Genomic DNA, 72,089 nt, shown 5'->3' with positions numbered 1-72,089 from the left:
AACCTAGATTGATGCTATTTAACATGATTTGAAGCCAAAAACTTCAAAAATTTTAGAAATCTAGGGTTTGGGTTCTTGAGCAATTTGGGGCTTTTTGATATAAACAGGTTATGGCCGATTTTTGTCATGAATTATCGCTAAATTGAGTAGTGTAACATGTTTAGATAGTTAAATGATCCAAACAATGATCCTAAACATGATTTTTGGAGATTAAAGTGGACTTTTTAAGTCCAAAATTCATGAACTTGATTAATTTGATATATTTGCCATTTGAGACTTGTTTAATTATTAGTAATGAATATTTTGACATGTTATTTGAGTTAAATGCTTATGAATTTTGTATACATTTTCATATGTGCTTATTTGAAAAGTGTAGAATTGTGAAAAATTGTGAAAATGTGTATAAGTTTAATTTTGATTTAACATGTTACAATGATTGTTTTAAGTTGTTATTTTGTTAACACTAATGCATATTTGGATGCACAAATTTTGTGTTTAATGTGTTTTGCAGAAAGCCGATACTGGAGGTTCAGGAGCATCATCATCTAGACGACCATCACCAGCACCAGAACCAGAACCAGAAATGCAACACGAACAAGAACCACAACAGGAACAACAACAGCCTGATCAGCACATACCTTATTATGATTCGGTACAGTTTGTTGATGAATTCATAGTATTCCCAATGAGGCCACCAGTAGAATTCCCAACGATTCCTGAGCACACTCTACATCCTAATCTGAGATTTGATAGAAGATGGAGAGATTACGAGACATATCAAAGGAACAAATTCAAATTGGTAACAAAAAATGTAGAGGTGCCAAGGGTAATTGATTGGGCCCCTTTGGAAACGGTCCATCTAGCTGACCGTGTTAGACAGCTTTTAGTTCAAAGGTATGGCAGTTCTTCTTTTACAGATTGGGAACGTCTTTTCACCATTCGTAGACCTGTATATAAGGAATGGTGTGTTGAGTTAATGAGTACTGTATCACTTGATACAAATATAGTTAGAATAGATGATAGAAGATTTCTTAGGTTTATCCTTGGCGGTAGGATGTACAGAATGTCCATGCTGGACATGGCCAGGGCCTTACAGATATATACTCCTGGTGAGTTGCTATTACCCGATTGTACAAACTTGATTCATTATGGTGAACGGGTAGATAGTAACTTTGACGCTGACGCCATTTGGAGGAGTATGTCACATTTTGATGTTTTTACACGAGCAGGAGGACACTCCTATACACATATTGACAGAGCCGAGCTTCGTATTATTCATAGATTTTTGGCTAACTCGATTACACAAAGAGGTCATAATAAAGAAAAAATTACCTTATATGATTTATTCTACCTAAAGTGTATTCGGGATCCTAGAAGCTTTGTCAATATCCCTTACTGTGTTGCTTTTTATTTATCTAAAATGGTAGAGGGAATGCAGGACGGGAGTATAATAGGAGGAGGTATTTTTGTTACTCTCATTGGAGAGTATTTAGGTGTTGTAAGGAACCAAGGGGGTCCATTACAGATTTGTAGAGAACAGGTTGAGCCCTTAGGATTGAAAGTTTATGTGGGTGCTAAGGTATTGAAAAGTAGACGTAACCAGGCAGTACCCTATGAGGGATCTCATCCTCAGGTAGAGAGAGGCTCAGACGAGGAAATGGAGGAGGCGGAAGACATTAGGGATGTCTTTCGAGATGCTATTCTTGACGTCCACGTTCGTATAGATGAGGAAGCAATGACGAACGCGGCCAGACATAGTATGTATGAGCAGTGGAACTCCGAGCGACTATACGAGGATTATAGGCGACGCCAACACGATAGCTGGTTAGTTTATCAGCACCAAATCATGAGCCAGCTATCATATCAGGTACCAAATAACTATGTACCTACTCGACCTGCTCATTTTCCGCCACATAGCCCCGATATCCGACCACCCTTTAACCGGTATGACTATAACCAAGCCTATCAGAACACCTATAACCAACAATGGAACACACCCGATGAGATGAACTGGAACCCCTATCCAGACTGATTTAGTTCCATTTGGTTATTTTTATGATTTTTATGTTTTTATCTTTTGACTTTTTCATGTTTAAACTTATGTTATTGGATATATTTGTGTAATTTTTATTATTTTATTATTATTGTGTTCTAATATTTCATATTTAGAATTTGAAAGTGGGATATTAAGTCCCATTTCAAATTGCCATGCATGATTATATTTGTATGTATGTATATTGTCGATTGTACAAAACAGGGTAAAACAGCGCATTTTCAAAGACTGGCATTAAGTTCAGCAAAAGCTACTAATTTTGACGGCAAGATGACAAATAAATGTGATGTAACAACAGACGAAATGAACAAATGATATGCACCATTTATCATTCAGCAAAAAACGCCAATATGTTTGGAAACTTTGGTAAAATTTAATCATTTCTACACTAATCACCCTCAATAATTTAAATTGTACTGATTTCTTGCAAATGAGGGCATTGCAAGATCTTAAGTGTGGGAAGGGGTTAAATTCTTTTGGATTTTTAAAATTTTTATCTTTATACACTTGGTTACCATTAAAAATACTAGTAACGTAGTAGTTGTATTAGAATCTAGTGCTCTCTGATAATAAAGAACAGCCCTAGTCTTATATACTGACTACCCAATTCTAGTAAAATTTTTCAAAATTTTCAATTAAATGAACTCAAAATCATGTTTATACATATTTATGAACGATAAAACTAGGTGTTAACACCGAAATTATTGTTACCTCGGAAAGGACATAAATTGAGAAACAAACCAAAATGTTAAAATTCATTTAAAATGGAATAGAGAACAATAAAAAGGAAAATAAAAGCCAAGTGTGGGAAAAATTACCAAGTTATCTTAAACATATGTCACATATTTCTGTAACAAATAAACTGAAAATACTTTTGCTTTGGACTAAACTAAACTATTTTACCCGATGAAAGAAAAGAAGAGATGGATCTACACGATGAATCAATTCCATCATTAAAAGGAAGTAAAGTCTTCCGAAAAAGACACGCGCTTCTTGATTTAGGTCAAGAAGTTGTCGTCGAGACCAGCTGTAGGTTGACGAAAAATCTAGAAAAGTCATCACTAAAATCAGCAGGAAATCCACGGACCTCAACATTAAACATGGTCGCCAAGTGGTCAGATTTATCCTAACCATGAGAAGGATTTATCTCGTACAATGGGGGGCACCATGGAAATTAGCTTGATAAGACTAATGAATCAGATCCCCAGAAAGGATAATCTCCTTAAAAGATCAAAAATCAGCTTTTAAGCCTGATATTACTCAATCCTTGAGATTGACCTTAAAGATTGAGAATTACAAACTCATGGAATTCAATGATATCTAAACTCGAGCTTGAACGAGAAAATATTTTGATCAAAATTACAAACCGATTTGTTTTCTGAAAACCCTATTTTCAATGCGTTCATTACCATTGAACGTAAAATTCTAGGAATTCACCTTGAATTCATTAGGTCACCTGAAATTCTGACAAGCACCCAGTCTAAAAATCAATACTCGTAATTTTGAAAGAAAAAAAAGCTGAATGAAGCAGCAGAAACTGTAGACAACCATAAACGACCTTAACCGTCGAAAGTTTGATGATAAAGAATAGGGGCTGAAGAAGCTCAAAAGATGAGAAAAGTTGGAACTGGAAAACGGATTGAGCAAATCATGAAGGAGGCTGTGGACATATCACAAAGACTAAACCTGCCTTCAAAGAATTCAGATGATTCAGTATCTGCTGAAGTCATTAATGAATAACTTGCTCCTGACTCTACACTTTTACGGACAGATCTTCATCATCATCCATCGATATTAGAAATTCTAAGATATCATCGTATCTTTCATTTTAAATAGCCTCGATATTTCTGAAGATATTTTCATAATTATTCTTATATGAAATCATTTATCTTTTCACAATATCAGTGTTACATCAGAAAAGAAACTATTTTAGTTTCTAAATTCTAAAAAATTCGAACTTAAAAATTTGAATGCTTTTGAAGTAATGTTGGAAACTGAAGCATGAGTTAGTATAATATAATGACACTTGATCAATGTGATTATATTACAGTAAGTCATGCTGAGTTTCTAATGGAACGTGATGATTCACAGATTTTAACGTCATCATGTGCCGTGTTACACGACTCTTACATTCAATCTAATCTCTAAATATATCAAGAACATATTATCTTAATAGTTCTATCTTTTCCCTTGAATTCAAGAAATCAACCGTGACTACGTCACCGGTTAAGAAGAACATGCATTTAATCATTTCACTCTTTTGTGATAGCTTCACTCGTACTCTTCACATAAATGAATCGTTTTATCCATATTACTCACTAATGATAAAAACTCTAATTTCTAGCTCGTATGCGTCATGAAAACATACTTATTGTCAGTCATGACCATCCTAATCAAATTCTGGGACGAAATTTCTTTAACGGGTAGGTACTGTGACGACCCAGAAATTTCCGACCAAATTTAAACTTAATCTTTATATGATTTCGACAAGATAAGCAAAGCCTGTTAGGTTGAGTCTCAAATTTTTTGAACTGTTTCATATATTCGATTGACCTTCGACCATTCTCGACGATTCACGAAACAATTAATTGTAAATTGATAGGCGTGTATATATATATATATATATATATATATATATATATATATATATATATATATATATATATATATATATATATATATATATATATATATATATATATGGTAATTTGATATATAATTTGAAATATTATATATTGAAATAATTATAGTTAATTATGTAAAACAATAATTATATATATATAATTAAAAATATATCTATATATATAAAGAATGTATAGAGAATATATATTTGGTTTCGAATTCATTTAGTAAACGATGGTAGCACTAATTGTCATTCGTTTGATATTAAACAAATAAAATATGAGCTTGTGAGTGTACTAAAATAAATATTAGACGAACCTTTGTGATCACGATTTCTCTCATTTAATGACTAAAATGGTATTTAATATAGAAATGTAGAATATTTATCAGAATACTTTTATTCGCCACTGATTATCAACGGACCACGATATAATATCCTAAATTTTAAGTCCACTGATGGCTTTACTACACATGATATTTTGATTCACATTTGATTATTATATTATTATTATTATTAATATTATTATATTATATTCTGTTATCAATCTCAATCTATAAACTAAATGTTGATTGAAGAATATTAATGTTATTGTACTTGTTTGTACCTGTTACTACTTTTTGTTCTGTTTGATTACCTCCATTATCTGTCTAATTCATATAATTATTACATAGATATTCGATGCACTAAATGGAACATATAATACTATTTGTGTTTACTGTGCATAATTTGAAAAGTTTTCTTAACACACAACTGCTACACTATTCTAGATTGACACTGTTTTTGTTTTGCATTTTACATCTTACAGAAGTATTATTATATATATACTTTATATATGCATATATATGATTATGCATTCATCTTAAACCCACACCATATCCACTCAACAAAACCCATTCCTTCTATGTCCGGTTAAACCACACGAGAACACCACAACCTCCACCGGCTGCCATATCTACGCCACTACCTACGTAAACCATCACCTTTGTTTCCGTTTCTATACTTTGAAATCCACCATCACAAATCACCACACCCGTCACCACTCTTGATCACCACATCAACACCATGATCATCGACAGACCACTTCAGCACCATTAAATAGCGTAATATCGTTTATGTGTGAATCATAAGTCAACCACTGAGAACCACCTCTCTCCCTCTCATCTCTCTCTCTCTCTCCCCTATTTCGGTTTCGTTGAAACCACAAACAACCACCATGGTTTGCTGCTAACATACTTCTATTCCCATTTTCTATTAAGAATAGACCAAACCAAAACGCACCATCGGGTGCTTCTGTATAGGAGTCGAAGCTGCATACCTTCTGTTTTTTTTCCTTGTTTTGCTCATGTTTCGAACCACCACAGCCATTACCACTTCCGGTTTAATCACAACCCATGATAATGCTAAAAACGAACATATATTTCATAGCATTATTCCTCAAGAAAGACAAGCTTTTAGTTGCAATTGTTCTATTTACAAGTGATATTCGTTTAAATAATAAAAGGTGAAGACAAAAGACAGATTCGACGAATTGAAGACGCAAACGACCAAAAAGCTCAAAAGTACAAAATACAATCAAAGAGGTTCCAATTATTGATAAGAAACGTCTCGAAATTACAAGAGTACAAGATTCAAAACGCAAAGTACAAGATATTAAATTGTACGCAAGGACGTTCGAAAATCCGGAACCGGGACCAGAGTCAACTCTCAACACTCGACGCAACGGACTAAAAATTACAAGTCAACTATGCACATAAATATAATATAATATTTAAATAATTCTTATAATTATTTAATATATTATATTTATTTATAAAACTGTCGGCAGAAGAAAACAACCAAATATGAGCCTCCCCAGCTGGCCATGCGATCGCATGGCCTGGAAGGCATAAATCCATGCGATCGCATGAGCCCCAGTTCCAGCCCACATGCCTATAAAAATTGAGCTTTGGTGCACCACAAAATATATCTATCTTTCTCTTCTCTCATATACGTAAATATATATATATATATAATTTATATTTTAATTTTAATTTTAATTTTAAATCCTAATAATAAGGGTATGTTAGCGAATGTTGTAAGGGTGTAAGTCGAAATTCTGTCCGTGTAACGCTACGCTATTTTTAATCATTGTAAGTTATGTTCAACCTTTTTAATTTAATGTCTCATAGCTAAGTTATTATTATGCTTATTTAATCCAAAGTAATCATGATGTTGGGCTAATTACTAAAATTGGGTAATTGGGCTTTGTACCATAATTGGGGTTTGGACAAAAGAACGACACTTGTGGAAATTAGACTATGGGCTATTAATGGGCTTTATATTTGTTTAACTAAATGATAGTTTGTTAATGTTAATATAAAGATTTACAATTGGGCGTCCCTATAAATTACCATATACACTCGATCGGACACGATGGGCGGGGTATTTATATGTACGAATAATCGTTCATTTAATCGGACACGGGAATGGATTAATAGCCACTAGAATAATTAAAACAGGGGTGAAATTATGTACAAGGACACTTGGTATAATTGATAACAAAATATTAAAACCTTGGGTTACACTCAGTCGACATCCTGGTGTAATTATTAAACAAAGTATTAAAATCTTGTTACAGTTTAAGTCCGCAATTAGTTGGAATATTTAACTTCGGGTATAAGGATAATTTGACGAGGACACTCGCACTTTATATTTATGACTGATGGACTGTTATGGACAAAAACCAGACGGACATATTAAATAATCCAGGACAAAGGACAATTAACCCATGGGCATAAAACTAAAATCAACACGTCAAACATCATGATTACGGAAGTTTAAATAAGCATAATTCTTTTATTTCATATTTAATTTCCTTTATTTTATATTTAATTGCACTTCTAATTATCGCATTTTTATTGTTATTGTATTTAATTGCACTTTTAATTATCGTACTTTTTAATTATCGCAAGTTTATTTTATCGCACTTTTATTATTCGCAATTTCATTATCGTTATTTACTTTACGCTTTAATTTATGTCTTGTATTTATATTTATTATTTTACATTTGGTTTTAACTGCGACTAAAGTTTTAAAATCGATAAACCGGTCATTAAACGGTAAAAACCCCCCTTTATAATAATAATATTACTTATATATATATTTGTATTTTTATAAAAGTAAACTAATATAGCGTTAAGCTTTGTTTAAAAAGATTCCCTGTGGAACGAACCGGACTTACTAAAAACTACACTACTGTACGATTAGGTACACTACCTATAAGTGTTGTAGCAAGGTTTAAGTATATCCATTCTCTAAATAAATAAATATCTTGTGTAAAATTGTATCGTATTTAATAGTATTTTCTTGCTAAAATTAATAGTATTTTATATACTACACTGCTAAAACATCAACCCACCTCAATCCTTGCTACACCTGCATATGCTTTTCTTTCTTTTCTTTTAAACATGCCATTTAAAAATTAACCACACAAAGTTACAACCCATCAAAACTATCATTATCCTCATCATCAAACGCTTGAATTGCTACTATCCTTTCATGTGTTGATCGAATCAAAACGCAGACCCAAACATCACTCCTTAAACCCATAAGCACTACAACAACCCTCACTACAAATGCTTCTATCGCTACTGTTTATCATATTTTTTTTCTAGAACATCACACGTTACCATATTAAATCACCAATCCAACACCAAACTGCTTGAACAATATTATTTCTGTATCTTCTTTTCTGCAGCAACATGCTGCTATTCTTTCTGATTTATGATCAATCGAAGCTATATAACTCTAGTTGTAGTTGTCTTTATCACGAAAAATTAATCTCAATCCTCAATATTAGTTTCCTTTCTTTTCTTCTTTCTTTCTCTTTCGTTCCTACTATCTCTATTGCAGTACATACCCAATATCTAATAAATTAAACAAATGATGATGAAAGTTAAGTGATGATGGGGGATGTATATATTAGAAATAATATAAAGTGATGATTAAGAATTAGAAGTGAGTGGGAAGAGGGGTCACGATGGAGACAGTTTTGGATTTTAAATCGTTCAACCAATGCCTTCAAATTAAATCAAACACACACCCCACCTGTTGCCGTTTGGTTGTAGAATAACGAAACCAGATACCAAAATTGGGCCATTAGTTCTACTTGGGCTTGTGAGGCATTGGATCGTGTAATTGGTTATAAGGTTGGGCCGTGTAATTCAGTTTTTAGGTTGGGTCGTAAGTGTTTGGATAACATGGCTGCTACTTCTATTTTTTTTTTCTTGTACACAATCGATATTCATAATTTAATTAAGAGGATGAATTATGAATATGATAATAGTGATGGTTTTATGATATGATTATGATTATGATTGTGATTATGATTAAGATGATAAAGATGATGGATATTAAGAAGATTAGGATGATAATTAAAATAAGAATGATGATGATGATGATGATGTTGTATGATGCGTGATGATGATGAATAAGAATAAAGATAACACGATGATGATATATGATATATGATAATGAAAAATAATACATGAAATAATAAATTTTATGATGATGATGATAGATAAGATGATGGTTATAGGATTCAGTTTATGGTTTAAATCATAAAAATTGGCACATATCGATGGTTTGTAGTGTTGGGAGTTGAACGAGAGGTCTGGGTTCGAAACTGGGCGACAGTATTTTTATATTTTTTTAAAATAGAAGCTGTCTTAAAAACTCATGCTTGTTGGGCTGTTATCTTCTAGTTGGGCCAGTAAAAACAATTTGCTGTTGGGCCGAGATAATCCAATTTTCTGTTGGGCCGATGTAATTGGACTAGGGTATAGATACATGGCGATGATATGGGTTAGAAGGTTATAATTCGGTATTAAAACGGAAAATCTGAATCTGACGGATGGTTAGAGGAAGTGTTGGGTTAGCGGGATGTCGCGGGTTCAAATCCGGACTTGGGCATTTTTTTAAGGGCCACTTCTTTAAGGTAGTTTACTTATTACTCATTATTATTATTATTATTATTATTATTATTATTATTATTATTATTATTATTATTATTATTATTATTACCATTTTTATTTTTATTATTTTTATTATTATTATTATTACTATTACTATTATTATTATTATTATTATTATTATTATTATCACTAGTATTAAGTATTATTAGTATCATCTTATAATTTTTAGTAATATTAGTATTATCATTATTATTACTATCATTAGTATTAACATTAAATATTAGTAGTATTATTATTATCATCATCATTACTAAAAGTATCATTATTTCTAAATCTATCATTTTTATTAAAAGTTGTATTATTTTATCATTATTGTTATTAGTATTATTAACATATCCAATAAAGATTTTCTATATAAAAATATATTTATGACATAAGACATAATTATATTAATATTTTTGTGATAAATATTAATCATCTATTTAAAGTATATAAAAAAATATATAAATTAACTACATAAGATATATAAATTAAGAATAAATTTGTTTGATTACAATTATATGTGTTAATATATATAACTGATATAGGTTCGTGAATCGGAGGCCAAACCTGCATTGTTCAGTTCCGTCGTATGCATATTTTTACTACAAAATATCGTATTTTGAGTTTCATTACTCCCTTTTTAAATGCTTTTGCAATATATATTTTTGGGACTGAGAATACATGCGCTTTTATAAATGTTTTACAAAATAGACACAAGTAATCGAAACTACATTATATGGTTGAATGGATTGAAGCCAAATATGCCCCTTTTAGCCTGGTAATCTATGAATTAGGGAACCGAGCCCCTAATTGAAGAGAATCCTAAAAATAGATCTATTGGGCCTAACAAACCCCATCCGTTGTTGCGGATGCTTTAGTAATTCAAAATTTATCATGTCCGAAGGGAGTCCAGGAATGATGGAGATATTCTATATGCATCTTGTAAATGTCGATTATCAGGTGTTCAATCCATATGAATGATTTTTGTCTCTATGTATGGGACGTATATTTATGAGAAATGGAAATGAAATCTTGTGGTCTATTATATAATTGGAAATGATTGTTTATGATCAACTAATGAACTCACCAACCTTTTGGTTGACACTTTAAAGCATGTTTATTCTCAGGTATGAAAGAAATCTTTCGCTGTGCATTTGCTCATTTTAGAGATATTACTTGGAGTCATTCATGACATATTTCAAAAGACGTTGCATTCGAGTCGTTGAGTTCATTAAGATTATTATTAAGTCAATTATAGTTGGATATATTATGAAATGGTATGCATGCCGTCAACTTTTGATGTGAAGAAAGTTTGTCTTTTAAAAACGAATGCAATGTTTGTAAAATGTATCATATAGAGGTCAAGTACCTCGCGATGTAACCAAATGTAATGTATTCGTCCAGATGGATTAGGACGGGTCATTTCATTAGGCCACTTAGCATATGAGTGGTATACTTCACTCGGTCGACATCCGCACAGTTACAGATACGAAAGATGGATTTGAGCTTTTTGAACCATCGAGTCAGTTCTACAGCTTCTTCATTCCCCTTAGAAGACGGAGGCTTGCAATTCATAAACTCCTTGTAGCTGCAAGAAGTAGGAGGATTTCCTTGGTTGTTCCCATGGTTGTTATGATTGCCTTGTGCAGCGGCTAACAGCTGTTGGAATTGAGCAGGAGTCAAAGAGACATTCGGAATATTGGTAGCACCTCGAGTTGATTGAGCCATCGTTCTTCAATACATAAATACAGTATTAGTTGAAGAGTTCGTGGTGCTAATAAATGATAAGTTTGATAAATGCACAAGGTTCGCACAACAAATACAACCAAACAGATACGAATGAGGTATGATAAATGGTAGGAATAACAAGATGTAATCAAAATACCTGAATTAAACCATAAAACCACTAGTTTTACATGAATCAAAGAAAACCAATGTAACTTAGGCATATGCCTTTACATAAACAACGGAAATGGAAATAAATGAGAATCCTAAGATCTAATCCTTCTTAAGCGACGGAGGCTTGAAATGGTCCTTAATGTACCCCTTGAAGTACATTACAAACTTCTCTAATTCCACCAGTGCAATATGCTGGCAGTCGAGCTCTCTCTCTTGCCTAGCAAACATCACGGAGAACTTGTCATAGACCCTTTTCACTTCACTGTTTATATAGTCCATGCGCTTCTCCATCTGAGCCAAATGTTCGCGGAACGTATCTCTCAAAGTTACAGTGTGACTTTGTAGGTTCATGATATCACACCGAACTAGAGCATGATCATACTCGAAGTAGACAAACTCGGAAGTCTTTGACTTATTAGATGTACTAGAGCATTACCAAGTTATCTTAAACATATGCCACATATTTTTGTACAAATAACTGAAAATACTTTTGCTTTGGACTAAACTAAAAAGTTTTACCTGATTTACTGTAAGAAAGATGGATCTACACGATGAATCAATTCCATCATTAAAAGGAAGTAAAGTCTTCCGAAAAAGACACGCGCTTCTTGATTTAGGTCAAGAAGTTGTCGTCCAGACCAGCTGTAGGTTGACGAAAAATCTAGAAAAGTCATCACTAAAATCAGCAGAAAATCCACGGACCTCGGCATTAAACAGGGTCGCCAAGTGGTCAGATTTATCCTAACCATGAGAAGGATTTATCTCGTAAAATGGGGGGGCACCATGCAAATTAGCTGGATAAGACTAATGAATCAGATCCCCAGAAAGGATAATCTCCTTAAAGATTAAAAATCAGCTTTTAAGCCTAATATTACTCAATCCTAGAGATTGACCTTAAAGATTGAGAATTCAAACTCATGGAATTCAATGATATCTAAACTCGAGCTTGAACGAGAAAATATTTTGATCAAAATTACAAACCGATTTGTTTTCTGAAAACCCTATTTTCAATGCGTTCATTACCATTGAACGTAAAATTCTAGGAATTCACCTGGAATTCATTAGGTCACCTGAACTAAATCGGGTGTCAACCGTAAGAATGGTGGTTGCATAGCATGGTCAAAGACAGGACCTTGTGCCAGACCGAAAAATTATAAGGGTGAGCTTTACTATTGCTCCTACCAAGGATAATGATTGCGTCCGACACGTTATAGACCATAATCAAATGCATGTCATTAGACATTGCCTTAACAGTTGCTTGTTCAACGCTTTCCTTTACAACCAGACGGTAGTTTACCGAAAGGTAATATACGGGACAAGTAAACTGGACGTGTTGCTTTTCAAATACAAGGTTAGCAAGTGGGTGACACAAAACCATAAGTTTTGAGCTAAAATTTTCAAATCTGAAACCCACCAAACCCACAAAAATATTTTGCAAACACCGGTGAAGGGTTATTCCGGAAAACTTATCTAGGGTAAAAACTAGATTTAATTTTCAAAAGATCAAATATTTTCATAAAGATCCAATTTCCTTAATGGATCTAAATTTTTATAGTCATATGGGACTGTAAACCATATCGTTACTACCATTGTTTTTACCGCCGTATAGAAATCACTGATGTACAAAGTGTGAAGAATAAAGAAGTGATTCTAGTATTTCAAGACGATATTGCTTGAGGACAAGCAACGCTTAAGTGTGGGAATATTTGATAATGCTAAAAACGAACATATATTTCATAGCATTATTCCTCAAGAAAGACAAGCTTTTAGTTGCAATTGTTCTATTTACAAGTGATATTCGTTTAAATAATAAAAGGTGAAGACAAAATACAGATTCGACGAATTGAAGACGCAAACGACCAAAAAGCTCAAAAGTACAAAATACAATCAAAGAGGTTCCAATTATTGATAAGAAACGTCTCGAAATTACAAGAGTACAAGATTCAAAACGCAAAGTACAAGATATTAAATTGTACGCAAGGACGTTCGAAAATCCGGAACCGGGACCAGAGTCAACTCTCAACGCTCGACGCAACGGACTAAAAATTACAAGTCAACTATGCACATAAATATAATATAATATTTAAATAATTCTTATAATTATTTATATATTATAATAAATAAAAAAACCCGTCGGCAAGAAAGACTCCAAACTGGACTGAGCTGTAATTTCAATCTCCGCGACTCGCGGAGTTTGAAGGCCAAAAATGCCGCGAGTCGCGGAGCCCCAAGTTTTGAAAGTCCCTATAAAAGCAACCGAATTCTGAGCATTTTTCATCATCTTTTTCTTCTTCTCTCATAATACTACGTAAATATTTATATTTATATTTTAATTTTAATTTTAATTTTAATTATAATTCTAATAATAAGGGTATGTTAGCGAATGTTGTAAGGGTGTAAGTCGAAATTCTGTCCGTGTAACGCTACGCTATTTTTAATCATTGTAAGTTATGTTGAACCTTTTACATTAATATCTCGTAGCTAAGTTATTATTATGCTTATTTAATCCGAAGTAATCATGATGTTGGGCTAATTACTAAAATTGGGTAATTGGGCTTTGTACCATAATTGGGGTTTGGATAAAAGAACGACACTTGTGGAAATTAGACTATGGGCTATTAATGGGTTTTATATTAACTAAACAATACCTTGTTAATTTAATATACAAACTTATAATTCGACGTATTTATATATAACCACATACGCTTGACTGGGTACGGTGGGCGGGATATCTATAAATACCAATAATTATTCATTTTACCGGATACGGAACTGGATTAATAGTTAATAGACTTGTTGAAACAGGGGTGAATTACATTCAAGGGTAATTGGTGTAATTGTTAATAAAGTAGTAAAACCTTGGTTTACACGCAGTCGATAACCTGGTGTATTCATTAAACAAAGTATTAAAACCTTGTTACAATTCGAATCCCCAATTAGTTGGAATATTTGACTTCGGGAATAAGAATAATTTGATGAAGGCTTTCGCTCTTTATATTTATGACTGATGGACTATTATGGACAAATCCGTATGGACATATTAAATAATCCAGGACAAAGGACAATTAACCCATGGGTATAAAACTAAAATCAACACGTCAAACATCATGATTACGGAAGTTTAAATAAGCATAATTATTTTATTTCATATTTAATTTCCTTTATTTTATATTTAATTGCACTTCTAATTATTGCATTTTTATTTATTGTTATTGTATTTAATTGCACTTTTAATTTTCGTACTTTTTAATTATCGCAAGTTTATTTTATCGCACTTCTATTATTCGCAATTTCATTATCGTTATTTACTTTACGCTTTAATTTAAGTCTTGTATTTATTTTTAATATTTTACATTTGGTTTTAACTGCGACTAAAGTTTTAAAATCGACAAACCGGTCATTAAACGGTAAAAATTCCCCTTTATAATAATAATATTACTTATATATATATTTGTATTTTTATAAAAGTAAACTAATATAGCGTTAAGCTTTGTTTAAAAAGATTCCCTGTGGAACGAACCGGACTTACTAAAAACTACACTACTGTACGATTAGGTACACTACCTATAAGTGTTGTAGCAAGGTTTAAGTATATCCATTCTCTAAATAAATAAATATCTTGTGTAAAAATGTATCGTATTTAATAGTATTTCCTTGTAAAAATATAAGCTATTTTATATACACCTCGCACGACATCAAGTTATTTTTGGCGCCACTGCCGGGGAACTCTCTTAAACGCCGGAAGCGCAACGCTATATATAAATAAAAAAAAAGATTTTTAGTTAACTTTTATTAAAATTCGTTTTTGTAAAAATACGTTTTAATTATTCAAAAATATAAAAAGAAAAACAAAAATATAAGTATTTTTAAGATTTTGTTAAATATTTAAGTTTTATAAGTTTCTTTATTTTTATTTTAGTTTATAAAAATATAAGTTTTATTTAAATATCTTTTATTTATATAAAAACAGAAAACATAAAATAAAAAAAAATAAATAAAAACGCGTCGAATTTTAAAAAAACTGTCATTTGAATTTCTGAACCCCGCGACTCGCGGGGTTTGCTTCATTGATTACCGCGACTCGCGGAGCTTTTCTGACAGGCGACAGAACCCTAAATTAGCATTAATTACGGGTGATTATTAATTATTATTATTATTAACCCTAGTTTTTATTATTATTATAATTAGTTTTATTTTTAGTTTTACTTTTTATTTATTTTATATTTTAGTTAATTTAGTTTAATTAATTTGTAAAATTAGTAGTTTTAATAAATAAATAAATAATATAAAAATAATATTTTTATAAAAATTGTAATTTTTACAACTTTTTGTATATTTTTATATTTTGTCCCTTTTTAATCGTTTTAGCGTAATATTTGTATTTTTCGCTCATATTTAGTTTTAAACTTAGTTTTTGCAATAGTTATTTTTACTTCTAGATTTTTAGGCTTTGCCGTAGAATTCCTTAAGTGCTTTTTCTTTAGACTAAGATTTAGGTGCTTTAGAATTTTGCGACGCCTTTTTAAGTTTTAGTTTCTTTTTAAGTTATTTCCATTTGGGATTTAGTTTTTCCTGTAAGCTTTAATATTTTTAGACGACTTTTACCTATGTATCAATTATCATTCCAATTAGTAATCTCAATTTGCGATTATAATTTTAAGTTAGTTGTAGTAATAAGGTTAGGTTAGTCAAGTATTTCTAAGTTTTATAAGTTTCTTTTATTTTTCCGTCACCTTTTATTTTTCAACCATTTTTCTTTTTCGACCTTTTTCGACGAACTCTTTTTCTTTCTTATTTCTCGCTATTCTAGTTTTAGGACATAGATTTTTATTCTACTTCTTATCTAAATTTCTTAAAATTACAAAAATTTGTTTTAAGTGGTTAAATTAATAGACATCAAAATTTTCTGGTTCGTAGTAATAGTTGGATTTGTACGTGGACCGGGTTATTGGAGCCAAACAGTCCTCAATTATATTGAGACCAAACGAATCCTGCCCCTCTGCTGCATCTTTTGGCTATTCGAAACGTGGGCAAAATCAGAAAAGTCTATTGATTGGATAACTTATTATAATTTTTCTTTCCTTTTAAAAACTAATAGGATATTCAGTGAATGCACCGAGCAAGACGTTCACCACCTTTTGTACGTTCACCACCTGTAACTAGATCAAGACATTTAGCAAATATTACTGCCGTTGATTTTTCTTTAGAATCGCCATCCAGTTGACCAAGTACTCCAGTTCAAATTTTCGATAATCCATTTTTTGAACCCGACCTCACAATTGAGAATCCGGAGAATATTCAGGAACGGTTCGTAGATCCTGAACCACTAAACTTTCCTCCGGAATCACCAATCATTCAAACAGAGATTGTTGAGGAACGAACCATTAAATCAGAATCCTCTAGTGATTCCGATTCAACAAATTCAATTATGGAGAATCTGGAACCTTTAAGTATGGAAGACCGAATGAGTAGTTAAACGCACTGGCCAAGGTCACGCAATTACTCATCCAGACATTAATGCGCCAGATTATGAAATCAAAGGACAAATTCTACACATGGTGACTAATCAATGCCAATTTAGTGGTGCGCCGAAGGAAGATCCAAATGAACATCTACGTACCTTTAATAGGATCTGCACACTATTTAAAATCCGAGAAGTGGAGGATGAACAGATATATCTCATGTTATTTCCCTGGACTTTAAAGGGAGAAGCCAAAGATTGGTTGGAATCGTTACCTGAAGGGGCGATCGATACATGGGACGTTTTAGTTGACAAATTTCTTAAACAATTCTTTCCTGCATCTAAAGCCGTAAGACTTCAAGCAGAAATTGTTACATTTACACAAAAGCCGAATGAAACTCTATATGAGGCGTGGACTAGATATGGAAAGTTATTAAGAGGATGTCCGCAACATGGTTTAGACACTTATCAAATAGTACAAATATTCTACCAAGGATGCGACATCACTACAAGGAAAGACATAGATATAGCAGCTGGTGGTTCTATTATGAAGAAAACCGAAACTGATGCTTACAAAATTATTGATAACACTGCTTCCCACTCACATGAGTGGCACCAAGAAAAAGATATCGTTAGATCATCTAAAGCAGCTAGAGCCGATTCTAGCCATGACTTAGATTCCATTTCCGCAAAGATAGATGCTGTCGAGAGACGAATGGAAAAGATGACTAAAGATATTCACTCAATACGAATTAGTTGTGAGCAGTGTGGAGGACCACATTTGACAAAAGATTGTCTCAGTATTGAATTAACAATGGAACAAAGAGAGAATATTTCATACATAAACCAAAGGCCTGGAAATAATTATCAGAATAATTATCAACCGCCAAGACCAATTTACAATCAAAACCAGAGTTATAACCGAAATATTCCATACAACAACCAACAAGGTCCTAGCAATCAACAAGTATCCAATAATACTTACAATCAGCAAAGACCTAATTTTCAAAACAAACCACCACAACAAACCGATGATAAAAAGCCGAATTTAGAAGATATGATGACGAAGCTAGTTGAAACTCAAACGCAGTTTTTCACATCTCAGAAACAAACCAATGAACAAAATGCTCAAGCATTTAGAAATCAACAAGCTTCTATTCAAAATCTGGAACAAGAAGTAAGTAACCTAGCAAGGTTAATAGGTGAAAGAAAACCGGGAAGTCTACCTAGTGATACAAATGCTAACCCCCGGAATGAAACAGCTAAAGCCATTACCACAAGAAGTGGTACAACACTTAAACCACCTGAAATACCTGTAACTGCTGATGAAGCTATTCCTACTCCACAAGAACCACAACCAAATCAAGATAAGGAAAAAGAACCGGTAGTTGAAAAGGTTAATGAAGATAACACAGTTAAGGCTAAACCTTATGTTAAACCATACCAACCACCACTTCCTTACCCGAGTAAAATGAAGAAAGAGAAACTTGAAGCCGAGCAATCCATATTCTTGGATATGTTTAAACAGATAAATGTAAATCTTCCTTTCATTGATGTGATTTCAGGAATGCCTAGATATGCTAAATTCTTGAAAGATCTAATTTCAAATAGAAAGAAAATGGAAGAACTCTCGGCTGTTACCATGAATGCTAATTGTTCAGCAGTGCTGTTGAATAAGATACCAGAAAAACTATCTGATCCAGGAAGTTTCACAATTCCAAGTTTTTTTGGGTAGTCTTAGTTCAATAGAAGCATTGGCAGACTTAGGTGCTAGTATAAATCTAATGCCGTATTCACTATACGCTAAACTAGACCTTGGAGAATTGAAACCAACCAGAATAAGCATACAACTAGCCGATAGATCAATAAAATATCCTAGAGGGATAATGGAGAACATGCTAGTTAAAGTTGGTACTTTAGTATTTCCAGTAGATTTTGTTGTTTTGGACATGGAAGAAGATTCTCAAGTTCCTCTCATATTAGGAAGACCATTCTTAAACACGGCTAAAACAATGATAGACGTGTTCGGTAAGAAATTGACCCTAAGTATAGAGGACGAGAGTGTTACCTTTTCAGTTGATAGAGCAATGCAACAACCACAATCTGCAGATGATACATGTTATTATATTCAAACTATAGATGCACATGCAGAATTATTAGAAGAATTTCCAGAATTACAAGGAACAGGAGAATGTTCTTTAGGAGAAGGTAATGAACCAATTGATGAAGCTGAAATCTTAGCTACACTTATAGCTAATGGATATGAACCAACAACAGAAGAAATCCAAATGCTAAAAGAAGAAGACAGATATCGATACAAATCATCGATAGAAGAACCTCCGAAATTAGAGTTAAAGCCACTTCCAAACCATTTGGAATACGCTTATTTACATGGTGAATCTGAATTACCTGTAATAATATCATCTTCTCTTACTGAAAATGAGAAATCACAACTCGTTTCTGTGTTGAAAGCTCATAAACCAGCCATTGCATGGAAGATTCATGATATTAAAGGAATAAGTTCTTCGTATTGCACACATAAAATCCTTATGGAAGAAGGTCATAAAACGTATGTGCAACGCCAACGAAGACTAAATCCTAATATGCAAGATGTAGTTAAGAAAGAGATTATTAAACTGCTAGATGTAGGTTTAATTTAACTAATTTCTGATAGTCCATGGGTAAGCCCAGTTCAATGCGTGCCTAAGAAGGGTGGCATGACTGTCATTACAAATGAGAAAAATGAGCTTATTCCTACTAGGACTGTAACAGGATGGCGTGTGTGTATTGATTATAGAAAATTAAATGACGCCACCAGAAAAGATCACTTTCCCTTACCTTTCATTGATCAAATGTTGGAAAGATTAGCCGAAAATAGTTACTATTGTTTTCTAGATGGATTTTCCGGATATTTTTAAATTCCAATAGCACCCGAAGATCAAGAGAAAACCACATTCACGTGCCCTTATGGTACTTTTGCTTACAAACGCATGCCATTTGGACTTTGTAACGCCCCTGCAACCTTTCAAAGGTGTATGATGGCGATTTTTCATGACATGATAGAAGAATGCATGGAAGTATTCATGGATGACTTTTCAGTCTTCGGTGATACATTTGAATCATGTCTAGTTAATCTTGAACGAATGCTTATTAGATGCGAACAATCAAATCTAGTACATAATTGGGAGAAATGCCATTTCATGGTTAAAGAAGGCATCGTTCTTGGACATAAAATTTCAAAAGAAGGAATTGAAATGGATAGAGCTAAAGTAGATGTAATTGCTAAACTTCCACATCCCACCAATGTTAGAGGAGTTAGGAGTTTTCTAGGGCATGCCGGTTTTTACCGACGTTTCATAAAATATTTTTCTAAAATTGCCACTCCTATGAATAAACTCCTAGAAAAGGATGCTCCATTCATCTTTTCAGATGAGTGTATCAAATCTTTTAATATTCTTGAAGAAAAACTTACTAATGCGCCGATCATGATAACACCAAATTGGAATCTACCATTTGAACTAATGTGCGATGCAAGTGATTTTGCAATGGGAGCCGTTTTAGGACAAAGGATTGAAAAACGATTTCAACCTATATATTATGCTAGTAAGACGTTACAAGGAGCACAAACGAATTATACAACTACTGAAAAAGAACTCCTTGCTATTGTCTTTGCTTTTGACAAATTTCGATCATATCTCGTTCTAGCAAAAACGGTGGTCTATACCGACCATTCTGCTCTTAGATACCTATTTTCGAAACAAGATGCTAAACCAAGATTAATCCGTTGGATCTTACTCTTACAAGAGTTTGATATTGAAATCCGAGATAAAAGAGGAGCAGAAAATCTCGCCGCTGATCATCTTTCTCGTCTTGAAAATCCTGAGTTAGAAGTTCTAAATGAATCGGCCATACAAGACAACTTTCCTGATGAATATCTATTGAAGATAGATTATAAAGAAATTCCATGGTTTGCAAACTATGCAAACTATTTAGTTTGTGGATTCCTTGAAAAAGGATTATCGTACCAAAGACGAAAGAAATTCTTCAGTGATATAAAACACTATTTTTGGGAAGATCCACATCTGTTTAAAAGTTGTCCCGATGGAATAATACGCCGATGTGTATTTGGAGATGAAGCTAGTAAAATATTAAACCATTGTCACACAGGACCAACAGGAGGGCATTATGGGCCTCAACTAACAGCAAGAAAAGTTTATGATGCTGGATTCTATTGGCCTACAATTTACAAAGACGCACACCTTCTTTGCAAATCCTGTGATGCTTGTCAAAGGGCCGGAAAAATAAGTCAACGTGATGAAATGCCATAAAATGTCATCCAAGTATGTGAAGTATTTGACATTTGGGGTATTGACTTTATGGGTCCATTTTCAAAATCTCATAATAATCTATATATACTCGTAGCCATTGATTATGTATCTAAATGGGCGAAAGCACAAGCTCTCCCAACTAACGATGCACGAGTTGTAGTCAATTTTTTAAAACGTCTTTTTGCAAGGTTTGGAACACCGAAAGCTTTAATAAGTGATCGGGGTACTCATTTCTGTAATAATCAACTTGAGAAAGTTCTTAAAAGATATGGAGTAACTCATAAAATCTCCACCGCATATCATCCACAAACAAGTGGACAAGTTGAAAATACCAACCGAGCTTTAAAACGTATTCTAGAGAAAACCATAGGATCAAATCCGAAGGAATGGTCCATTAAATTGGAGGATGCACTCTGGGCTTTTAGAACAGCCTACAAAACTCCAATTGGAACCACACCTTTTAGACTTGTTTATGGAAAAGCATGTCATCTTCCAGTAGAAATTGAACACAAAGCATTTTCGGCTTTGAAGACATGTAATCTTGATTTACATGAAGCTGGACGTTTACGATTAAGTCAACTAAACGAATTAGAAGAATTAAGGCATGAAGCATACGAAAATTCGTTAATCTATAAAGAAAGAATGAAGAAATGGCATGATAAAAGAATCAGAAGTTCAAAAGAATTTAAAGAAGGAGACAGAGTTCTTCTTTTCAATTCACGATTCAAGCTATTTCCTGGAAAATTGAAATCAAGATGGTCTGGACCATTCATAGTTAAAAGAGTTTTTCCATACGGAACAATAGAATTAATAAATTCAAATGGAATTGAATTTAAAGTTAATGGTCACAGAGTTAAACATTACATACATAGTCCGATGGAAGTTGACAATGAAGTTAATCACAATTTCGACACCACAGCTAACTAAGTGTGGGGAGAATCAAGTCTTTAAAGGATAATATGTATTTCTGTTAGAGTTAGATTGTCTGTTTTCGTGTAGTTCTCGAAAATGGAACCCAAATGGTCTTTCCCTAGCAGACCCTAAAGAACTAGTCTTCTCCCCCCATTCTGAATTTTTATTTTTTTTAGGAAATGAAGACTGCCTGTGAACTAAACCATGGTCTAATGCTACACGCTTTGATCACTAAACGTAATAATGACATACTACCGAGTGAACTAGTATCAGTAATCAGAGAAAGAATGGACGGAGTTAGAAAAGAATCCAGATGCGAAGATAATAAGTTACAATTTGGTAAAGGAAAATCAAAATCCGCTGCGAAAAGAAGAGCACGACACCTAGAAAGATGTCACAAATGCGGAAAATGGTCACATGGAGGTAAATGTTCAAATAATCAAACCTATTCAAACACCGAATTTGTTACTTTATGCAGAGACGGACCGTTCGTATGTTTAGAAGAAAAAACATTGAATGCTCGAGGTTACGCCTATGTAGCCATGGAAAACCAATTAAATCGACTATCTTATGAATGGGATAGATCATATAACTAAGAAATCTATTTCACAGGTAAGTCTGTACAGTTTTTATTTTATTTTTTTTTATTTTTAACCTTTTGATAATAAACGCTAATTTGTTCGCTATAAAGTATTAAATTGGTATTGAATAAAATTAGGTTTGGCGACCGAAATTATTGATATCATTCAAAAATTTATTACATCACTGCGAAATTTAACGTTTATTCTTAAGGTATAAATATCTTTAATCAATCAACCCAAAATATTTCAAAAATTCGTCATGAGTTAAATTAGGTTTTGGAACCGAAATTACTTTACCGAAAAGAGGGGCGCATATTTTTGATAATATTTGATTGATTAAAGTGGAATAAAAAGCCAAAAAGATTTTTAATTTTATTTTTACCATGTTTTTAAAATTAATATATAAATCTTAAATTAATATTGTAAACTTTGTAAAAACAATTTATTTAAAATTGTAAATATTTGAAAAATTAATATAAGTTTGGTGTGAATTTATAATATGAATTTTTAAATTAAGTTTGGTGTAATTTTTTAATTTTAAAAAAAATATGAATTTTTAATTTTATGCATTTCAAGTTGTAAGTTTGGTGTGAATTTTTAATATTAATTTTGAATTTATATTTAAATTGTGTGAATTTAAAAACAAAAATTTACTTTATCTCATTAAGTTAAAAATATGATTTTTAAAATTCGTCGTAAGTTGAAGACTAGGTCTTTGAACCGAAATTGCTTTACCCGATGGAGGGACGAGAACTTTTATTATCATTATTTTTAATCTTATTGAATTAAAATATGCCAAAAACATTAAAAAAACCCAAAAAAATCTTAGCTTTTAAAACAATCGCTACAAAAAGACAAATTTTAAAATTTTGTCGAAGGACGGACTAGGACATCGATCCGAAACGACCTCGTCCTAAATAACAAGGGAAACAAAAATTTTAAAAATTATTTACTTAATTGTTTTATAAGTTAATGATAAGATAAAAAAAAAAAAAAAAAAGCAAACTCCGCGACTCGCGGAGTTTGAAGGGTCCAAAAACCGCGAGTCGCGGGAGGACCAAAAATCAGAAAAAAATATAAACACCCGAACTGATCAGTCACAACACAGAAAAAAAAAACACTGCGAAAACTGCTCGAAAAAACCCGAAAAATACACCCCAAAATCACAATTTTTAACCGTTAATCATCAAATCTTTTGCTAAAATCATGTTGAGAAGGATGCTATCAAGGAATTACTCAAGAAAAACGGTAAATTTCTACACCTAAACACCATTTAATCCGAAAATTAGTGTTCTTGAGCAATTTTTTCCCCAATTTGATTTTGATGCTTTTTAGTGTAATTAGGCTTAAATTGTTTATGTATTATGCTTGTATAACCTAGATTGATGCTGTTTAACATGATTAGAAGCCTTAAACTTCAAATTTTGAGTAATCTAGGGTTTGTGTTCTTGAGCAAATTTGGGGCTTTTTGATATAAACAGGTTATGGCCGATTTTTGTCATGAATTGTTGCTAAATTAAGTAGTGTAACATGTCTAGGTAGTTAAATGATCCAAACTTTGAGCCTAAACATGATTTTGAGAATTAAAGTGGACTTTTTCAAGTCTAAAATTCATGAACTTGATTTTTGAAAGATAATGCCATTTGAAACTTGTTTAATTGCTAGTAATGATTATTTTGACATGTTATTTGAGTTGAATGCTTATGAACTTGGCGAACATTTTCGTATATGCTTATTTGAAAAAGTGTAGATTTGATGAAAATATGAAAATAAGCTTAAGTTTGATATAAATTGATCATGTTATTGTAATTATTTTGATTGATGATTTTGCTGACACTAATGCATATTTGGATGCACAAAAATTGTGTTTGATGTGTTTTGCAGACTGAAAGGGGTGAATCTTCATCCCAAGCCCGCAATGCTCCTGCTGAGAATGCGGAACAACAGGAGGTGGATAACTACTACAAGCAGGATATACCTCATCCAGTCATGACCTTTTCTGATATGCACTTGGAAGAGTTGCACCCGAACCTGAGATTTGACAGACTTTGGATTGATTATCCAAAATACCAAAGGGGTTTGCATACTCTTCATTCTAAGGTTATTGAGGTACCGAGGGTCATAGAATGGGGACCCTTAGAAGCTGTAGAATTGGCCGAGCCAATTAGGGAATTACTTGTACAGAGGTATGGTAATTCTACTTTTAATGACTGGGTACGTTTATTCACCATGCGTAGACCTGTATATAAAGTATAGTGTGAAGAATTGTTGTGTAGTATAGAATTAAATGATCGGGTATCTAGTTTAACCGACCGATCATTTATTAGATTTTTGTTAGGAGGTTCGATGCGCCACATGTCTTTACTAGACATGGCTCAGGCTTTACATATATATACGCCTGAGGAGTTAGCATCTGCTGATTGTAGAGGGTTGATACTAAACGGTAGAAAGATAGATGAAAATTTTGATACACACGGTGTGTGGAGTCAAATGACAAGCCATCACCGTTTCAAAGGGGGAAATTACTCTTATTTGGATATAGATAGAGCCGAATTAAGAGTGATTCATAGGTTTTTAGCTAATTCGATTACACAAAGGGGTAAGAACAAGGAAAAGGTAAATGAACAGGATTTGTTTTACCATATGTGTATTCGAGACCCACAAAGCGCTGTAAGTATACCGTATTGTGTGGGTTATTATTTATCAGCTATGGTTAGGGGGATGCGACCGCATAGCATAATAGGAGGTGGTATTTTTATTACTTTGATTGGTGAATATCTCGGTGTGGATATAAGTCGGGGGGGATTATTAGTAGAAGAACCAGAACCCCGCGATACTATTGGTTTAAATGTTTACCATGGTCCGAAAGTTTTGAAGAGGCGAAATAACGCCGCAGTACCATACCATGGTAGACATCCACAGGTTGAGAGAAACCAATAGCAAGGTAATGTAGGTGGGGGAAATGAGATGCAAGAAATGCAAAGGTTTATAGCTTCACAGGAGTACGAAAATGCTAGACAGAGAGCATTTGAAGATTGGCAAGTTCATCAAAACCAAATCATAGCTCATTGCCAACATATAGGTAGAAACTATATTCCTACACCGAAACCCATCTTTCCTCCCTGGTCTATAGAGATGCAACCACCGTATCCTACGTATAACCCTGCCGAAGCATTCTATAGCACCTATGGTTATGCCTGGAACCCCTATTGGTACCAGTATCATCCCTAGTCTACTTAGTTTTATTTATTTTGTAATTTGTAATATTGATACGTTTAATACTTTTGTTAATATTGTAATAGTTTTTATAATTGTCTAACTTTTATTCTTAGATTTTAATAATTTTTGAATGTGGGGTAATATACCAAACTTCAAAAATATGTATATATGTTTGCAGTTTATCTTATGTACACAACAGGGTAAAACAACGCATTTTCAAAGACTGGCATTAAGTTCAGCAAAATCAACTAATTTTGACGACAAGATGCAAAATATATGTGAAATAACAACAAGACGGAATGAACAAATGATGTGCACCATTTATCATTCAGCAAACAAACGCCAATATATTTGGAAACTTTGGTAAAAATTTAATCATTTTCACACAAATCACCCTCAATAAATTAAATTGTTACTGATTTCTTGCAAATGAGGGCATTGCAAGATCTTAAGTGTGGGAAGGGGTTAAATTCTTTCGGATTTTAAAATTTTTACTTTAAACACTGGGTTACCATTAAAAATACTAGTAAAGCAGTAGTTGTATTAGAATATAGTGCTCTCTGATAATAAAGAACAGCCCTAGTCTTATATACTGACTACCCAATTCTAGTAAAATTTTACAAAATTTTCAATTAAATGAACTCAAAATCATGTTTATACATATTTATGAATGATAAAACTAGGTTATAACACCGAAATTATTGTTACCTCGAAAAGGACAAAAATTGAGAAACAAACCAAAATGTTAAAATTCATTTAAAATGGAATAGAGGACGATAAAAAAGGAAAATAAAAGCCAAGTGTGGGAAAAATTACCAAGTTATCTTAAACATATGCCACATATTTTTGTACAAATAACTGAAAATACTTTTGCTTTGGACTAAACTAAAAAGTTTTACCTGATTTACTGTAAGAAAGATGGATCTACACGATGAATCAATTCCATCATTAAAAGGAAGTAAAGTCTTCCGAAAAAGACACGCGCTTCTTGATTTAGGTCAAGAAGTTGTCGTCCAGACCAGCTGTAGGTTGACGAAAAATCTAGAAAAGTCATCACTAAAATCAGCAGAAAATCCACGGACCTCAGCATTAAACAGGTTCGCCAAGTGGTCAGATTTATCCTAACCATGAGAAGGATTTATCTCGTAAAATGGGGGGCACCATGCAAATTAGCTGGATAAGACTAATGAATCAGATCCCCAGAAAGGATAATCTCCTTAAAGATTAAAAATCAGCTTTTAAGCCTGATATTACTCAATCCTAGAGATTGACCTTAAAGATTGAGAATTCAAACTCATGGAATTCAATGATATCTAAACTCGAGCTTGAACGAGAAAATATTTTGATCAAAATTACAAACCGATTTGTTTTCTGAAAACCCTATTTTCAATGCGTTCATTACCATTTAACGTAAAATCCTAGGAATTCACCTGGAATTCATTAGGTCACCTGAACTAAATCGGGTGTCAACCGTAAGAACGGTGGTTGCATAGCATGGTCAAAGACAGGACCTTGTGCCAGACCGAAAAATTATAAGGGTGAGCTTTACTATTGCTCCTATCAAGGATAGTGATTGCGTTCGACACGTTATAGACCATAATCAAATGTATGTCATTAGACATTGCCTTAACAGTTGCTTGTTCAACGCTTTCCTTTACAACCGGACGGTAGTTTACCGAAAGGTAATATACGGGACAAGTAAACTGGACGTGTTGCTTTCCAAATACAAGGTTAGCAAGTGGGTGACACAAAACCATAAGTTTTGAGCTAAAATTTTCAAATCTGAAACCCACCAAACCCACAAAAATATTTTGCAAACACCGGTGAAGGGTTATTCCGGAAAACTTATCTAGGGTAAAAACTAGATTTAATTTTCAAAAGATCAAATGTTTTCATAAAGATCCAATTTCCTTAATGGATCTAAATTTTTATAGTCATATGGGACTGTAAACCATATCGTTACTACCATTGTTTATACCGCCGTATAGAAATCACTGATGTACAAAGTGTGAAGAATAAAGAAGTGATTCTAGTATTTCAAGATGATATTGCTTGAGGACAAGCAACGCTTAAGTGTGGGAATATTTGATAATGCTAAAAACGAACATATATTTCATAGCATTATTCCTCAAGAAAGACAAGCTTTTAGTTGCAATTGTTCTATTTACAAGTGATATTCGTTTAAATAATAAAAGGTGAAGATAAAAGACATATTCGACGAATTGAAGACGCAAACGACCAAAAAGCTCAAAAGTACAAAATACAATCAAAGAGGTTCCAATTATTGATAAGAAACGTCTCGAAATTACAAGAGTACAAGATTCAAAACGCAAAGTACAAGATATTAAATTGTACGCAAGGACGTTCGAAAATCCGAAACCGGGACCAGAGTCAACTCTTATTATATTTATGTGCATAGTTGACTTGTAATTTTTAGTCAACTCTCAACGCTCGACGCAACGGACTAAAAATTACAAGTCAACTATGCACATAAATATAATATAATATTTAAATAATTCTTATAATTATTTATATATTATAATAAATAAATAAAACCCGTCGGCAAGAAAGACTCCAAACTGGACTGAGCTGTAATTTCAATCTCCGCGACTCGCGGAGTTTGAAGGCCAAAAATGCTGCGAGTCGCGGAGCCCCAAGTTTTGAAAGTCCCTATAAAAGCAACCGAATTCTGAGCATTTTTCATCATCTTTTTCTTCTTCTCTCATAATACTACGTAAATATTTATATTTATATTTTAATTTTAATTTTAATTTTAATTATAATTCTAATAATAAGGGTATGTTAGCGAATGTTGTAAGGGTGTAAGTCGAAATTCTGTCCGTGTAACGCTACGCTATTTTTAATCATTGTAAGTTATGTTCAACCTTTTTACATTAATGTCTCGTAGCTAAGTTATTATTATGCTTATTTAATCCGAAGTAATCATGATGTTGGGCTAATTACTAAAATTGGGTAATTGGGCTTTGTACCATAATTGGGGTTTGGATAAAAGAACGACACTTGTGGAAATTAGACTATGGGCTATTAATGGGTTTTATATTAACTAAACAATACCTTGTTAATTTAATATACAAACTTATAATTCGACCTATTTATATATAACCACATACGCTTGACTGGGTACGGTGGGCGGGATATCTATAAATACCAATAATTATTCATTTTACCGGATACGGAACTGGATTAATAGTTAATAGACTTGTTGAAACAGGGGTGAATTACATTCAAGGGTAATTGGTGTAATTGTTAACAAAGTAGTAAAACCTTGGTTTACACGCAGTCGATAACCTGGTGTATTCATTAAACAAAGTATTAAAACCTTGTTACAATTCGAATCCCCAATTAGTTGGAATATTTGACTTCGGGAATAAGAATAATTTGACGAAGGCTTTCGCTCTTTATATTTATGACTGATGGACTATTATGGACAAATCCGTATGGACATATTAAATAATCCAGGACAAAGGACAATTAACCCATGGGTATAAAACTAAAATCAACACGTCAAACATCATGATTACGGAAGTTTAAATAAGCATAATTATTTTATTTCATATTTAATTTCCTTTATTTTATATTTAATTGCACTTCTAATTATCGCATTTTTATTTATTGTTATTGTATTTAATTGCACTTTTAATTTTTGTACTTTTTAATTATCGCAAGTTTATTTTATCGCACTTCTATTATTCGCAATTTCATTATCGTTATTTACTTTACGCTTTAATTTAAGTCTTGTATTTATTTTTAATATTTTACATTTGGTTTTAACTGCGACTAAAGTTTTAAAATCGACAAACCGGTCATTAAACGGTAAAAATTCCCCTTTATAATAATAATATTACTTATATATATATTTGTATTTTTATAAAAGTAAACTAATATAGCGTTAAGCTTTGTTTAAAAAGATTCCCTGTGGAACGAACCGGACTTACTAAAAACTACACTACTGTACGATTAGGTACACTGCCTATAAGTGTTGTAGCAAGGTTTAAGTATATCCATTCTCTAAATAAATAAATATCTTGTGTAAAAATGTATCGTATTTAATAGTATTTCCTTGTAAAAATATAAGCTATTTTATATACACCTCGCACGACATCAGGGATCCTCCTTGGAATCATCCTCACCTTCAATGTGTTCTTTAATTTCTTCATCATCACCCTCATCATCCCCATCATAATCATTTTGAGGTTCTTCCTTCACCGATGAGTGTGGTGGAGTGGCAGGTGTGTAGACCGGAGATGCGGGTGGAGTAGCTGGTCGATAAATCGGAGAGGTTGGTGGAGAAACGGGTCCATAAGCTGGAGTGTGAACGAATCTCTCCATATCAGATTCTTCGGAGTCGGAAATAACGATCGGGTTGTGGCTCGACATCCTAAAAGAAAGGTAAGAAAGAAATCAGAATGCTTCTAAGGTAGACGTAAAAGCACGAAAGGAAATAATAAGGAAAGGCACTAAAATCTTAAGTCAGGAAAGGTCATAGTCCTATAGATTGCTAAGACACCCTAACTAACACATAAGGCACACATAAATTCAATCCTAGTTCTATATAACTAATCGTGCTCTGATACCAATATGTCATACCCCCCAAATAGAGCCGGAGGTAAATATGACTTTTCCAATATCATCACACAGTTATATAAACGACAACGACTCTAAATGAGACGTTTAATAAAATCAGTAATTTAATTGCCGCGAAAAATGAATTGTTTTACATGGTAAACCCAAATGTAATAAATGTTTAACAAATGATAAAATGTAAATAATGTGGACTCCAATGCAACAACAAGCAATCAACATAGGGCAGCACATAAGCTATTCTTCACCTGAGACAATCATGCTTAAAACGTCAACACAAAGGTTAAGTGAACATCATAGGTTTAATAATTAATAAGTTTTAGACCACAAGATTTATTTCAAAATATCAAAATATTCAATATGCCATGAATTATAATATCGAGCTAAACATTAACCCCTGACACTGTACGAGTGTCGGTAATCATTATTATGTACCCCCTTGACAATCGGTCAATTGGTAGAGACGTCACTCTCAATAGGCCTACTCACAATAATTAAGCTTGCAACATTACAATTCCAGTAATTAACGATATTATGGCGGGGATTTTGCATGTAAGAATACAAGTTAACAATAATCTCATGAAGTTGCATATCAAAAAGTTTAGGCACTTGTGTCTAAATTATAAATCATTTAAAGCAAGCATGTGTCTCACCCCAAGATTTATAAAATACATTAAAATATGTAAAAAGTGGGCTATGAGTTCACCTTAGTAGCACAGAAGAGTTATTCCACAAGAGAAATGGATTGAACAGAAGAACGTGATCGGAATCTCAACCTAGAGATAGAATGCACGATCAGATATTGCCTAAAAGACTTAAGTATAATAATTATACTAATAACGATGGTTTTCTAAAATAATTTCCATTTTCGGAAAGTTATTATTTATGAAAAGTTTCCATTTATAGTAACTTTCTAATTATAGAAAGTTCGGGTTATAATCTATAACAAGACTTTGTACACCTTTACCCAAATCTCGTTGCTATCATACAAATCACTCTGATGGTCAGTTGTTACCGGGTGCCTAGGATTCTTGACCAGAATCTATGTCATGGCATTGGAAATCCACAAGCGGTTCCCATTAGGCAACAATGACCACCCTAGGCCATATGTAGCGGTGAGGTTCGTATATAGTGTACGTTATCTTGATTATAACCTTCACATATTATAGGTGTATAATCCTTTATTATATAGTTAAGTTATTCATATATATATATATATATATATATATATATATATATATATATATATATATATATATATACATATACTTACCATTTGTATTATATAACTATTAATAGTTTAATAATTATATATGTATTATTATTTAAGCTAACATTACTAACTTATGACATGGATTAATTAATATTTATAATATACTAATCATTATCTCATAAAATATATATAACATAAATGTGTTATATTATTTGTTACTTAATTTACAAGATACTTATTCAAATAGTACTTAATTAATTCAATATTATCTATAAATACCTAAATAATAACTTAAATACCTAATAATCATATACATAATTTTTATAGTCTTACTTAATTATAAAAATCAGTAGAAAAATTTAAGAAAGTAATTTTATTACAATTTTATATTTATATTTGTTTCCATTCTTAAATTAATCACAAAACAAGTTTAATTTTACATAAAATACCAAATAAACATAAATAATTATTTTTAAAATTTTTATAAGTTTCTTACCGTTAATAAACCTGTATAAAAATATTAAATAAAAGATTTATTTATTTTTATAATTATTTCCTTATTTACCCTCTATTTACATAATAAAAGAGTTTAATTACAAAATAATTATTAAATCGACCCATAAATTAATTTTTATAATTTTACCAGATCCAAACAATGTTTAATAACTCAGAAAAATTATTTATTTATTTTTATTTACTGTATATATTTTTATTACCAATTTACCCTTGTTTCCATAATTAAATAATACATAATTCGAGTTTAATTCTTATAAATTATTTTCTGACCTAAATAATTAACTTAAATATCATACTTTACTGGAAAAATATTTATATAGCTTAAATAGCCTTTTTCCTATTTTTTATAAATATATATATGTATATCGTATATATATATATATATTAAAAAAACTATTTTAATTTAAATAAAATATAAAAACGTATGAAAAATCAGAAAAATTATTTTTTCTAGATCTCTTATTACTTATTAATAATTAACATGCATAATTTATAATTTAATTAATTCAATACATAATTATTATATATATAGGTATTTGCGGCCGATTGAAACACAAACAAATTAAAAAAAAAGTGTTAAATCAACTCATAAATCTAAAAAATTAATTTTTATAAAACTTATTCATCATGTAGTAAATTACCATGATTTTAGAAAAAATTTATAAAGTGCAAAAGTATTTTTTTCTTTGTTGGGGGTTTCGGCTGAAAAAAAGAAAAAGAAAAAGAAAAAAAATAAAATAAAGAGAGAAAAAGACTTACAAAAAAAATTAGGGTTTTGTGTGTGCTCCAAAATTTTTGTGAATGAAAAATAATGGGGTTGTAGGGGTTTATTTATATTTGAAAATACTTGGTGAACAAGAAAACTACTTTCCTTATAAAAATAAAACTTAATTTTTTTTATTCGACCGATTAGGCGTTTTTTTATTTTTTTTATTTAATGGAACATTCTAGATTTGTTTGCATTTTATTTTCTTTTAATTAATTATCATAATTTATTATAAATTTATTTATATTTTTGGCATATATATACATATATATATATATATATATATATATATATATATACATATATTTTTATTTTACAAATTTACATTTGTTACCCATTACTTAATCATTTTATATATATTCTCATATTTATATTTTATTTACACTAATATAGAGTATATGCTTTTTAATACGTAATATATACACTTAATAATAATAATAATAATAATATTAATTATTAATAATGATAATAATAATAATATTATTATTATTAGGGTTAGGGTTACATTAAATAATTACGGTTTACACTAAATGATTAGGTTTAGAGTTTAGTTCATTAATGATGAGTATTAATTACTTCATTTATTACGTCCGGATAACAACCCTAATAAAATGTACAAAACAACAATGAAACCCTAGGGGTATTATAGTCATTACAGAGTGGAAAAATGAGGGTTGTTATAATAACTGAAAGTGACATTAAGGCGGCCAGAAGTGTGAAAACTGAAAGTGTGTCGCAAGTGAAACCAGCGGCAAGTCAGTATAGCCAGCAATCAAAGAAATCAAGTCGGTTTAAGCCAAAAGGGCAATCTAGCCAGGGTGGATCAGTGTCAAGTGGTCAGAAGACATGGGGTAGAATGTGTAAGTCTTCACATAGTGGGCAGTGTTCAACATTAACGAAACGGTGTTTGCGTTGTGGTATAGTGGGACATGAGCCTCAAGATTGTTCGTTTAAGAATAATGTGTGTTGGAACTGTCATAAAGAGGGTCACAGATCTGTAGAGTGTCCAGCTGCAAGAAAGAGTTATTCTGGGGCAGGGTCCGGGTCAGGGGTACGTGTTGTGTCAGCTGAGGGATCATCTGCTTCCTCTGTGGGGCAGAAGCGCAAGAATCCTCCACCACCTGAAGCTAGAGCCTTTCAGATGTTAGTAGACGCTGCCACTGCTACTGACGATGCAATCACCGGTATGTTTTTAGTAAATTTTGTGCCAGCTCGTGTACTATTCAACCGTGGAGCAAATTGCTCGTTTGTGTCAACTATATTTTGTGCTAAGTTAAATGTGCCAGTTAGGGCAGTTAACGAACCCTTAAGTGTCGAAGTGGGTGACGGTAGAACAGTTCCAGTCACAAAGTTTGTGTCTTGAATTACTATTAACATACAGGGTCGTCTTTTCCCTGTGACTTGCCTAGTGATGCCTATACCAAGCTTTGATGTAGTGCTAGGCATGAATTGGCTTAGTGACCATAAGGCCAGTATTAAGTGCGATAGGAAAATTCTCTCTTTTTCGGTGGCTGGTGGGAAACGGGTAGTGGCTCGTGGTGATCGCGGCGGGTTCCGTTGTCCATTATTGTCGATGATAAAAGCCCAGAAATCTTTGGCCAAGGGCTATGATTCTTTCTTAGCCTATGTGATCGATGTAAAGAAGGAAAAGAAAGTAGTGTCCGATATTCCGGTGGTGTCTGAATATCCAGAAGTGTTCCCAGATGAATTTCCAGGCTTACCGCCGATCAGGGAAGTTGAATATAAGATCGAGTTAGTTCCAGGGGCTACGCCGGTTACTAAAGCTCCGTATAGATTAGCTCCTTCAGAAATTCGTGAAATGATGTCCCAAATTCAAAAACTGTTAGACCGCGGGTTCATTCGTCCGAGTTCTTCGCCGTAGGGTGCACCAGTGTTATTCGTGAAAAAGAAAGATGGTATGCACCGAATGTGTATATATTATCGTGAACGAAATAAAAGAATAGATAAGAATAAGTATCCATTTCCTAGAATAGATGACTTATTTGATCAGCTTCAAGGAGCTTCATTCTTTTCGAAAATAGATCTACGTTCGGGATATCACCAGGTTCGTGTTGCTGAATCTGACATTCCTAAGACTGCATTTCGTACTCGTTATGATCATTATGAGTTCTTAGTGATGCCGTTTGGGTTAACCAACACTCCAGCAATTTTCATGGATCTCATGAATAGGGTGTGTAAACCGTTTTTGGATAAGTTTCTTATCGTGTTCATTGATGACATCTTAGTATACTCCAAAACCAAATCCGAGCATGCTGAACATTTAAGACAAGTGTTAGAACTCTTAAGACGTGAACAATTGTATGCAAAATTTTCAAAGTGTGAGTTTTGGTTACGTGAAGTTCAATTTTTGGGTCATATTATCTGTGCGGAAGGTATAAAAGTGGATCCATCTAAAATTGAAGCTGTGATGAATTGGAATTCACTAAAGAATCCGATAGAAATCAAGAGTTTTCTAGGATTGGCTGGTTACTACCGGCGGTTTATTAAATATTTTTCAAAGATTGCAAGTTCTTTGACAAAGTTAACTAGAAAGAATGTGTCTTTTCAGTGGGGTAATGAACAGGAAACTGCATTTTAGACTTTGAAAAGTTTGTTGTGTCAAGCGCCAGTGTTAGCTTTACCCGAAGGATCCGACGACTTCATTGTGTATTGCGACGCGTTTTTATCCGGTTTGGGCTGTGTATTAATGCAAAGAGATCGTGTAATTGCGTATGCGTCTCGACAGTTAAAACCAAGTGAAAAGAATTATCCAGCACATGACTTAGAAATGGCTGCAGTAGTGTTTGCTTTAAAATTGTGGAGGCATTATCTTTATGGTGCGCATTGTGTTATCTGCACCGATCATAAAAGTTTACAGTATATCTTTTCGCAGAAAGAGATGAATATGCGCCAGAGACGGTGGCAAGAACTAATCAAGGATTATGACTGTGAGATCAGATATCATCCTGGCAAGGCAAACATCGTGGCTGATGCGTTAAGTCGTAAGAAATCTGCTGACAGTGTAAAGTTTATGAAAATTGAAATTGTGTCTGATTTAGTGGATCGACTAAAGATAGCTCAACTCGAACCACTACAAAATGAACATTTGAAATCTGAGTTAATGGTGAAAAGAAGAGTAGAATTGATGAATGATTCTCGAGGATTAAAGACTTATCGTGAACGAGTTTGGGTGCCGTTATTTGGAGGATTGAGGGATTTAATCTTAAATGAGGCACATAAATTGAGATTATCCGTGCATCCCGGTATTACAAAAATGTACCATGATCTGAAAGTGTTATATTGGTGGCCAACTATGAAAGTAGACATTGCGCAATACGTGGAAAAGTGTCATATTTGCGCCCAAGTGAAAGCAGAACACCAGAAACCGTATGGGTCTTTGCATCAATTAGAGATTCCAAAGTGGAAATGGGAACATATCACCATGGATTTTATGACAAACTACCCATAATCCAGAAAGGAAATGACATGATTTGGGTAATAGTGGACCGCTTAACCAAAACTGCGCATTTCCTAGCTACTAGTGAAATAGCTTCGTTGACCAAATTAGCTTAGTTGTACCTAAATGAAATAGTATCACGACATGGTATACCGTTGTCTATTGTGTCAGATAGAGATTCCTGATTTTTGTCTAGTTTTTGGAATAGTCTACAAGAAAATTTGGGTACTCGTGTCAACCTTAGTACAGCCTATCATCCTCAGACTGACGGTCAAAGTGAACGAACTAATCAGACTTTAGAGGATATGTTAAGAGCTTGTGTGTTAGAATATGGTGGATCGTGGGATTATCATCTGCCATTGATCGAATTTGCTTACAACAACTCCTATCATTCGAGTATAGGCATGCCGCCTTATGAAATGTTGTATGGTAGAAAGTGTCGAACTCCATCATGTTGGTTAGAGGCAGGTGAGAAACAGTTTGCAGGTCTAAAAATTGTGCATCAGACTGCAGAAAAAGTGGCTATCGCACGTGAAAAGCTGAAAGCTGCTAGAGATCGACAAAAGATGTATGCAGATCCTCGTCGACGACCAATGACGTTTACTGTGGGTGAACGTGTGTATTTAAAAGTGTCACCGTGAAAGGGTGTAATTCGATTCGGTAAACGAGGAAAACTATCTCCAAGGTACATTGGTCCTTTTAGAATTCGTCAAGTGCTGAACGATCAAACCGTAGTGTTAGATCTTCCTCTAGAGTTAGCAGGTATTCATGACACATTTAACATCTGCTAGATCTTCCTCTGCAAGATCTGAAAGTAGATTCCAGCAAGAAATTGGTGGAAGAACCAGTGAGAATCGTCGACAGAAAAGTGACTAAGTTGCGCAAGAAAGAGATTTCAATGGTGCTTGTGGAATGGAAGCATAGTTTAGGCACCAATCTGACATGGGAGACCGAGAAGTTGATGACCTCTAGATACCCTCAGTTGTTTAACCTTGACCAGATTCCGAGGATGGAAACTCCTTTAAGGAGGGTTGATTTTTAACAACCTCACTTTGGGCCTAGTAGGTAATGACCTATTTACGCTTTTGTGTTATTAAATTGATTTTAATAATTATGTGTTTTATAATTATTGTGTATGGGATAATGTGCGTTTTGTGACAAGGGTCACAAAACATATTTCCTTTTGTGAATCGGACTTAAAATGAATAAGTTATTAAAGATTTTGGGTTTCAGATAACTGGTAAATACGTGTGTATTAGACGGGGGAGCTTACCTTCATGTAAAGGAACCTAAATTAAATATATAAGCATGTACGTTTCATTCTTTCCTCTTTTAGCAACTAAACAACCCTAATCAAACCCTAAAACACTCTCTTCTCTTTAAATCCTTAAAATCAACAAGTGCAAATTGAAGATTAAGTCTTGGTGTGTCTAATCCTTTGAGATTTCATAATCAAAACAAGGTAAGTATCTTCAATTTTGATGAATTCAAATGGGTTTTAAGTGGGTTTGGGTGAATTGGGTTTTAAGTGTTTGATTTGCTATGCATGTGTTAATGATTATGTTTTAGACTTAGAAACATGTTAGACTTATGCTCTAAGATCTAATGGTGCTGTGAATTGAGCTAAAACTGATTTGATATGGTGATTTAAAATTAGGGTTCATGTTAGTGTAAATTGGGTATTTTGATACTTTGATCCTAAACCTTGTGTATAAATGTTAGATTTTTATGTTTATGGTTAGAAAAAGTGTATATACATGTTATGTATGTTTCCTTATGCTCAAATTTGACCAAAACAAGTGAAAATCGAGTTTTTGGTCATGAAATCAGCTTCATCGGCGAGCTGATAAAGAAGATACAGATGCTCGAAAACAGTGTGCTTGAAAACCTCTAGCGTCCTAAAACAGTGCTTAAAAAAATAGAAGTAGTGCTCGAAAACAGTGTGTGCTCGAAAACCTTTTACTGCTCGAAAACATAGTGTGCTTGAAAACCTTTTGCTGCTCGAAAAATGTATATTGCTTGAAAACATTATACTGTTCGAAAATTGTGTGGTGCTCGAAAACCCTATCTGTCTTGTGAATATTTTATGTTAAATGTGAAGTGTGATTCAACACTTGAATACTATACTAACTTGGGATATTATGTGATGCTTTCTCAGGTGATAAACGGAAAGGTGAAGGCTCAGTGATATAAGACAACTGAGTACTTGTGATTCCAGGTGAGTGGGATTATCTTTATGGATGTGATTATACAGTGACAAGTATAGTGATCCGTGCCATGCTTAATTAGACTGTGTAATGAGTCTGTGACCAGTACAGTGACTATATGTGATTATGTGCGCACCCAGTGAACGTCGAGGTGTTTTGTGTGACGTAAGAGGTCAATGCTATTTACCTTGTGTATTTGGGGTGATAGTATTGGGTCCAAGTGTTACTGATTAGTGGTATAATGTGAATGACGAGTGTGTCACGTCTGGAAGACTATACCAGTGATTCAGTAGTGTGGACTATCGGTATATTCCAGCTTGATCAGCTATGGGTTACCGGTCCTCTTGTGTATGGCTTTAAGTGATTAGTGACAAGTGCCTATTGAAATGTCCCGTTCTTATTTATTAAAATCGTTCCATATTAATTGATTTCGTTGCGAGGTTTTGACCTCTATATGAGACATTTTTCAAAGACTGCATTCATTTTAAAACAAACCATAACCTTTATTTCATCAATAATGGTTTAAAAAGCTTTACGTAGATTATCAAATAATGATAATCTAAAATATCCTGTTTACACACGACTATTACATAATGGTTTACAATACAAATATGTTACAACGAAATAAGTTTCTTGAATGCAATTTTTACACAATATCATACAAGCATGGACTCCAAATCTTGTCCTTATTTTAGTATGCAACAGCGGAAGCTCTTAATAATCACCTGAGAATAAACATGTTTAAAATGTCAACAAAAAATGTTGGTGAGTTATAGGTTTAACCTATATATATCAAATCGTAAAAATAGACCACAAGATTTCATATTTCAATATACATCCCATACATAGAGATAAAAATCATTCATATGGTGAACACCTGGTAACCGACATTAACAAGATGCATATATAAGAATATCCCCATCATTCCGGGACACCCTTCGGATATGATATAAATTTCGAAGTACTAAAGCATCCGGTACTTTGGATGGGGTTTGTTAGGCCCAATAGATCTATCTTTAGGATTCGCGTCAATTAGGGTGTCTGTTCCCTAATTCTTAGATTACCAGACTTAATAAAAAGGGGCATATTCGATTTCGATAATTCAATCATAGAATATAGTTTCACGTACTTGTGTCTATTTTGTAAATCATTTTTAAAACCTGCATGTATTCTCATCCCAAAAATATTAGATTTTAAAAGTGGGACTATAACTCACTTTCACAGATTTTTACTTCGTCGGGAAGTAAGACTTGGCCACTGGTCGATTCACAAACCTATAACAAATATGTACATATATATCAAATTATGTTCAAAATATATTTACAACACTTTTAATACATTTTGATGTTTTAAGTTTATTAAGTCAGCTGTCCTCGTTAGTAACCTACATCTAGTTGTCCACAGTTAGATGTACAGAAATAAATCGATATATATTATCTTAAATCAATCCACAACTCAGTGTATACACATCTCAGGCTAGATCACAACTCAAAGTATATATATTTTTGGAATCAACCTCAACCCTGTATAGCTAACTCCAACATTACTGCATATAGAGTGTCTATGGTTGTTCCATATAATATATATACATGGTTCGATATGATATGTCAAAACATTTGCATACGTGTCTATGGTATCCCAAGATTACATAATATATTAGAATACATGTATAATACAATATAAGTTAGCTAGGATATGATTTGTATAGAAATGTTAAAATTTCCCATAGCTACAAAAATAAAAAAATATCCAATCTTGTTTTACCCATAACTTCTTCATTTTAAATCCGTTTTGAGTGAATCCAATTGCTATGGTTTCATATTGAACTCTATTTTATGAATCTAAGCAGAAAAAGTATAGGTTTATGGTCAGAAATATAAGTTACAAGTCGTTTTTGTAAGAGGTTGTCATTTCAGTCGAAAGAACGACGTCTTGATGACCATTTTGAAAAACATACTTCCACTTTGAGTTTAACCATGATTTTTGGATATAGTTTCATGTTCATAAGAAAAATCATTTTCCCAGAAGAACAACTTTTAAATCAAAGTTTATCATAGTTTTTAATTATCAAACCCAAAACAGCCCGCGGTGTTACTACGACGGCGTATGTCCAGTTTTACGGTGTTTTTCGTGTTTCCAGGTTTTAAATCATTAAGTTAGCATATCATATAGATATATAACATGTGTTTAGTTGATTTTAAAATTCAAGTTAGAAGGATTAACTTTTGTTTGCGAACAAGTTTAGAATTAACTAAACTATGTTCTAGTGATTTCAAGTTTAAACCTTCGAATAAGATAGCTTTATATGTATGAATCGAATAATGTTATGAACATCATTAATACCTCAAGTTTTGTGGATAAACCTACTGGAAAGATACAAATGGATCTAGCTTCAAAGGATCTTGGATGGCTTGAAAGTTCTTGAAGTAGAATCATGACACGAAAACAAGTTCAAGTAAGATTTCCACTCGAAATAAGATTGTTATAGTTACAGAAATTGAATCAAAGTTTGAATATGAGTATTACCTTATATTTGAAAGATATCTTACTGTAAATAAGAATGATTTCTTGAGGTTGGATGATCACTCTACAAGATTGGAAGTAAGCTAGCAAACTTGGAAGTATTCTTGATTTTATGAAACTAGAACTTGTAGAATTTATGAAGAACACTTAGAACTTGAAGATAGAACTTGAGAGAGATCAATTAGATGAAGAAAATTGAAGAATGAAAGTGTTTATAGGTGTTTTTGGTCGTTGGTGTATGGATTAGATATAAAGGATATGTAATTTTGTTTTCATGTAAATAAGTCATGAATGATTACTCATATTTTTGTAATTTTATGAGATATTTCATGCTAGTTGCAAAATGATGGTTCCCACATGTGTTAGGTAACTCACATGGGCTGCTAAGAGCTGATCATTGGAGTGTATATACTAATAGTACATACATCTAAAAGCTGTGTATTGTACGAGTACGAATACGGGTGCATACGAGTAGAATTGTTGATGAAACTGAACGAGGATGTATTTGTAAGCATTTTTGTTAAGTAGAAGTATTTTGATAAGTGTCTTGAAGTCTTTCAAAAGTGTATGAATACATATTAAAATACTACATGTATATACATTTTAACTGAGTCGTTAAGTCATCGTTAGTCGTTACATGTAAGTGTTGTTTTGAAACCTTTAGGTTAACGATCTTGTTAAATGTTGTTAACCCAATGTTTATAATATCAAATGAGATTTTAAATTATTATATTATCATGATATTATGATGTACGAATATCTCTTAATATGATATATATACATTAAATGTCGTTACAACGATAATCGTTACATATATGTCTCGTTTCAAAATCATTAAGCTAGTAGTCTTGTTTTTACATATGTAGTTCATTGTTAATATACTTAATGATATGTTTACTTATCATAATATCATGTTAACTATATATATAACCATATATATGTCATCATATAGTTTTTATAAGTTTTAACGTTCGTAAATCACCGGTCAACTTGGGTGGTCAATTGTCTATATGAAACCTATTTCAATTAATCAAGTCTTAACAAGTTTGATTGCTTAACATGTTGGAAACACTTAATCATGTAAATAACAATTTCATTTAATATATATATATATATATATATATATATATATATATATATATATATATATATATATAAACATGGAAAAGTTCGGGTCACTACACCTATCAGCTGTGCTTGATGCTTGTAGTGATGTCCACCTAGATATTGTCATTCACTTAGCGTTATGCTAATTCCCCCACAGTGTTTTGCCCTGCAGGTGTGTATTAGCAGATTTTGGTGGGTTTTGCCGGGCAGCTGCAGATGTTTGACACAGTGTCACTCTCATGTGTTTTGTAATAAACTATATGGTTAAACAGCTTGTAGTAATAACGTAACACCCGTGTTTTGTGTAATCTTATGTTTGTGTAAATAATATATGATATGTAATTAATTAGTCTTCCGCTGTGAGTATCTTAAAAAAAATGTGTATGTAAAAAGTACGGTGTTACAGCTTGATGCATGTAACAGACTGAAACCCGGGCTAGTTGTAAGTGGACTATTTTGCCCTTAGGGTTTGAGCTTAGTCTTAAGTGCTTTTATTTTAATTATTTTATTAGTGATTTATTATAATTGTGTTGTGACCAGTTTGTGACAAGGGTCCCAGAACAGGTTTGTTTATTTCAATTGGACCTCGTTTGGGTTACCTAATCTTGTGCGAAAGATATCAGATAACTGGTAAATACCCGTGTGTTGTGCAGTGTGGGAATTAAACCCAATTATGTGACTAGTGTGCTGTAATTTCTTCCCATTTCTAGAAAATTCACTAATACACCGTACCTTCATCCCTCCCACCTAACCAAACCCTAATCCTTAAACATTGATCTTGAGCTCAAATTGGTGTTAGAATCGTGTTTGTTATCGTTTACTGAGTCTATCAAGGTAAGTAACATGTGTTTTTGTGTTCAATTCGTTGTTAAATTCATGGTTTTGTGTGAGTTTTGTAAAAAGATTGAATTTGTGTCAAAACAAGTGATTTAAGTGTTGTTATGGTCAAATTGTTGTGGGTTTTGAGTCTATAACAAGTAGTGAACAAGTTGTGGTCAATTTTGGTGTTTAAAATGAGCTCTAGATCGAGATTTGAGGATTTCATCGTGAAGTCTGTAGCCTTTGTTCAGTTTCTGAGGAAGATGAACACAGTTGGCCGACTGTCGGTCAACAGTCGACCGACTGAGGGTGAACCGACCGATTGTTGAGTGAACCGACCGAATGAGATTTACCTTCAGCCGATTGATGTAATACTAAGTGAATCGACCGACTGGTAAGGTCAGTCGACCAGTTATGTCGACAGTCGACCGACTGTCAGTGTCAGTCGACCGAGTGTGTGTCCAGGGCAGAATGTTTTACCAAATTGTTTTTTTCTAGCCGTTATGCTGCCCGTTTATATTTTGGTGTTCAGGATGTAAATTTTGAAAGTGCATAAGTGTTAAGCATGAAAATTTTAGCGGACGCATTTTTTTACTAATTTGCTATAATTCGCTGTCAGTGTGTCTAATCTTGATGGAAACACTATTCTAACTTTGTTTTTGCTGTTCTCAAGAGATAAGGACAAGGAGGAAGCTCAGAAATAATAACTGAGCAGTTGCTGGTAATTGGTGAGTGGGTCTATCTACGGATAGAGTTTAAGTAGCATATCATGCTACAGTGGTTGACTCTTTTACCATGCATAGTGTAGGAATTGCCATGATAGAATAATATCGTTTGCCTGATGTTGTATGTGAATTATGTGTACACTGTGTGAATGGCACCAGTCGGGCTTAGGGAGACTGGGGACTCGAGACCGTGCCTAGGAGAGGTTAGAGTCCGTATGAGGTCAACCGTGCCTAGGGAAGGTTGGGTCCATAGGCTACTGATTGTGGAGTATAGTGTGAATGATGCATCCCCTGCATTTGGATAACTATACTGTGAATTGAGTAGCAGGGACTATTGGTAGACTCGGGCCCGATCAGCTGGGAGTCGTGTGCTCGTACAAGCCGCCGATCCTCGTATTGTCTTATTGTATGCTAGTTGGTAGTTAGCAAGTGTTGTTGTTAGTATATAGCTTGTGTGTGGCTTAAGCTATATCTGTTAGATAGATTCCATTCACTTAGCGGTGCGCTAATCCCCCACATATTCTCCCCTTGCAGGTTTAGGTACTGCTAGTCGGGATGAGTGCTGTTGCAGAAGACATGTTTGACAACCCAACTCTGATGTGGACTTTTGTATAAATAATGTTTTGTAATAACGTAACACCGTTGTGTAAACTTAAACGTAATTACACGGATTAATGTAAAGACATGGCTTATATTGTATTTGTTAATAAAGTCTTCCGCTGTGTATTTAAAAAAAAATGGCCGGTGTTACAATGCATGTAGTGATGTCCACCTAGATATTGTTATTCACTTAGCTTTATGCTAATTCCCCCACAGTGTTTTGCCATGCAGGTATAGATTAGCAGCTTTTGGTGGGTTTTGCAAAGCAATTGAAGATGTTTGACACATTGTATAACTCTGATGGTTTGTAATAAACAATATGGTTAAATGGCTTGTATTAATAACGTAACACCCGTGATTTTGTGTAATCATATAAGTATGTACTAATATATGTTATGTAAATTAATAAGTCTTCCGCTGTGAGTGTCTTTAAAAAAAATGTATGTAAAAAGTACAGTGTTACACCTCCCTTGTTGATTCTCCACATGTCATAATCCTTTGATTTGACATAGATCTCGAATCTTATCTTCCACACATAGACATCCTCTCTATCAAAGATTGGTGCTTCACTAGTCAATCTTTTAAAGTATGCCATTGTTTGAGTTGATCTCAAGAACGTTTGACTCGGATTTTTGCACCAAATGGTTTTTGACTCAATCAAAAATGTTTCTAGAGCAGCAACCGCTCTGATACCAATTGTAAGTAACTAGAGGGGGTGAATAGTTACTTAATACGATTTTTAAAACTTTTTTGATGATCAAAGAGATTAGAACAATCCTTGATCACTTTAATCAACTCAAACCAATGTGTGATGTGTTTATGTTGTTAATAATGCGGAATGTAAAGTAAAGATCATAAACACAAGGATTTATAGTGATTCGGGTGGATGTTAACTAATCAACCTTAATTCACTCCCCGATTCACTAATCGAGAGTTTTGCTTCACTAAGCACCTTTCTCCAAATCCGGTAGAGATACGATTTACAAGCCATGTACTTTTCCTTAGACAACAAACCTAATCCTTCTATCCCATTGAAAGATTACCTCCAACTTAGATAAACTTGTCTTCACCTTGGACTAGTATTAATCTCCAATGAGATTAATCAACTCCCTAGTTCCCTTTAAGGAAGATGATAGCTAAGATAGCATATGCTTCTAAATACAAAGTACAAAGACTCACCCTTTTCTAGTGATGACATTCCTAAGACAAATCTAAGGATTATTACAACACTATGTAAACTCACAAAGATAGTAATTTGAAAGTAAGTTTACAAAACCCCTTCTATAATTTATGAGATTATAGAACTTTTCTTGCTAATCAAAAACATATGTATAAGTGTTATATTCTTGTGATTCTCTGACGATTTTGAGTTGTAGCATGCAAGAGGTCTAAATCTTCAAAGTTCTCCAAGCCTTACAATTTTATGGAGAGATAAAAAAAAATAGTCGTTGCTGCGGCTTGGACCACGATCGGCCGTGGGATGACCGCACGCGGTCCAGTCCAAAACTCCTATCTGTTGTATAGTCGTTTGAATCAGTTTTGAACTTTAATCTTTGGACTCTTTACTTCATTTAACACCTGCAAAAGATACTCAACATCCTATACAAGTACTATATGCATTAAATGTTCATTTACCTTGGATGTATTGTCTTGATAGTGACTTGTCATGCTCAAAGTGGAAAGTCTAACATTCTTGGATACAAGTCATGATAATCATTTGAGGTAATCTCAGCTTTGTCATAATCCTTTATTTGTAATTAACACATTTGCTAAATCCCTATTGGTTGGTCAGCATGTCATTTATGACAACAACCCACTTTAATCATAAAGCATGCCAGTATTCAAATTTGAACTTGTTTGTAATTAATTAAGTGTGTTAATGATGTAATGACAAATTAAGCAAGTAATATCAATTAAGCATGTTGCAAGACATCAAGTTAAATCAAGTTTAAACCATTCATAAACTTAAATTTAGACTTAAGCAAACCTATGTGTGTTAATGATTCATTGTCAATTAAGATCACTAGATTATGACATATTAAACATTATCCAAGTAGCATATATTGAAGTAGTCAAAGTACTAGTTGGTGGAATCCCAACTTGTAACACATAGCAAAACAAAGTTCATACATATACATATTAAATAACTACTTAGCATTTAGCACTTAGCACATAGTCAAATAATACACATGTATTGATAATAAGTAGTCAAGTAATTTTCATGTAATGACTAGCAAGAGATCACTAATTAATCTAGAATTAAACACATAGTGATTACATAGCATTGAACCAAGGATATGTAAGTTTTACTTGCAAAATGCCTTTTGCAAGATTAATGTATAAGTATACATTAATGTTCAACACATGTACAAGGAGAGAGCGACTCTTCGTTGGGACTTGATGACCATCCTAAGTATGTCTAGATACATTTTAGATGTACATGTTTTCGTATAACACTTATGTGTTATCCTTAATCAAGGTTTAATCGTCATTAAGGAATCATTAAGTGTGATTAACCAAGATTAGTGTTCTATTGACCAAAACTCCTTTGGGTATGAAGGAGGCAACTATTCTAAGCATGTTTCAACAGGTTTCATAAATTATAGATGCCCCGAAGTGGCTGAACTAAAATCGATGGAATTTCGGACAGAAGCTTATACGGTCGACCCACGGTTGACCATAAAGTCGACCGTGCATCCCTGATTTCACAAATCAGGGTACAAGGCTTCACGGTCTGACCTGCGGTCGACCGTATACCTAACCATGTAGTTTACATTTTCTGTTTAAGCTTTATTTGTTTTCGGTCTTTTGCTAGAGTAAGTGTGGATTAGTGAACTTGTATATCTATGTCAAGATGCCTACCATCACCTTTAGTTATGTGCATATGTCATCATCAAAACACTTATTGTTATGGGTTAAGATTAGTATAGTCATTAAGCATAATCCCGTGTTAACCCATATTCTCACCCAAAACAATTGTTGAATGTTCCACTTTGATTTGATGAGCCCCAAATAAGTTACACCTAGAAGGCGCGGAACAATTAGAAATCACACCAATTTCAGCGGCAACTTCAGAAGCTGACTTGACTTCCGACGAATACGTTGAGACAATCTCTGCCTATTAGCTATTAAAAAGGGGCATTGAAAACTCATAAGGATGACCATAAACAATAATGAGTATATAAATAACAACCTGATTTTTTCGCCTCATACGAGAACATATCTTCAGTTGGCTTTATTGCGACAATATGTGCGAAATCCATTAGGAATACACTTACACTTTATAGAAGAAAAAGCATTAGAGTCATAATTATGTCATCATACAGTCAACACGGTGTAACCATTATATATAATTACAATGCGTAATAAGTCGGTTAAATGGAAACAAAACAAACACACCTAATGTGTAATGGAGAAACTTTACAAACCTTGCCCTCATGACCTCGATTAAATCTGAGGAGAACCAATGTTTGCTTTAAGTTGCAATTTCTTTCATTTTCCTGCAATGGCATTAACATAATAAATCGAGTTCCCCATCATCCTAATAAATCTAAGGCCAACATCAAGCCATAATGAAATATACAAATAATGGTTGCTATACACCGCCACCAAATCCAAAAAACGAATCGGGAATCAACCTAGTACACCCAAAAACCGAAACACACAGCAACCAAGACGCATTACATGAAGATATAACAAGAACCGCCGCCAAAAATTGCCAAGAACAAATGGACTCCAAGAAACATCATTGAAAACCCAAATGCACAACCAAGTGAAAGCGCAATAAGCCTAAAAGAGCATGAAGAGAGTATGTATACACTCTTAGAGGCAGCAGCCCAAGGAAATCCAACGACGATGGGTTCTGATAAAGAAATGAAAACTGGTGTGGGATCATGGGAACCATGACTAGTGAAGGGTCTAGAGAAGTTACACCATAGCTAAACCGATCAACTGTGAAACTTCGGTGACTTGTCGTCATCGATTGTGCTCGAGCACCACCCAATATGAAAATAATTCCAACTGAAGCCACCAGAATTGACACCACAACCCTCACATATCAGTACCAGTTAAACAAAAAGTCCAAATCGATGAAGAAAGGCTATCACGACACAAAGTGGCCCAATCAGAGTAGTTCACATGAAAAAACATTGTCACCGAAGTATGCTCTTAAAGCAGTTCAGAACAAAGAAGGTCCCACACCTCACAAAAGGCAGAATAAATTCGGAGCTTGTGTTTCTTGCTAACTATTCAGACAGGCGAGAAATGTGTCTGGAACTGCGCAAACTTCACAACTAAAAGAGGAGTGAGGTATATGGAGAATGGAGTAGAGGAAATAAACATGGAAACTAGGTGGTACCCGACCACCGGCTTATGGGCATATAGCCGATGGTCAAAAAAGCATGAAAGGTGGATAATGGGAGAGAAATATATTTGTTTCGGGCGTTCGGCATACGAGTGATGATAAATTATACTTATTCGCTTCCACGTGAACTGATTATTCATTTTAAATCATTGTAATTATCTAGAAACATTTGGTTGTCTATGTGTTGTTATTTGTGACGACCCGGAAATTTTTGAACAAATTTAAACTTTAATCTTTATATGTTTCCGACACGATAAGCAAAGTTTCTTAAGTTGAATCTCAAGGATTTCAAACTATGTTCATACATTCATTTAACCTCGACCAAATTCCTATGATTCACGAACCATTAAATGAACGTAAATGATTATATATGAATATGTGTATATCTTATAACTTGAAAACGTTAGCAAAGTATTAAGTATAAATACTTTACTTCATAGTATTTAGTTCCATATGTTTATCGATGGAGTTTGATGATAATATCAAATGATTGATTTAACAGTTACCTTGAATTATGATTACGAGTCTCTGTTAAGAGGTCCACTTGATTTAGAAAACCTTTCCTTTTTAACGATATCCGGACTATTTGGTAAAAGTGATTTACAAAAGTGTCATTTGCAAGAGTTAGTCAAAAGTTAGTAATCATTTCCGTTTAAATTTCAAAAATATATTTTACTTGGTTAACTCGTGTCCCTTGATAAAAGTATATTTTTATTATAATAAATAAATTATATTATTTATTCTAATAAATCTTTTAAAAAATATTTAAAAATATAAAATGACGATATTTAAACTATATAATAATCATGTATAAATTTTGGAAATCATTTTTGAGTCAAATTGACTTTTGTTGACTTTTGCAAATTAGTCTCGAGCATTAGGATTGAGGTACATATGATTTGACTTAAATTATTAAACAATTATTGACCAACATAAAAATATATATACTTAATTTAGGTTCGTGAATCCGAGGCCAACCTTGCACTTGTTCAATGACGTTATATGTATTTTTACTACGAACTACAGTATTGTGACTTTCATTACTCCCTTTTTAAATGCTTTTGCAATATATATTTTTGGGACTGAGAATACATGCGCTTTTATAAATGTTTTACGAAATAGACACAAATAATCGAAACTACATTATATGGTTGAATGATCGAAGTCGAATATGCCCCCTTTAGCTTGGTAACCTAAGAATTAGGGAACAGTACCCCTAATTGACGCGAATCCTAAAGATAGATCTATGGGCCTAACAAACCCCATCCGAGGTACGGATGCTTTAGTACTTCGATTATTATACAGACGAGAGGATTCTATTATATAGACGAGAGGATTCTGTTTTGGGGATATTCTATATGCATTATGTTAATGTCGGTTACCAGGTGTTCACCATATGAATGATTTTACCTTAATGCAGACGAGAGGATTCTGCTTGAGGATTATGTTTATGAAAAATTAAAATCTTGTGGTCTATTATATTATTGGAAATGGTTTTACCTTTATGCAGACGAGAGGATTCTGCTATTGGAATTATGTTTAATAAAAATCTTATGGTTTATTAAAATAACGGAAATGAATGATTATGATAAACTAATGAACTCGCCAACCTTTTGGTTGACACTTGAAAGCATGTTTATTCTCAGGTTTGAAAGAAATCTTTCGCTGTGCATTAGCTCATTTTAAAGATATTACTTGGAATCATTCATGGCATATTTCGAAAGACGTTGCATTCGAGTCATTGATTTCATCAAGAATATTATTAAGTCAATTATAGTTTGATGTATTATGAAATGGTATGCATGCCGTCAACTTTAGATGTGAATAAAGTTTGTATTTTAAAAACGAATGCAATGTGTAAAATGTATCATATAGAGGTCAAATACCGAGCGATATAATCAACTATTGTGAATCGTTTATAATGTATATGAACGGGTCCTTTCAGTTGGTATCAGAGTGGTGGTCTTAGCGAACCAGGTATGCATTAGTGTGTCTAACTGATAGTCGTTAGGATGCATTAGTGAGTCTGGACTTCGACCGTGTCTGCATGTCAAAAGTTTTGCTTATCATTTTTGTCAGAAATTGGATGCTTATCATTCTTAGTCTAGACACATCTTACTGCATTGATTGCATGAATAGTGTATAGACAAAATTCATATCTTAGTATATCTGTTACTGTAAACTTTGCCTGACATATTCCGTAAATTTCTCCGTAATCTACGAAATCTTTTGCGCTATATATATAGATTTTCTATGTAATTAGAATACCACCCGATAGCCGGAAAATCATTTCATATCGAAAAATCCTTTATTCAATCGAATGAAATGGAATTCGTCATTAGTACAAGTCCCTCGAATTCCGATATGGAATCCCACTCAAGCTCCGAAAGCAGTGTGACTGGAATGGATCAACCAATTAGCCATCATCTATTTTGGATGAATTTGGGATGGGTTCGTAGCCTCCTCAATCATTGGAGACAAAAAGAAGGCGATCCTTTCCATCCACCACATTGCCCTCTTGGCGAAGAACCCGAAGCACTTACTGGCGAACCTGTCCGAAACACCATTTTCTCTCTCATTTCCAGAGTATCTCGTCACGATTATATACTACATCAAATTCTAGATTTTATTTATCCATTCGTCCGAACCGACAATCACCCTGGTGTAAAAGAAGAAGTCAACAAGCTTCGCGCTCGGGTAGTGGCTTTGGAGAATATGGTGCAAAGGTTACAAACACCAGCAGCAGCACCAGCAGCATAACCAGTACTACCATCATCAACGCCAACAGTACCATTACCACCCCCAACCACAACCGCGTCGTAAACCTCAACTTTACAATCTGTCCCACGAGCACCAATGTCATACGCCCTGTAGATACCAAGGAATACCAACAATAACAAACGATGAAGTGTTGATTCATAACTTCATTGTAGAAACACTCCGCGGCGATTATGTAATCTCTAAAGTCTTAGAGATTATCTATTCTAACCCTAACCATAAATCAGATGAGTGAATCGAAATGATAGAAGGAAGAGTAGAAACCCTGATAAGAATGAAGCGTGATTTATAAGCTAGACTTGTTTTACCAACAGCATCAACAGTACAGTAGCATCACCATCACAGTCAGTGCCTTCAGTGTCATCAGAATCAGCAGCACCTATAACATCACAAACTCCATCAGTTCAAGAATCACCGTGGACATCATTAGGAATCAATAACGCGTATATTGTATCAACGAGTTATGAAGTATTAACTCATTCCCTCTGAAGAAATTATATGTATATTATATATATATATATATATATATATATATATATATATATATATATATATATATATATAAATTTTGAGATCAAAATAAATCTTTCGTACTAAGCTATTACGTATGAATTAAATAAGGGTAAATACTACTCGATTAAATTCATATTACTAATATGCTAAGATGTACATCCTTCCTTAACAACTTAACCATCGTTAACTACAATCTCTATTTTAATTCAATAAATTCCATTTAATAATAAATCAAGTGTATTATTCAAATATATGTTTGATTTTGCACTTTCATCATCGATGTACTCGAAACTTTTCAAATAATATCATTCGTACTTTGCGAAATTCACAAGAATTCCACGAACCGAACAGCATACATCAAGAAATAACGAACTATTGATTCATAATTTCAATGTCATTAAAGAAATACTCCTTAAAAGTTATGTAATTTTTAAAGCCTTTAGGGATTATTCAATTCTAGTTTCAACCGTAAATCAAATGAGTTTAATTTAACATTAACTCATTAAATCTATGTTACATCTGAAGAAAATATACATATATATATTTTCATAAAGACTGTAATAAAATTCTTTTGTATAAAATATTAATTGTGAAATTTTTTTTTTAACGGGTAGGTAATACCCGAAAAATATATAAATTCACAATTAATATGTTACATTCTTTGAATCTGATTCAGCAAATCATCCATTATACTCCCTACTTTCACAACAATATACATTCTTTTATAGAAATCAAAACAACCATACTCATTCAAAATTTAATTACATATTCTGATTTTGAAATCTCAGAATTCAACTCGAGATATGACCAAAATCATCACTCTTAGATCCTTACATCTTTCACAAGCTATACTTTGACTTCAAAACTGTGTTAGAACATCATATGTATATTAACGATTACAATCTGTGTTCAAAACCCTTCGAAATTCCTGAAGACACTTCAAATAATGAACAATCGAGATGATGATCCAACCACATATTAACCACAGTCTTGCATCTGAAAAGATCTCGAAACCAGAGTCATAATTTAACACGTATCCGTGTCAGACCCTTTGGCATTTATTAGCAAAAATAACTTTACGATTCCTTTTCAAATTAGTCAGTTTTGTCACAGCTTCAGCAAGTCAACTTCGACTTTTCAGTTGAAACAGTCTTATTATAACCTTGATCTAGAAGTTGCCCTTTCGTCATCATTACCGGAGAACCTTTTATGTCTCACCACATTAGAAATAAACTTACCAACAACTTCACTTATCTTTGACTTTTCGAAAAGTCATTATATTTATCGAAACCCCATCGTTTACTCATCTGCATCTTGTAACAAGAATTGTCATGCCAATTACTGGGAATCAGTAATCAGTATTTTGAAATCTTGCAGCATGTCTCCGCCAACTGTTATAGGTGTATATATAACATCTATCTCCTAGACTTATATACTTTGAATGTGAAGTTTCTGAAAAACATCCTAAACTGCAAACTAGTTCTCCGAAGTTTGGAAAATGCTGATGAAGCAGCAAAAACTGTAAACGACCTTAACAGTCAAAAGTTTGATAATAAAGGATAGTTTGTTGGAAAAGCTCAGAAAAAGAGAAGGTTTGGAACTGGAAAACGGATTAAGCAAACGATGAAGGAGGCTGTAGATAAATCACAAAGACTACACCTGCCTTCAAAAAATCCAAATGATTCAGTGTCTGCTGAAATTATTATCAAATACCTTACTCCTGACTCTAAACCTTTGTAAATAATATTCTTCATCATCCTGTGATCTTAGATATTCTAAGATATCATCATATCTTTCATTATAAATATCTTCAATGTTTCTGAAGATATCTTCATAACTATTGTTATTCGAAATCATTTATCTCTTTGCGCTATCTGTGTTACATCATAAAAGAAACTATTTTAGTTTCTAAATTCTGAAAAATTCGAATTTAAAATATGTATACTATTGAAGTAGTGTTGGGAACTGAAGCATGAGTTAGTATATTATAATGACACTTGATCAACGTGATTATATTACTGTAAATCATGCTGAGTTTTTAAATGGAACGTGATGATTCACAGATCATAACATCATCATGTGCCATGTTACACGACTCTTGTATTCTAATTAACCTCTAAAATATCAAGAAAATATTTTCTTGATGACTCAATCTTTTCCAGAGTATTCTAGTAATTTAACAAATCGAGATCGTGCCATTACCATTTTCTTCTTAGAACATTAACACTGTTCATTCCGAGATTCATGTCTGCGAATTCTGGACCATTACAAGCAATGCTTAGTCACAAGAAGAAGAAACGAAGGGACAAAACTCCGAAATAGAAATTGGGGTATAAATCGCATTAAATAAAAAAGAGCATTAACTGGGGATGACAATGATTATAGAAAACCGAAGCAAAGACTTCGAAGTATAAGGGAAGATATAAAGCCCGATAACAACACATAAATTACAAAACGTGTATATCAATGTTTATCGCAACATAAAGACACGGGAAGATTAAAAGCACTATAACCCCAAGGGCAAAGTAGAAGTAAGCAGATTCCTCTGGTGGAAGTTGGAAAAGGAGAATGATGATTGCGATAGTATGGATAAGGACAAGGATCAGAACTGGATTTAGCATTTCATAAACTTTTGAATTTGGAAATTGGGTATAGGAATGGTAAAAGTAACGGAACGGAAGAAGCTAATTTATAGTGAAATATCTTATAGTGAAATTAAGACAGATCTCCTCATTTAATTAGAGAGATCCTAATTTCCTTATTCGCCGAAGAAACAAATCTTTTGGATTTAGAAGATTTTTTTTAAATCCCTTGAATTCCGGAATTCAACCTATACAACGTCAATAGTTAAAACGAAACTTTATTTCTCATTTCATTCCTTTTGCGATAGCTTCACTTATACTCTTCGCGTAATCAAATTGTTTTATCCATATTACTCGATAAAGATAAAACTCTATTTATCGACCCATATTCGTCATAAAAACATTTTTATGGTTAACTATGACGACCACGATCAAATTTCGGGACGAAATTTCTTTAACGGGTAGGTACTGTGACGACCCGAAAATTTCCGAACAAATTTAAACTTTAATCTTTATATGTTTCCGACACGATAAGCAAAGTTTGTTAAGTTGAATCTCAAGGATTTCAAACTATGTTCATACATTCATTTAACCTCGGCCAAATTCCTATGATTCACGAACCATTAAATGAACGTAAATGATTATATATGAATATGTGTATATCTTATAACTTGAAAACGTTAGCAAAGTATTAAGTATAAATACTTTACTTCATAGTATTTAGTTCCATATGTTTATCGATCATATCAAATGATTAATTTAACAGTTACCTTGAATTATGATTACGAGTCTCTGTTAAGAGGTCCACTTGATTTAGAAAACCTTTCCTTTTTAACGATATACGGACTATTTGGTAAAAGTGATTTACAAAAGTGTTATTTGCAAGAGTTAGTCAAAAGTTAGTAATCATTTCCGTTTAAATTTCAAAAATATATTTTACTTGGTTAACTCGTGTCCCTTGATAAATCAACTAGTTAGTTTTTGTATTAAAAACATTATTTGGCAAAATAACTACTATTATATAAAATGAGTTAAATTATATAAAACGGACTTTGAAATGTAATTGGTTTTGAAAGACTAAATACTATATCATTAGATAAATATTTCAAACATATATATATTGTACAAATTTTCAAATGTTAAATAAAAATATATATATATATATTTTAACTTAGTCATAAAACGTCCTGATTTAAAATAATATATTTTGATAAACAACGAGTCACTGATTTATAAAAGCAAATGACCACAACGCTCAATTTTATAAGTTACATTTTTTTTAAGGTAATTTATTGATGAGAAAGTCAAATTATTAATAAGGGTACACGTCACGGAACGTAAAGTGCTAGTTTTCTAAGCGTACGGAAATGCGTTCGGAAAACCGAAACTAGCGCATAGGTCGTATGTCAACGTACAAGTCATCGGTGCTAAAATTACAAATTAACTATGCACGAGAATATAATATAATATTTAATTAATTCTAAAGATTAAATATATATATATATATATATATATATATATATATATATATATATATATATATATATATATATATATATATATATATATATATATATATAACATATGATACATGAAAACCGTCGGCAACATTGGATTCGTTGTTTATGAGTTGGATTTCCTCATCATGCAATCGCATGATTTAAACCAAGAGACTTCATGCGTTCGCATGGAGTCAAAATGCTGAACACACTATAAATGGAACGAGTTATTCACTGGTACACACACATATATCACCGATATATTACTCCTTCTGTTCTTCTTATTATTATTTATATTATTATTATTATTATTATTATTATTATTATTATTATTATTATTATTATTATTATTATTGGTCATATGATTATTATTAAGTAGTATTAGGAGTAATTATTATTAGTATTATACATAAAATACTACGACGAGGTCATGAGTGGGTTATTTTCAAAACTGGTTTTCGAGTAGGATAGGGCTAAGGAAATTATGGGTTATAGCTATGGAAGTGATGGGTATAGTTCATGGGTATGCCCGTGAGGTCAATTTGGTATTTATCATCTCCGTTGCGTCTACGTACCTTTCCTGCAATAGTGAATCTCAATATTGATACGTGAGTACTCGTAAATAAATTTTTACATACTAATAGTGTATCTCTGACTAGTGCTCGAGTATATAGGATTATGCATGCTTGTACTTTTGATATTACCCTTAGATAGGATATGTTGAATCCTGAATTAGTTACACATGCGGTTGAGATAAGGTATAAGATATGCATGTCCTTGGAAAGCTAGCGAAAAAATTAAGAACTTTTCCTTTAGATACCGAATGGTTTTGATGAACGGATTAGAAGTTATAGTCAATTGAATTTTTGTATTATTAATTAAAAATGATTATTATTATCGTCGTTATTATCGTCGTTCTAGTTTTTATCAAATTATTATTATTATTATTATATTATTATTATTATCATTATCAATAAAAAGTATTATCATTAAAAATTGTTATTTTATTATTAGTACTATCGTTATTATCGTTAAAGTTATAATTAGTATTATTATTATTATTATTGTCATTAAAATAGTATTAGTATTATCATTATCATAATATTTATTATTATTATTATAATTAAAACTAATATTAGTACCACTTAATTATTATGATCATTAAAATGAACGCGATATAAAAGACGATTAAAAGTTATTAAACTAATCGATTAGGAAATAATGAGTATGAGTATCATGATGAAATTAAAATATCGTAAGATATTGATTTAGATAAAATTATCGTTTTTCATTATTTTTATCTCTATTATTATTAAAAGTATTATTAACATTAAAACTATCATTTTTACAAAATTATTACTTAAGTAGGAATATCGTTGTTAATATAAAATTTTATTATTTTTATTATTAAGAATTATCATTTTATCATAATACCAATTTTTCGTAAATATAAATATTGTTATTATTATTAGTAGAATAATAATAATTATTATTACAAAATAATACAACTTTTACTTATTATTATTATCAATGTTATTTTATCAAATAAATATGTAATACAAATAATATAAATTGCCTTAATAAAACCTATCATAATATTTTTATGATATTAAATGAACTTTATAAATTTTGTTACTTAAGATATATAAAAGTATTTTTTTATTATAATAAATAAATTATATTATTTATTCTAATAAATCTTTTAAAAAATATTTAAAAATATAAAACGATGATATTTAAACTATATAATAATCATGTATAAATTTTGGAAATCATTTTTGAGTCAAATTGACTTTTGTTGACTTTTGCAAATTAGGGTCGAGCATTAGGATTGTGGTACACTATGATTTGACTTAAATTATTAAACAATTATTGACCAACATAAAAATATACTACGTATATACTTAATTTAGGTTCGTGAATCTGAGGCCAACCTTGCACTTGTTCAATGACGTTATATGTATTTTTACTACGAAATACAGTATTGTGAGTTTCATTACTCCCCTTTTAAATGCTTTTGCAATATACATTTTTGGGACTGAGAATACATGCGCTTTTATAAATGTTTTATGAAATAGACACAAGTAATTGAAACTACATTATATGGTTGAATGATCAAAGCCGAATATGCCCCCTTTAGCTTGGTAACCTAAGAATTAGGGAACAGTACCCCTAATTGACGCGAATCCTAAAGATAGATCTATGGGCCTAACAAACCTCATCCGAGGTACGGATGCTTTAGTACTTCGATTATTATACAGACGAGAGGATTCTGTTATACAGACGAGAGGATTCTGTTTTGGGGATATTCTATATGCATTATGTTAATGTCGGTTACCAGGTGTTCACCATATGAATGATTTTACCTTACTGCAGACGAGAGGATTCTGCTTGAGGATTATGTTTATGAAAAATGAAAAACTTGTGGTCTATTATATTATTGGAAATGGTTTTACCTTTATGCAGACGAGAGGATTCTGCTATTGGAATTATGTTTAATAAAAATCTTGTGGTTTATTAAAATAATGGAAATGAATGATTATGATAAACTAATGAACTCACCAACCTTTTGGTTGACACTTGAAAGCATGTTTATTCTCAGTTTTGAAAGAAAATCTTCCGCTTTGCATTAGCTCATTTTAAGGATATTACTTAGAGTCATTCATGGCATATTTCGAAAGACGTTGCATTCGAGTCATTGATTTCATCAAGATTATTATTAAGTCAATTATAGTTGGATGTATTATGAAATGGTATGCATGCCGTCAACTTTAGATGTGAATAAAGTTTGTCTTTTAAAAACGAATGCAATGTTTGTAAAATGTATCATATAGAGGTCAAATACCTCGCGATGTAATCAACTATTGTGAATCGTTTATAATGTATATGAACGGGTCCTTTCATTATTTATGCTCTCTATGTGTACACATTTAATAATTTTTTCGCTACATATAAACGCATAATAAAATTCTAGTTGTTTCGTACATCACTACAAGAAAAATGGTCACTTGTGACGATCTTTTAGTGACGACTTAGTATTTGGTCACTAACAATGCTATTTAGTTACCATATAGAATGTCGTAACTAAATTTTGATCACTATACGATATTAGTGACCAAATAAATATAGTGACTAATTTTAATATTTTAGTCTCTAATAAGGTATTGTGACTGATCTATACGGATTAAAAGTGACCAACCTATTTTGGTCACTAACTAAATTTAATGATTAATTTAGTGTTATTAGTGACCAATACTTCTCGTCAATAAAGCTCATTTTTCTTGTATTGTTTGTGATATGTGATTATCTAATTCTTAACACTCATTTTTGCAAACTAAATCTTAGGATTTTATTGATTCAGGCTTTTATTGTGTTATATTTCTGATTTTAAAAATAAATTATTAAGTTAAAGTTATAGTGATGAGATGTGATCTTTTAGATTCTCTTTTTTCTTTGATCACATAAAAGACTAGACTGATGATCAATAGCGCAATAAGGTTGCAAATGGTATGGGACCTTATCAATATGTTGTATATATGATCTACTATGAGGTAAAAAGGTCACAAGTTCATAATTAAAATACTTATATTGTCTCCACTTCTATATATTAATTAAGATTATTATTATTGTTATTACTCTATTATTGTTATATTAAAATTTTATTTACAAAAGTCAAATAGCTAATGAAGGAAAATGGCAATGCTTTACCATGCTTTTATTTATTTATATTTATATGAGGTACATATATATCTTTATTTATTAATTAACATGGTTTTACATCTAATCTATTTCTTCTTATATACGTTTGTTGTTGATTGAGTGTCGTTTAATATTGCAAATGTCGTTTCACCGAAAAACAGATTTTCTATATGTACTTTTTACCATTGTATAATGTCTCAATTTGAATAGCAAAAATCGATTTACATAATTCAAACTCCGTATATCACACTAACTTGTCAAAAGTATGTTAACATTATTGGCGATTTGACTGTCGCTTAGAGCCTAAATTAAACTTCAGGCAGGTTTAAAATCCATGGAAATTTGTATCTACCATTTTCATTGCGTCTCAAACGTTTTACCTACTTATTAGCCGGAGGTCCGTTCGGGAACAATCTCTCTATCCATAGAACATTGAGATGAAAGACTTTCTCTACCCTTGGGATGTTTCACTCTGGGTAGAGAAATGACTTCTCTTTATTCTACGAAAGAAAAAAGATTGTCTAGATCTTACATCTCTCACACCCAACATATGTTGGATTGAGTTTTGTTGTTGTTGTTGTTGTTTATTGTGGTTTAAGTGTAGAGGCAACACTAACTCTCTGGAGGTCCTAGATTTGAATCCCTCGTAGTGAAAAATAAATTATTTTATGGTCACGGAGGCTCACCAACGATGACTCTTGGCTATCCGCAAAGAAAGTAGTCACCCTAAGATTAGTCATTTCGCAATCAGAAACTCAACTATACAAAAAATAAAAAAAAATAAAAATAAAAAATTATTAGTTGTTGGATTTTTTTTTTTTTTTTTTTTTTTTTTTAATTTTAAAGCCGTTGAAATTTACTCTCTAACATCTTGTTATTGAGCAGCTCTTAATTAAATTGTGGTTTAAAGAATGTGGGTAAGATAACTATGTGTTTGAGCGAAAACTAACAAAACCATCTCTTTCTAAAGCAACTACTAATTAACTACCGTTGATAACCAATCCCCTTCCACAAAATCAACTTGTTAGTTACTGGGTAGTTGAAATATATAGGTACTCCGTATTATATTATAATTTTCGTGACAAAAAATAGACTTTTCATGTATTTCATTAATTTCTTGAAAATTAAATTAAACAACAGGCATTAACTAAGAAGGATTAAATATACGTTGTGTGTGATCAAATTTCAAACCTTGTGATTATGATACGTTTGATCAAGTAACATCATTTTCCCTTTAGACAAGGGCACATGCTTTTCCCTTATAAATCAAAAGTTTAATGGGACCCTTGATTGCTCCTCAAAATTTTCTTTCATTTCTTTTTATGGTAATATATTCGGTAACAGAATTTTACCACACATCAATGTTCCTTACTCATCTACTTACTCATCTAAACCATTTCTTGCAAGTGAAATCAAACGAAGATGACATGGCGATTAAAGGACATTCGTAATCGACACTTGTTAATATTCACATGCCATCTAGCCATACGGACATGTACATGTGAGGACTATCGTGTCACACATGCGTACTCATTTAAGCCGACCCTTTCGCCAAACTTTTTATCATGTTATTCCTAGCCAACCATCGTGAATGTGGGAATGCCGGGGCGTAGCTACAATAGGGCAATTAGGGACAACCGCCCCTAACGATCAAAATTTTTTAAATGTAAAGTTATGACTAGCCACATCTTACTTGCGTAGATTAGATTAGATTATTTTCCTGTCAAATAATATTCTTCGATCCGCCGGAATGCGAAATATATGTCAATAGACACGTATGATATATATTACCAATTGTATGGTTTTTATTTGTCAAATTTATAAGCATAAAGAAATAACAAATGACATAAAAGATTTAAAGGTGCACATCATTTTCCAATTGGGCATTAGTTTGTGGAAAAAGTGTTTGAGCCATGTTAGTTGATGGGTTAAGATAGAGGGATTAAAGATGGCGATTGGTAAGTTGGTGATGGTAGCATTACAACCAACTCATCTACTTTGAACACGTGTCGCTTATTTGAAAATGCCACATGGCAGCCACTCTCTACCAATAGTTGTTCTTCAATTGCACATGGGGCTTTCATTCATGCTTTCACATCCTAAAGAATTAATCTGAAAGTGTACATACATGTCAAAATTTAATACTTTCAACATGAAACTGTCCTCATTTTATTGCACGATTTATGGAAAATTAGGTTCTGTTCATCCTACAGGATTGCTATGCTATATTCTTTACTGTCCAGAAAATTGGTCTCATACTCTCATACAACTTGTTATAGAGTTGTCTAAAGGCGTTTTTACAGCTCACGTTTTTATGGGGCGTTTTGAACGAAATTTTCAATCAAATTTATTAGACCTTCCGTCAATATTACCACGTCAACCACAAAACTCTCCACCACATTGCCAATAGTCTAATAATTGATATTGAACCATGGATTAAATGAAAAATAGCTTAACTGGTATGGTTTCTTTCATTAAATATTTCTTCAATGTACATGCATATATACAGTATTAAACAAAACCTTTTTTGTACTTAACATATTAAAAAGTGATTGTAAACAAAGTTAACGAATAATATTTAATTAGGTGGTGCTTGTTTGTATCATGAACTAATCTCGATGGATTGGTCATTATTTGCAGGTTTTATATACTCTAGTTAGTTGTTATATGAGACATTTGAAGATAAATATTTTTCTTTTAGATTATAAGAAGTTTCATTCTAATATCCTTGTAATTAAGTTTGAATGTTTGAATGTTTCTATGTAATATCATCTTAGGCCACTCACTATAGCTCGTTAAAGAGCATCATGAAAGAGGCATTTGGTCCGCCACCCACTCACATGCATAAGGAGCATTACGTCACCATCTTCGTCTTTTACTACTGCAACGGACCTCTCACAATTTGAGATGGGACCGCATACATTTTTAGCTTGTACCTTATGTTTAATTAATTGTACATTAATATTTTAGGAGTATAATTGTGAGTAATATTTTAGTGTATGATAGGAAGAAATTAGTGAAAAAAATGTTAAAGGTGTTTGTGCTGATGTGACGCTTATATGGAGGAAAAAAAGTTCTGTTAAAAGAGTGAACGATAGAGAGTGGTCTTATATATCAGCGTCACTCATTTAACAAAGGGAATGTCATCTATGTTTTTTTTGGAACATCAAATATACACTCATTAAATTATCTACAACGAAACTCGAAATCGCAACTTTATTTCAAGATTGATGAGTTACATCTACCGTTTGTATAAAATATTAAATAAAAATCAAAACTGTTGATTGATATTCATGTTTTAATATTTGTACTCCTTACTTTTGATCCCATGTTTTAGCATAACAACACCTAAGATGATGCGATGTTAAATGCGATTAACAATGACCCCTTATTAAACACCTTTCTTAGTTGAGGGAATTCTGAGCCTATTGTTAGAAATCGAGGTTGAAAAACCTTCGTGCCTGAAACGGTAATGACTCCGGATTGATCTTTGAATCATATGAACACTTTCTTAATCGAATATTTCAACCACATTAGCCACGGGTTACACGAAGTTTAGATTGGGATAAGACAAAGACAAGATTGTCGTCTTGGCTAAAAGATAACAATCAAACAATTGCAGAGAATTATCTTCTAATTGTTTTGAATTGAAAGTGTGTAAAAGGATCAAAATTCTGGAACCATTTTCAAATACACAAAGTGTGTATTTATAATGGGTCAAAAGGTCTCTTGAAAAGTCACAACCTTTGATTCACACCCATTAGTGACTTGGTATTTAACATTCATGTATTTAGAATTAAAATAGTCTAAAAACATGTAAAAACCGCAATGATGCCCTGGAACAACCCCAAAACGTTTGGGGTTCGAATGTACCTTTTGGGTAAAAATGGCACCTTTTCAGCGTCCATGCGTTAAGCCACGCCGCGGCCTAGGGACCCGCGCCGCTGGCTAACAAAGCACAACACTTGAAATTTTCCAAAAAACCTCGACCTGAAAATTGTGCCTTAAGCTGCGCCGCGGGCTAGAGAGCCGCGCCGCGGGCTAAGCCTGTCCAGCAGCTCAATTTTCGATCTCAAGGTTTTTCGTGCGTACGGCCTTTTCAAGTCTCGTTTCGCATTCCTCAAGTTCCAAATATCATTACCAAGTCCAAAATGAAGCTTCAACCCACCTCACGTTTTACGAACATGTACTCAACATTCTCCGAATTCGTGTAACATATCAATGGTTCGAAAACACTTTCAACATAGTAATCCAATCAACTAAAATGACGTTGGATCATGCTAAAATCACCAACAACTCCCCCCCCCCCCCCCAAATTTTAGTATGATCCTTGATTACTAAAGTAACAACAATTAGAAACTAATGCATAAGTGTAAATGTCACATGGATTGAATTTACACATAGTATATTACACGTGAAAGAATTCGAAAATCAGGGTGCTCTAATAGTTTGAACCCATCAATTCATTTGAAAACCTGTCGATAATATACACATTAGTTCCATACTCTCTAACAATTAACCCGACACTATTATAAGCCTTGTGTCCCAATCCTCTCATGAACATATCAAAAGCTAAGTCCCAAGCTTTCTTGAGGCAGCTTAACCTCATGTTCACATAGGTAGTTTTCTTTTAATCTTGCTCCCGCGATGCAATTTTTCAAGAAAACTATTAAGAAGTATCAAACTTCAACCTCCTTTATCTCACGGGTCCGAACACATACTTTGGGATCATATATTAAATGTGTTCCAATCTTCAGATAGTAGGCTTTCCTCATTGAATTCAGCTCATAGCGTTGTACTAGAAGGGAATTGGGTATCCCACTATGGAAGATTTAGATGGACTTCAATCCCACAACATTAGCCAACTTTTGCGCGCTTCCGGCTAATGCTTTTATCAAGTGATTTAGTCAAACGTTTGTTGCAGCTCAACAAAATTCACATATTTCACTTTAAATATGATAACCTCATGAAACATTATTTGTCTAAGGCATAAGTGTCTATACTTTTACTTGTTTCAAATACATGCCTTAGTCAAAAACATCCCATCACTAGGGATCACCATGAACTTTCATCTCATTCATTATAACTTCAATCAATTTCCTTTTCTTTGCAATCCTTTAAACCAAGGATTTACCAAGTCCTTATTTCACCATAAGGAACTTGTGAGTACTCAAACTAATTGATTGTTTAGTCCCAGCATATGTCCACCTCTCACAAGTAATCAATGTAACCTATAATTCATACACCCTTGATAATGTATCCCCATTATCCTTGTGTACACAATTATTACCATTACATTAGGCATGAGATTATGATTATAAACCTACCCTAGTCAATCCACTTCTAAATCCAAGAAGTAATGACAACAAGTTTATAATATCCATAATCTCAACATCAACCTTTTGATCCAAGATACCCCATCTATACTAAGTGTAATCCAACCACTTGAAGATGCGTTATCCTCTTGATCAATAGTAAACTCAATAATTTATTATGTTTTAAGGATTCACATTGTGAACTAAACCATAGTCCATGGTTGGCTTTTACAAGCATTAAAATACTTAAGTCCCATCACAATGAATTCCACTAGATTATGCTTAATCTTTCCATCACCATGCTACATTGGTCACTTGATGTAATCACATACACCATAATACCAATTTTCAAGCATAAACAATGTTCATACCATACCGGTATCATTTGTTATCAATCAAGCAACTTCAAATCTGTAACGACCCGACTTTTTCGACTTGCTTTTGTGCTTTGTGTTTTTGCGAAACTGCGTATTTGTGCGTACTGAACTATATTATACTCTGGAAACTCCCTACATGTTGATTATTTTCATTTATATGTTAAAACGTATCATTAAGTACGTAGGATACTTAACTTAACCCCCGGAAGCCTTTATGACCGTTAGTGTTACTTGACGTTTTTAACGAACTGCGTACTGCGTACACGTTTAACTTTTGTCGTAATCAGAATATTATGACTACGAAATACTAATTGTTATTTTATAATAACAATTACTTGGGTTTTTGGATGCTTAATTACGCTTAGTAATTTACTAGAGCACACTAGTTAGTCTTGTTGGACTTTCTACCTTGTTGGACCTTAGCCCACCCTACACTAGCTAGTGGACTATTTAATTAGTCCAATTATAAATAACTAGTGACCCATTAATAAGTAAGATAAATGCCCATTTATTAGAGGGAACATACTAGCATTTTTGTCAAGTATTATCCTTAATGTTGCATGGGATCCTAACATAAGCACCAACTTTAGACAACCATTAACCAAAAAGCAAAAAAGTGTCCCCCTTGTCCCCTTCCCATACCCACGGCCAACTCACCCCCCCCCCCCCACACCCTCACCACCTATAAATACAAGCCTTATTCCATCCATTTTACACTTGCTCTCATTTGCATTTTACACATACTTACTCTCTAATTCTTTCTCTAGTCTTTCTCTCTCTAAAAAGTGTAAGTATTTGATTTTTCTTCCTCTTCTTCCTTTCTCTTTCACGAAATCATCATCATCATCAAAGGGTCTAGCTTTTAGCTTTTGATCTTGATTACATCTTGTAGATTCAAACATGGATTTGAATCCTTCAAGAACATGAAAGATTCAAGCTTTCTAGCTTTGAATCTTCACCTATTTTGTAGATCTAAATCTTTTAGCTTTAATCTTGTTATTTTGTTATAAAGATTCAAACTTGTGTTTGTAATCTTCATGTAAGATCCAAGCTTTATGCTTCAAGATCTTCAAGACCAACCAAGATTCAAGCTTTATGTTTTCTTGATATATTTAGAGTTTAAGTAGAATACAAGAGTCGTGTAACATGGCACATGATGATGTTATGATCTGTGAATCATCACGTTTCATTTAGAAACTCAGCATGACTTACTGTAATATAATCACGTTGATCAAATGTCATTATATAATACTAACTCATGCTTCAGTTCCCAACACTACTTCAAAAACATTCATAATTTAAACTCGAAGGTTTACAGAATATAGAAACTAAACAGTTTCTTTTTTGATGTAATACAGATAGCGCAAAGAGATAAATGATTTCAGATAAGAATAGTTATGGAAATATCTTCAGAAATATAGAGGATATTTATAATGAAAGATTAGAATATCTAAGATCAGAGGATGATGAAGAATATTGTCCGCGAGAGTTTTAAAGTAAGGAGTAAGATATTCGCTAAAGACTTCAGTAGACACTTAATCATTTGGATTCTTTGAAGGCAGGTTTAGTCTTTGTGATTTGTCCACAGCCTCCTTCATAGTTTGCTTAATCCGTTTTCCAGTTTCAAACCTTCTCTTTTTCTGAGCTTTTGCCAACACACTACTCTTTATCATCAACTTTTTACTGTTAAGGTCGTTTATAGTTTTTGCTGCTTCATCAGTATTTCGAGAACTAGTTCGCAGTTCAGGGTGTTTTTCAGAAACTTCACATTCACAGTATGTAAGTCCAAGATATAGACGTTATATGTATAATTGTTGGCGTCGACATGCTGCGAGATTTTAAAATACTGATTGCTATTTCTCAATGATTCGTATGGCAATTCTCGTTACAAGATGCAGATAGGTAAATGATGGGGTTTTGATAATTATAATGATTTTTCGGAAAATCAAAAATTAGTGAAGTTGTTGGTAAGTTTATTGCTAATGTGATGGAACATAAATGGTTCCCCGGTAATGATGGCGAAATGGCAACGTATATATCAAGGTTATAATAAGGTTGTTTCAACTGAAAAGTCGAAGTAGACTTGCTGGAGTTGTGATAAAACTGACTACTTTGGAAAGGAATTAAAAAGTCATTTTAGCTAATAAATGCCAAAGGGTATGACACGGATACGTGTTAAACTATGACTTTGGTTTTATAAGTTTTTCAGGTACATAACTGTGGGTAACATGTGGTTGGATCATCATCTCGATTGTTCATTATTTGAAGTGTCTTCAGGAATTTTGGAGGGTTTGAACACAGATTGTAATCGTTAATATACATATGATGTTCTAGCACAGTTTTGAAGTCAAAGTATAACTTAGAAAGATATAGGAATCTAAGAGTGATGATACTGTTATATTTCGAATTGAATTCTGCGATTTCAAGATTAGCATATGTAATTGAATTTGAATGAGTATGGTTGTTTTGATCTTTATAAAAGAATGTGTATTGTTGAGAAAATAGTGTGTATAGTTGTTGATTGCTGAATCAGATTCGAAGAATGTACCATATTAATTGTGAATTTATATATCTCTCGGGTATTACCTACCCGTTAAAAAAAAATTCACAATTAATATTTTGTACAAAAGAATTTTATTACAGTCTTTACAAAAATATATATGATTATATATTTTATTTAGATGTAACATAGATTTAATGAGTTAATATTAAATTAAACTCATCTGATTATGGTTGAAACTAGAATTAAGTAATCCCTAAAACTTTAGAAATTACATAAGTATTTCTTCAATAATATTATGAATCAATACTTCATTATTTGTTGATACACGATGCTGGTTTTTGTGAAATTCTTGTTAACTTCGCCAGGTACGAATGATGTTATTTGGAAAGTTTCGAGTACATCGATGATGAAAGTGTAAAATCAAACATATATTTAAATAATACACTTGGTTTATTATGAGTTGGAATTTATTGAATTGAGACAGAAATTGTAGCTAACGATGGTTAAGTTGCGGACGAAGGGCGTACCTCATTGCATATTAGTAATATGAATTAACCGAGTAGTTAAGATTCACACATAATAGCTTAGTATGGAAAGGTTTATTTTGATCTCAAAATTTATATATATATAAAATATACATATAATTTCTTCAGGGGGAGTGAGTTAATACTTCATAACTCGTTGATACAATATACGCGTTATTGATTCGTAATGATGTCAACAGTGATTCTTGAACTGACGGAGTTTGTGATGTTATAGGTGCTGCTGATTCTGATGATACTGACGGCACTGACTGTGATGGTGATGCTACGGTATTGTTGATGCTGTTGGTAAAACAAGTCTAGCTTATAAATCACACATCATTCTTGTCAGGGTTTCTACTCTTCCTTCTATCATTTCGATTCACTCGTCTGATTTATGGTTAGGGTTAGAATAGATAATCACTAAGACTTTAGAGATTACATAATCGCCGTGGAGTGTTTCTCCAATGAAGTTATGAATCAACACTTCATCGTTTGTTGTTGTTGGTATTCCTTGGTATCTACAGGGCGTATGACATTGGTGCTCGTGGGATAGATTGTAAAGTTGAGGTTTACGACGCGGTTGTGGCTGGGGGTGGTAATGGTACTGTTGGCGTTGATGATGGTAGTACTGGTTATGCTGCTGGTGCTGCTGCTGGTGTTTGTAACCTTTGCACCATATTCTCCAAAGCCACTACCCGAGCGCGAAGCTCGTTGACTTCTTCTATTACACCGGGGTGATTGTCGGTTCGGATGAGCGGATAAATAAAATCTAGAATTTGATGTAGTATATAATCGTGACGAGATACTCTGGAAATGTGAGAGAAAATGGTGTTTCGAACAGGTTCGCCGGTAAGTGCTTCAGGTTCTTCGCCAAGAGGGCAATGTGGTGGATGGAAAGGATCACCTTCTTCTTGTCTTCAATGATTGAGGAGGCTACGAACCCATCCCCAATTCATCCAAAATAGATGATGGCTGATTGGTTGATCCATTCCAGTCACACTGCTTTCGGAGCTTGAGTGGGATTCCATATCGGAATTCGAGGGACTTGAACTAATGACGAATTCCATATCGTACAATTGAATAAAGGATTTTTTTTTCGATATGAAATGATTTTCGGCTATTGGATGATATTCTAATTACACATAATATCTATATATATAGAGTAAAAGATTTCATAGATTACGGAGGAATTTACGGAATATGTCAGGCAAAGTTTACAGTAACAGATACGCTAAGATATGAATTAGCAGATACTCTAAGATATGAATTTTCTCTATACACTATTCATGCAATCAATGCAATAAGATGTGTCTAGACTAAGAATGATAAGCAGGTAATTTTCGACAAAAATGATAAGCAAAACTTTTGACATGCAGACACGGTCGAAGTCCAGACTCACTAATGCATCCTAATGACTTATCAGTTAGACACACTAATGCAGACCTGGTTCGCTATGACCACCGCTCTGATACCAACTGAAAGGACCCATTCATATACATTATAAATGATTCACAATAGTTGATTACATCGCGAGGTATTTGACCTCTATATGATACATTTTACAAACATTGCATTCGTTTTTAAAAGACAAACTTTCTTTACATCTAAAGTTGACGGCATGCATACCATTTCATAATACATCCAACTATAATTGACTTAATAATAATCTTGATGAACTCAATGACTCGAATGCAACGTCTTTCGAAATATGCCATGAATGACTCCAAGTAATATCTTTAAAATGAGCTAATGCACAGCGGAAGATTTCTTTAATACTTGAGAATAAACATGCTTTAAAGTGTCAACCAAAAGGTTGGTGAGTTCATTAGTTTATCATAATTTTAATAGACCACAAGATTTTATTTTTCATAAACAACCTTACACTCACAAGTGTATAAAAATCATTCGTATGATGAACACCTGGTAACCGACATTAACATAATGCATATAGAATATCCTCGGCATACTCGCAAGTATGCCATAAATATTGGCAATCACAATCACCATTTAAATCGAAGTACTAAAGCATTCCAAATTCCAGAATGGGGTTTGTTAGGCCCATAGATCTATCTTTAGGATTCGTGTCAATTAGGGGGTCATTTCCCTAATTCTTAGGTTACCAGACTTGAAGGGGCGATATTCGGTTTAATAATCCAACCATAGAATGTAGTTTCAAGTACTTGTGTCTATTTCATCAAACATTTATAAAAGTAGTGCATGTATTCTCAGCCCAAAAATATATATTGCAAAAGCATTTAAAAAGGAGCAAATGAAACTCACAATACTGTATTTTGTAGTAAAAATACATATGACGTCATTGAACAAGTGCAAGGTTGGCTTTGGATTCACGAACCTATATTAATTATATATATTTATATGTTTGATCAATATCTGTCTAACAATTTAGGTCAAGTTGTAGTGTATCACAATCCTAATGCTCGAGACTAAATATGCAAAAGTCAACAAAAGTCATATTGACCAAAATGTCTTCCAAAATTTATACATGATAATTATATAGTTTAAATATAGTCGTTTTATATATTTAAATATTTTTAACAGATTTTATTAAAGTAAATAATATAGTTCTTTTATTAATAAATAAAATTTTATATTAAAATTTATATAATAAAAATATACTTTTATATATCTTAAGTAATAAAATTTATAAAATTTATTTAATATCATAAAAATAATATGACAGGTATTATTAATGTAATTACATTATACGTAGTAAAATATCTTTGTATAACATATTTATTTGATAAAATAATATTGATAATAATAAAATAAGTAGAAGTTGTATTATTTTGTAATAATTATTATTATTCTACTAATAAAAATAACAATAATTATATTTTCTAAAAAAGATAAAATGATAATTTTATTAATAATAGTACTAAAATGATAATAATAATGATGTTTCATATTAACAATGAAATAATAATTTTAGTAAAAATGATAGTTTTAATATTAATAATACTTTTAATAATAATAATAGTAAAATAATGAAAACGATATTTTTCCTTTAAATCAATATCTTACAATATCTTAATTTCATCATGATACTCATACTCATTATTTTCTAATCGCTTTGTTTAATAGCTTTTAATCGTCTTTTATATCGCGTTCATATTATTAATAATAATAATAATAATAGTAATCATAATAATTAGATGTTACTAATATTAGTTTTAATTATAATAATACTAATATTAATGATAATACTAATAACTATTTGAATGATAATAATAATAATAATAATAATAATAATAATAATAATAATAATAATAATCTTAACGATAATAACGATAATTTTAATAATAAAAATAAC

The 72,089-nt window shown here is 32.6% G+C and overlaps 2 protein-coding genes across 2 annotated transcripts; both read left to right on the top strand.

Moving 5' to 3' along the window:
• The first annotated feature begins 34,578 nt into the window (after positions 1–34,578).
• LOC139848562 (uncharacterized) lies at positions 34,579–35,049 on the top strand. The gene has a single exon (XM_071838288.1). The coding sequence runs from the start codon at positions 34,579–34,581 to the stop codon at positions 35,047–35,049; it is 471 nt and encodes a 156-aa protein (XP_071694389.1).
• Positions 35,050–36,066: 1,017 nt separating this feature from the next.
• LOC139848561 (uncharacterized) lies at positions 36,067–37,666 on the top strand. The gene is made up of 4 exons (XM_071838287.1): positions 36,067–36,115; positions 36,227–36,512; positions 37,058–37,239; positions 37,416–37,666. Exons 1-4 carry the CDS (start codon positions 36,067–36,069, stop codon positions 37,664–37,666), a joined length of 768 nt encoding a protein of 255 aa, XP_071694388.1.
• Positions 37,667–72,089: the final 34,423 nt, after the last annotated feature.

Source organism: Rutidosis leptorrhynchoides, chromosome 5, assembly GCF_046630445.1.
Source record: "Rutidosis leptorrhynchoides isolate AG116_Rl617_1_P2 chromosome 5, CSIRO_AGI_Rlap_v1, whole genome shotgun sequence".
NCBI lineage: Eukaryota > Viridiplantae > Streptophyta > Magnoliopsida > Asterales > Asteraceae > Rutidosis > Rutidosis leptorrhynchoides.
This window is presented reverse-complemented; position numbering and strand designations above follow the sequence as displayed.

Excerpts from the sequence above, each read along its gene's own strand:
- LOC139848561 (XM_071838287.1), top strand. The coding sequence starts at position 36,067 with ATGAATATGCGCCAGAGACGGTGGCAAGAACTAATCAAGGATTATGAC. Across the intron at positions 36,116-36,226 it reads ACTAATCAAGGATTATGACT|TGGATCGACTAAAGATAGCT; the intron begins GTGAGATCAGAT and ends TGTCTGATTTAG. Across the intron at positions 36,513-37,057 it reads ATTGCGCAATACGTGGAAAA|AAAGTGTCGAACTCCATCAT; the intron begins GTGTCATATTTG and ends GTTGTATGGTAG.
- LOC139848562 (XM_071838288.1), top strand. The coding sequence starts at position 34,579 with ATGCCTATACCAAGCTTTGATGTAGTGCTAGGCATGAATTGGCTTAGT.